Source organism: Lithobates pipiens, unplaced genomic scaffold (genome assembly GCF_037356315.1).
Source record: "Lithobates pipiens isolate NorthernLeopardFrog02 unplaced genomic scaffold, aLitPip1_a1.2 Scaffold_8, whole genome shotgun sequence".
Classification (NCBI taxonomy): Eukaryota; Metazoa; Chordata; class Amphibia; order Anura; family Ranidae; genus Lithobates; species Lithobates pipiens.
In genome coordinates, this window is record NW_027507903.1 from 227,157,338 (window position 1) to 227,229,426 (window position 72,089).

Below are 72,089 nucleotides of genomic sequence, written 5' to 3' on the forward strand. Positions count from 1 at the left end.
GGTTACTTCAGCCCTTCCAAGCTCTTGTTAAGAAAACCAACCCATATGTGGTGTTCTTCTAAAGAGTCCTTCCCTGGAATTCTTGAAGTACAATGGGTCTCTCCCGAACCAGAGACGGCACCCAACCACCTCAGAATCCTCCTTTTGTTTGCTCTGAGCTAGCCAGCCCAGAGGCATCAAAGTCAGGTGGATCCGCACCCCAGGCCATAGCCTTCCTGGGAGCTCGTCAGGAGGACCAGGACCAAGTAGTCAGCACATCATACTGGACCACGTGACGTCCGTATCTTAAATACCCTCTCCCAGAGGGCACAACGAGAGGGCCACTCCCACTGACCTGGCTCCAAAAGAGAGTAACTTAAGCGCCTGACCAGACCATAGTTCCATGCCTGCCACAAGAGACAGTGCCCCCTGTGGCTAGGCTGAAGATCTCACAGCCCAGTCTGACACTCACCCCACTTATTTAGACGATGCCCCCATCGTCTGGGAAAGAGAGAAAAAAAGAAAACCAGAGCTAACATCTAATCCCATCAAAAAAAGCATTAGAGTACCTGAATATTGGGGTGGAAAGGGGAAAAAGGGAAGGAAAACAGCAGTAAAACTTCCACATTGCAACACAATATTATCTTACACCACAGTTACCACTGCCTAGCTATCTAACCTACCCATTCTCCAGCAGTTTGATAGATGCTCTCCGGTGAGTCCTGAAAAAGAAAATAATATATATACAATATTTTACACCTAACTATTAGAAGGCAGGATTCCACCAATCTCCGTGAATTCCTCTCCTCTAAACTCTAAAATTCCTAAAATTTCTAAAACCGTTTTTTTCCCCTCTAACCAGTACTAATTTTGCGGACTCATGCCACCTGGTGGTATGCGTCGCTGAAGTGCAGTCTTTAACCTAAAACTGTTTAATTATTCTTGACACGGTGGATGTTCCATTCTCTGTGTGACTGACTCTGACTACAGTAGGTGACCGCAATATTGTGTCAATCTTGCCGCTTTTATCGGCGAGATTGACATCCTGCGAGCCCCGTCACGGGAGCCAGCGCCGAGCTGGCTCGCATCGGGAAAGGAAACATTTTTATTTTCCTTTCCCGATAGGCGGCAAGCATTGCTGGCCGGGTTCACACTGGTGCGGGGATCCGAATTGGATTCCCGCCAATACCAGGCACTGTATTTGGTATGAATCCTAAGGGAGAACTCCACGCCAAATTTAGAAAAAAAACGGCATGGGTCCCCCCTCCAGAGGCATACCAGGCCCTTGGGTCCGGTAGGGATTTTAAGGGGAATCCCCTATGCCGAAAAAAACGGCATGGGGGTCCCCCCAAAATGCATACCAGACCCCTGTCTGAGCATGCAGCCCGGCCGGTAAGGAAAGGGGGTGGGGACGAGCGAGCGCCCCCCCCCCCCTGAGCCGTACCAGGCCACATGCCCTCAACATGGGGGGTGAGTGCTTTGGGGGAAGGGGGGCGCCCTGCCTCCCCCCAACCCCAAAGCACCTTGTCCCCATGTTAATGAGGACAAGGGCCTCTTCCCGACAACCCTGGCCGTTGGTTGTCGGGGTCTGCGGACGGGGGGCTTATCGGAATCTGGGAGCCCCCTTTAAGAAGGGGGCCCCCAGATACCTGCCCCCCACCCTATGTGAATGAGTATTGGGGTACCATGTACCCCTACCCATTCACCTGGTGAAAAAAAAAGTAAATAAAACACCACACACAAGAGTTAAAAATAGTTTATTAGTCTTCCATCTTGGGGGGTCTTCTCGCCACCGCCTGGTGGTCTTCCCGACTTCGGGGGTCTTGTGCCCCTCTTCGGTTCTTCTTGCCGGGCCTCCACTTTCTTCCTTTAGCTCTTTATTAGTGGAGGCCCAGTCTTCCATCACCGCCGCCCCTTCTACCGACTTCGGGGGTCTTGTCCCCCTCTTCGGTTCTTCTCGCCGGCTACCGCTTCTTCTTCCAGCTCTTTTACTAGCAGTGGCCCGGTCTTCTGCTGCCACCGCCGCCTTCCGTTCTTCTTCTGCTTCCTTCCTTCTTGAGATGTTGACTCAACGCTCTCTCCGGCCGCAATGCCAGGGACGCGGCATGCAGCGACTTATATAGGGACAATGGGCGGGTCACCGGTTGATGTCACATGGTGACCCTGCCTCCTTATGATGTCACAGTCCCAGCATCCTCCGGGACTGTGACATCATAAGGGGGTGGTGTCACCATGTGCAAAAACTCAAACCATTGAACAGTCTTTCAACTTTGGATCAGAGGGTTGGAAAAGGTAGTTCAGGTACTCTCAATGGGGCTGAAGTGGTTAAGGACCCATCAGGAAATACTTGCCCTGAATTAACTAAACATAAGAATTAGTCAAAATTGCCTTAAATTGTTTCTTTTTTCTGGGAAACTAAAATAAGGGCTTTTGAAAGTTGAGTCATGTTTGGGTACTCTTTTGGCAGTGGAAGTTTTCTTTTATTTTTCTCTTATATGCTGGAAGACTGACTTATAACATATCTATGAAACCTCTCACATTTCTTTTTATCCTTTAGATTTTAGTTCTTCTATAAAGGAAGAAAAATCAACTGTAAATCTACATAAAATAAAAAGGAATACGCGTTTGCTTTCTTCTCTTTTATTGGAAACTCCAGTAGTACTCCAGTAGTGTAGTACTTGCTTCACACAACTCAGAGTTGGTTAACTGGAAAGAATTCACATTTTGACAGAATTTCTTTATGAATCCACAGAAGCAATGTAAGGTCTGAGACAGGTTTAATTTTCCACCTGCGTGTGAACTACCACTTAATGAAACATGCAGTTCTAATTTTTTTTTTACTGTCTCCTCTAGTTTTCCAGAAAATGTCAAAAGATTCAGAGGTTTAAACTGCTCAGTTTCTCTCAGACACTCATTTATATCTGTGATAATGTTCTTTAATATTGGTTTTAAAAAATGTGTCTTCTATTCCTTATTTATGGAAATCAGTCAGCTATCATATTATGTAGAATATACTGATATAAGGTTCTGTAAACCATAAAATGTTAGGTTATGACACTCGCTTTGCCATGCCAAGGACTTCTTATATCAACACAAGCTTGTTAGTTAAAGGATTTAGAGTATACATTTTCAGGTTCTCAGCTGAAAAGAAATGTATCACTTTTATGACCATAAAATGAAGGATAGCCCAACTCTAGCAGGTGGTGATATAGAAATCTTAGCAAATCTGCTCTTGTGGGTATTTTATGTAGTGGTGTCTACAATTTACTCTGTTGAGTAGACAGCTGATGTCTGCCAGTAAGTAATAAACTAGTAAAGGGGTCCCTTGACGGGGAGGGGGCACCAATTTTTACCTCTGAACTCCAGATTGCAGTGTACAGGACATGATGGAGATACCAATTTTAGTTACCCATAGAGGATGCAGGAGATAATAGTGTAAAATTCCACAATTCATGTGCTTTCACCGTCTTTGGTACAGAAATCACACAACATAATCCCCTTCTCCCTTTACCAGTAAAAAATAGTGAGATTTCAGTTGCGGCATATACAATGCTGACCAGCATTCCCTATGAATGCTGGCAGGCAGTGAACTGGAAATTAGTCTAAATGATCAGTTCTCCTGGTTCAGGGAAACCAATTCATCCATGTCAACTAGTCTCATAACAATAACATGCTTATATTTTACAGATCAGTGCACCTTATGTCTTAAAGTGAAAAATCAATATATCAAGAGAAAAATATTTTGAAACAATATTTTTACTTACAAAAGCTGCAAGCATAAACAATAATCAATCCCAAATTAAAGATGAGTCCCCCAACAAAAAAATTAAAAGTCAGCAGCTACAAATACTGCAGCTGTTGACTTTTAATATTGGGACACTTACCTGTCTTGGAATCCATGTCGGCACCCCAGCCGATTTTCCGATCAGGCTGTCGGGTGCTGCCGCCGCCATTCATGGTAAGGGAAGCTGGCAGTGAAGCCTTTTGGCTTCACAGCTGACTCCCTACTGTGCATGCGTGAAGCGAGCTGTGCTTTCTAACTGGCCTGGGATTGGAGGAAGGAGTCTCCCAGAATTGGGTGACGGGTACCTGTCACAAAAAGGTACCTGCTCCCCCCCTGAAAGGAGCCAAATGTGGCACTGGAAGGAGGGAGGTAGATAAGCAGAACTTCCACTTTTGGGTGGACCTCCACTTTAATGGCTTTTTGTGTTGCATATTAACTGAAGTTTAGGTTTGCCTCGTTTTTCTTATAGGAAATAATGCATATTTCATTCTTGAATTATAGATTTACCATAAATTGATAATGTTGCAATTGTTATATATTGTTTTATTTGTCATGAATTAGTAGTGTTTTTGATTAGTACATCTGTCACGGGAGGCCACCCTGTTTCAGTTTCTGAAATTGTTTTTTTATGCTTCCACAACAGCAGAGATTGTTTGCCCTTTTTTAAAGTTTAATTCCAGTTAAAACATGGAAAGTTGGAAAAGGCTTACCCTTAATTTTCCTTAAGGCTAGGTTCACACTATTGCGATGCGGGAACGCCGCGAATCCGCGGCGTTTTCCCGCATCGCTCACCTCCCGCCGGCAGTTCACACTGCCCTATGCGGACGGCTGGGGGTGTCAATGTTATGTTAATGACACCCCCAGATCCGTCGGCATATCGCAGTGCGATCTGCCGACTCGCACAGGAATCGGATCGCATGGTGTGAACCCCCATGCGATCCGATTCCGTTGCGGACCCAAAAAAGGGTCCTGTGCGAGTTTGCTGCGGGACAGCTGCGAGTTCAGCCATACTATCTGTATGGCTGAACTCGCAGTGCTACGGAGATCGGATGTGATTTGCTGTGCGAATCACATCCGGATCTCCCCCCGCAGCAGTGTGAACCCAGCCTAATGGAGAGATTTTCCCTCTCTTCCCATCTCCATGGTCACTGGCAGTTGAACAGAAAACATGGAAAGGTCAAAAGCTCAAAATACCTTTGAAGGTGTGCATTAGTCTGTCATGTTTACAGTAACTTATATTGCTTTTTATTTGAAGACCAAAAGAAGATCAGCTTCTACCCAATGATACTGCAGTTAAGCTGAAGACATCATTATATTACATGTGTGCAGGCAGCACAATATGGTGTGTGGCTGAAATCTAAAATGGCAGTGTGCTAATAAGCAGGAGATGCCAGAAATAAGTGGCTGTACAGCCTTAAAATTGGAGAAGGTATTGACTCTTCGGGTTAAAGGTGCATGAATCGTTAGTATTTTTTTTTTTTTTAAATAGATCCCTATAAATTTATCAAAGGTCTTATGCTTACACACCTCCATTTTATGACATTTGTGCAAGCAGGTTCAATTACAGTAAATGTTCAAAGTCACCATGAAGATGGAAGAAAGCATTTGCAGCATCGCTTTAACTCACAGGTGGTTCTACACAAAGTGGTCACAGACATTCTCCTGCTGCTCCCTGCATGAATTATCAGTAGGGGAAACTGCAAAGGATATCAAATGCGAAGCCTTGGACATCACAACTCCGATAGCAAGAACAGCAAGGATAATGTGCCACAAATTTGTGACAGTGTTGAATTGAAGTCTGTTAACTTGCTGTACGTTTCACGGGCAAATTGTACACTTACAGAGAACTTGAAGTTCTCGCTGCAGTTACAGCCAATGCGTAATATATTTGAGGGGGTGGCAAACTAACACCAAACCCCCCCCACTCAGGAGACGGCTGGGAAAGCAGCGTAATGGCATTACCAGCGGAGACAGAAGGGACGGCGGCGATCAGGCTCTAATCATGTGCTTCAAGAAAAAAAAAACATTGAAATCCAATGCGTCCAGCACCCCACATGTAGATTTGGGGGCCGAACGCATAGATAGGAGGGGCTGTGCCCATGCGCCCTGCATGAGTGACTGCCACTGTCTAGTTGACACTTTTCCAATTTGAAGCAAATTTGCATGTCAAGTCTCTAGCAAGTTGCAGTGGTGAGTCTACAGCAATAGCTCTGCAAATCTGCAGCATGAACATTTTGCCACAGTGACCCCTGTGGTAGGATGACTATTGCACAACATAACTGAACCAGAACTTACAGCAGACTTGCAGAATGTTTGCAAAGAAAGTTGATCTGGAGTCATGCAATGTGGACTTGCTGCATTTTGCAACAAACTTGTGAAGCCTGGCAAGTCCAGCAATAGCTTAGCAAGTCATTTTCAAACTTGCAGCACAATTGCCTGCTATCTAGGAAGTAATATAGTAATAAACACATTTGAATCATATCTGGGCATCATAAAAATACATATAATTTTACTGGGTTTGTTAAATTATAACAAATCTAGAACTTGCAAAATTAACTGCTACATAATTGTGTTTCATGTCAGTGATTTGTGTTCCTTTAAAAAAGTTCTTCTCCCAAAAAACAGCCTGCCTGACAGAATTGGAATGTTTTTCTGCTGACTTCTAAACTAACATAATGCAAAGATTATTAGCTCAGTGAAACATTTATATGCAATGTTTTTCAGTATTAAAAAAAATCTCTAAACGCTCCTGAGTTTCCTTGCCCTTTGGGCAGTGCAATTTCACATTTCTTCTATGTATTCATTATTTTATGTTGGGAACATCCAAAACGATAAATGATAATGATAAATCTAAAACATCAGTAAGAACAACAATAATAGAATGTTAGCCATAGCTAAAGTATAGGTTTACACCATGGAAGCTAAAAAAAGTTTTCATTTAATAAAAAAAATATATATTTTAGTTTGCTAACAAAACTGATGCTGTTTGTTTGATGCTGAGTACCTACTGAATATTAAAAATTAACTAAATTGTGAACACTGTGTCCAAAAAAGTATTTGTCTATTGTCAAAAGGACCTGGTATGGACTTAGGGGGTGGGGTGGGGCTCAGTCATCGGTTTGCGGCCCCATTCCTTAACAACCAGCCTACACTGCACCCTGATTGGACAAAGCGTCGGGGCGAACACTCGACCAACACCATGCAAATTCAGGTGTTCGGTAAATGGCCAAACAGGTAAATGTTTGGGCCCAAACTTTTGCTCGGGGCAAACCATTCGCCCATCCCCAGTTGTGGGTAGCTAGTCCCAAGCTTACAAGTCCCACTATGTCTAGGGATGTCTATAATGTGACTGGACCTATAAGGTTATCCAAATGTTTTTCTGCCATATAGATACCTCTTTGGACATTGGAAACATTTGCACCAAGCCTATAGCTAGTGAAGTCAGAGGAAAGAGCTCTGATCTGCATAAGTATTCCAGGTTGGTGACTCAGCTAATTGCAGTATAGTGACAACATGTAATGACAGTATTTGTACTTTCAAAATACAGGTTTCCTTTATAGTAGTAGGTTCCCCTGCCCAATTCTATACTCTAAACATTCCTGTTTACAGAATACCTTTTCTAAAACCCAGTTAATCACAGTTCTCGTCCTAGTGCATTTCAGAAAGATGACTTTCTTTTATTTGCAAGCTTGTACACTACTTCACTAGTGGGCAACATAATTGTTGAGTGGCCTGTGCAGCTAGGCACTGCTAATGGTAAAGGTCCTGGTAATGCCAAGCATATTCCCATTATTCCTTTAATCTGATATCTATGATTTCCTCCAATGTCTTGAGGGCTAGGGCAGCCCATAGATTATGCAATTTTCTTTTCTTTCCACCATGGGTGGAAGGGAAGAAAATTGTTCAATTCCTCCATGTACACCATCAGTGCTGCTAGGGGAATTGCTCCCACAGCACTATTGTGTTCTGCCAGCTGGAAGCCTTCCTGGCTGACAGAACACAATGGAAGTTCCAGAGGAGAGGTGACTTGTTAGAAAATAGCATACAGACATCACTGGATCTTAAGCACTGAGAAGGTTTTCTGGAGGGATCTAGTTTGGATACAAAAGGCCGTGGCTGGGTTATAGCCAAACGCTGTTTGTGCTTACCCTCTGGTAAGCGGCTTTCCAATTGGTGGTGGTTTTCACTCATGTTGTAGCGCACGGTGGTGGTTCATTCAATCCAAATAAGGACATCGATTTATTAAGAGACTTTATTTTGCCTTCTTCACTAATTACTTTTGAACGTTTAAATCATTATTTTTTGGTCTATGGTGGACCTTGGTGGACTTATTAGTGGCACAGTTTTTATTGTCTTTTATTGTTTTTGTGCTTATCCCACTTTTACTGCAGCCCACTTGTATTTAGTTTAATTTTCAGGGTCAGCGCGGTTCTTTTTTACTAGAACACAATGATTACTGCTAGCGGTTATAGCCACCGGCAGTATCCACATGTAAAACATTTGACAGACTGATTGTACCCAAATTAAACTATGGACTGGCTTGGGTGTAACCAGCCTGCCCATAGATACATCAAACCTCAGCCGGTCCCTGCTAAAATGTTTGAGATTTGATCCATCTATGGGCAACTTTACACTGTTTATTTTCTGTCATGCTTCTGGGTTGTTATCTTGTGATTTTCTGAGCTGATGGTGATCCTAACTTGCAACATACTCTTCTGCTCCTTCATATCTCATCCTCTTGATGATTTTCTCTTTCCTCTAGCATCATCAACACAAAAAAAAGAAAAAAAAAACCCTGATTAAAAATAATAAGGAAAAAGACAATATGCATGTATTACTGGGTAGGACAGAATCAGTAACGTTTATTAAGGAAATTGACATTAAAATGCCTTGAAATATGAAGCTTTCATGGATGAGCATATACCAGTGGTCCGTCAGTTTTTGATAACGAGATTATTTAATTAATATAATTCATTAGTTTTGCTTCTAATCAGATGTGGCTACATTTTTTTCATCTAGAAAAAGTAGTTTTTTTCTAAAAATGCTGGCTTTTTTAAGCTAGTTTAGATATAATTATTGTTTTATGGCACTTGTAATCAGTAGAAAACCTAGTTACACCACTTTAACCTACAAGTAAGCCTAAAATAAGGATTACCTGTAGGTGTGGGAAATATCTCCTAAACCATGCCTATTCTTCAGTGTGCATGCGCCAGTTACATCGGTGCAAGCGCACTGAAAAAAGGGCACAACCGTGCTGTTTTTAAAGTGCGAAGTGATTGATGGTCTTAGTCCATAGGGTTCAATATTGAGTTGCACCCTTTTCAGCTAAAACAGCTTCAACTCTTCTGGGAAGGCTGTCCACAAAGTTTAGGAATGTGTTTATGGGAACGTTTGACCATTCTTCCGGAAGCACTTTTGTGAGATCAGGCACTGATGTTGCAGTCTCTGCTCTAATTCATCCCAAATGTGTTCTACCAGGTTGAGGCTAGTCAAGTTCATCCACCCCAAACTCACTCATCCATGTCTTTATGGACCTTGCTTTGTTCACTGCTGCACAGTCATGTTGGAACAGGAAGGGGCCATCCCCAAACTATTCCCACAAAGTTGGGAGCATGAAATTGTCCAAACTGTCTTGGTATGCTCACGCCTTAGGAGTTCTCTTCATTGGAACTAAGGGACCAAGATTAACCCCTGAAAAACCACTCCACGCCATAACCTCCCCTCCACCAAATAATTTTGACCAGTGCACAAAGCAAGGTCCATAAAGACATGGATGAGTGAGTTTGGGGTGGAGGAACTTGATTGGCCTGCACAGAGTCCTGACCTATACCTGATAGAACACCTTTGGGATGAATTATAGCCTAGACTGTGAGCCAGGCCTTCTCGTACACACCAGTGGTGGCCACATTCATCTTCACCCCTCTTCCTTCCGGGGGCGTGGACTCCCTCTCCTGGGCTCTCCTGTCCCATTGCAGAGGCTGAGAGCGTTGCAACCGGGGGGATGGCTTCCCTATACAGAGAGAGGGATTGACATCATTCCCCTCTCTCTGTAACCCTGGCAACTGGGAGCTATGAGTGTCACTTCTGTTTCCGCCCCTTTGTTTACCTGGCCACCATATTTTTTTTTGAAATAAATAAATAATAATAATAAAATTTGTAAAGCACCCCCATCCCACCGTGCTTGCGTGCCTATGGAGAATTTTTTAAGCCCCGTAGTTTACCGCCATTCCACAGGGAGATGCAATTTTAAAGTGTGACATGTTAGGTATCTATTTACTCAGTGTAACATAATTTTAATGTTTTTATTTTTTTCATGAAAGTATTTTATTTTAATTGTGTTTGAAAAATAGCTGCGCAAATACTGTGTGACATAAAAAGTTTCAACACCCAGTATTTTATTCTATAGAGTCTCTGCTGAAAAAAAATAAAAAAATAAATATATATATATATATATATATATATATATATATATATATATATATATATATATATATATATATATATATATATATATATATATATATATATATATAATGCTGGGGGTTCTAAGTAATTTTCTAGCAAAAAAAGTAGATTTTTACATGTAGGAGCAAAATGTTAGAAATGTAATCCAACCTCCAGCACAAAATTAATCAGCTGATTGGACTGTAAGATTTACTTTGTGTTGACCTTTTGTTTCATTAGATCTTTAACGAATTAACGAATCATGTCAAATTCATTCATAATATTCGCTATAGTTTCTTTTGTATTCATTGAAATTCTGTATTTTTTTATTTGGACATTCGGATGCATGGAAATGTCCAAAAGATGCAAAATTCGGCCAAATTTCAATTCGTTTACGAAACTGATTGCACAAGCCTAATGGTAATCTTAGTAGAAAGGTAACAAAATAATCATTAGGCAGCCTTGTAAAATGTGGTTTGCACATTAGTGAAAGGCTCCATCAGACAAGCTTTGGATTGTCCCCAAGTAAATTCTGGTCCCTTTGACATTGGCTTATCTTCTTCTAAATATATAGCAGATTGTTTTAGACAGGGATTTTCATATTTAGTGGATTCATGTCTTTGGATTGTTAAATAATGTTTGCAACAGTCATGAGTAGTTAGTTGACTACTGACCTTAATAACAATACTATACATACAACATTAAAAAATAACTAAAATAATCTCATAATCTTAGGTTAATGGCATTGTATTTTTTCTTTTAAAGTTTACAGCAAGGATTCTATAAAATATTGGACACAATGTTCAACAGATGATACACAAAAATGTGAAATTAACAGTGCCAAATGCATTTGGAGAGTTTACAATTTCTTCAAAAGAAATAGTAGTTCTTGATATTTCCATAAGTGTTTGAGGTTAGTCACAAAGAAATCTATTATTTCTAAATGGGAAATAACCATCTATGATAATAGATTTAGAAATAGAAATGTAGAAATTCAATATTGCTGCAGAATACGATTTATTGTGTATCACACTACTATCTGGTGCATTTAAGGAAAACATTTAGGGACACAAAAATGCTATGAAATACTTGTGGGCATATTTAAAAGCAACGGTATAGCTGTAGCTCTGCAAACTTATAAAGTAAAGGAATGTGATTTACAAATGTGCATTAAGCTCCGCTAACTTCAAAGGTCTGAAACCAGCAGAGAGCAATAAAAATGAATTAAAATGCAAAAGAAAAAAACCTGTAAAAGTCATATGTTCAGTTCTCCTCCAATCTCAGAGTTATTTTCACTGCATTAAGCATTTTTTGATTAGGTCAAAAAATGCATGCTGCAGTATTCAAAAATATTACAGATTATAATGAAAATAAGATGTCAACATCTACTTTCCTTCAAAACTAGGCTCACTAGTGGTAACTGATATAACATATGTACAGTTGTGCTAATCAGTTTACATACCCTGGCAAAATTTATGATTTCCTGGCCATTTTTCAGATAATATGAATTATAACACAAAAACATTTCTTTCACTCATTGTTAGTATTTGGCTGAAGCCATTTATTATCAATCAACTGTGTTTACTCTTTTTAAATCATAACAAAAACCGAAACAACCCAAATGACCCTGATCAAAAGTTAACATACCCTGGTGATTTTGACCTGATAACATTCACACAAGTTGACACAAAGGGGTTTGAATGGCTATCAAAGGTAACCATCCTCACATGTGATCTGTTTGGTTGTAATTAGTGTGTGAGTATAAAAGGTCAATGAGTTTCTGGACTCCTGACAGACCCTTGAATCTTTCATCCAGTACTGCACTGACATTCCTGGATTCTGAGTCATAGGAAAAACAAAACAATTGTCACAGTATCTGTGGGAAAAGGTAGTTGAACTGTATAGAACAGGAAAGGAATATAAAAAGATATCCAAGGAATTGAGAATGCCAATCAGCAGTGTTCAAACTCTATTTGAGAAGTGGAAAATGAGGGGTTGTGTTGAAACCAAACCACGGTTAGGTAGACCAACTAAAATTTCAGCCACGACTGCCATGAAAATGGTTCAGGATGCAAAGAAAAACCCACAAATAACTTTAGGTGAAATACGGGACTCTCTGAAAATGTGGTATGGCTGTTTCAAGATGCACAATAAGGAGGCACTCGAAGAAAGTCATTACTGTGCAAATACCACAAAGTATGCCACTTACAATATGCCAAACAGCACAGGGACAAGCCTCAAACCTTCTGGCACAGTCATTTGGAGTGAGGAAACCAAAATTGAGCTTTTTGGCAACAACCATTAACACTTCATTTGGAGAGGAGTCAACAAGGCCTATGATGAAAGGTACACCATTCCTACTGTGAAACAGGGAGGTGAATTACTGATGTTTTAGGGATATGTGAGCTACAAAGGCACAGGAAATTTGGTCACAATTAATGGCAAGATGAATGCCGTATGTTATCAAAAAATACTGGAGGAACATTTGCATTCATCAGCCAGGAAGCTGCACATGGGACCTACAGTGGTGTGAAAAAGTGTTTGCCCCCTTCCTCATTTCCTGTTCCTTTGCATGTTTGTCACACTTAAGTGTTTCGGAACATCAAACCAATTTAAACAATAGTCAAGGACAACACAAGTAAACACAAAATGCAATTTGTAAATGAAGGTGTTTATTATTAAAGGTGAAAAAAAATCCAAACCATCATGGCCCTGTGTGAAAAAGTGATTGCCCCCTAAACCTAATAACTGGTTGGGCCACCCTTAGCAGCAACAACTGCAACCAAGCGTTTGCGATAACGTGCAATGAGGCTTTTACAGCGTCCTGGAGGAATTTTGGCCCACTCATCTTTGCAGGATTGTCCTAATTCAGTTACATTAGAGGGTTTTTGAGCATGAACGCCCTTTTTAAGGTCATACCACAACATCTCAATAGGATTCAGGTCAGGACTTTGGCTAGGCCACTCCAAAGTCTTCATTTTGTTTTTCTTCAGCCATTCGGTGGTGGACTTGCTGGTGTGTTTAGGATCATTGTCCTGCTGCAGAACCCAAGTTCGTTTCAGCTTGAGTACACGAACAGATGGCCGGACATTCTCCTTCAGGATCTCTTGGTAGACAGCAGAATTCATAGTTCCTTTTATCACGGCAAGTCTTCCAGGTCCTGAAGCAGCAAAACAGCCCCAGACCATCACACTACCACCACCATATTTTACTGTTGGTATAATGTTCTTTTTATGAAATGCAGTGTTCCTTCTACGCCAGATATACTTGGACACACACCTTCCAAAGAGTTCCACTTTTGTCTCATCGGTCCACAGAATGTTGTCCCAAAAGTCTTGGGGATCATCAAGATGTGTTGTGGAGAAATTGAGAAGAGCTTTGATGTTCTTTTTGCTCAGCAGTGGTTTTCTCCTTGGAACTCTGCCATGCAGGCCATTTTTGCCCAGTCTTTTCCTGATGGTGGAGGCATGAACGCTGACCTTAACTGAGGCAAGTGAGGCCTGCAGTTCCTTGGACGTTGTTGTGGGGTCTTTTGTGACCTCTTGGATGAGTCGTCGCTGCGCTCTTGGGGTAATTTTGGGCAGCCGGCCACTCCTGGGAAGGTTCACCACTGTTGGGTCTCGGCATGATGTGTAGCTTTTAAGGATCTTCTGGTGGACCTTACTGTGTCAAGCAGCTCCTATTTAAGTGATGCCTTGATTGTGAACAGGTGTGGCAATAATCAGGCCTGGGTGTGGCTAGAGAAATTGAACTCAGGTGTGGACAACCACAGTTATAGTATGTTTTAACAAGGGAGGCAATCACTTTTTCACACAGGGCCATGATGGTTTGGCTTTTTTTTCACCTTTAATAATAAACACCTTCATTTACAAATTGCATTTTGTGTTTACTTGTGTTGTCCTTGACTATTGTTTAAATTGGTTTGATGTTCCGAAACACTTAAGTGTGACAAACATGCAAAGGAACAGGAAATGAGGAAGGGGGCAAACACTTTTTCACACCACTGTACTTGGACATTCCAACATTACAATGTTCCAAAACACAAGGCCAAGTCGACCTGTCATTGGCTACAGCAGATTAAAGTGAAGATTCTGGAGTGGCCATCTCAGTCTCCTGACCTCAATATCATTGAGCCACTCTGGGGAGATCTCAAACGTGCCGTTCATGCAAGACAGCCCAAGAATTTACAGGAATTTACAGGAACTGGAGGCTTTTTTCCAAGAGGAATGGGCAGCTTTACCATCTGAGAAGATAAAGAGCCTCATCCACAAATACCACAAAAGACTTCAAGCTTTCATTGATGTTAAAGGGGGCAATACACGGTATTAAGAACTGGGGTATGCAACCACCTAAGCTCCGGAAGATTTGGCCCTTAATGACCAGGCCAGGTTTTGCGATACGGCGCTGTGTCACTTTAACTGACAATTGCACTGTTGTGGGACGTTATGCAAAAACAAAATGTACGTCCTTTTTTCCCACAAATAGAGCTTTCTTTTGGTGGTATTTGATCACCTGTGAGATTTTTATTTTTTGCACAATAAACAAAAAAAGAGCGTCAATTTTGAAAAAGAAAATATAATTTTTACTTTTTGCTATAATAAATATCCCCCAAATTAAAAAAAACAAAACAAATTTCTTCCTCAGTTTAGGCTGATATGTATTCTTCTACAAATTTTTGATAAAAAAACACAATAAGCGTATATTGTTTGCACAAAAGTTATAGTGGCTACAAAATAGGGGATAGATTTATAGCATTTTTATTATAATTTTTTTTTTACAGTAATGGCGATGATCTGTGATTTTTATTGGGACTGCGACATTGATAGATTGGGCACTTTTGACACTTTTTTGGAACCATTGACATTTATACAGCGATCAGAGCTAAATATAGCCACTGATTACTGTATAAATGTCATTGGCAGGGAAGGGGTTAACACTAGGGGGCGATCAAGGGGTTAAATGTGAGTCCTAGGGAATTTTTGTAACTGTGGAGGGATGGGACTGCCTGGGGGTGGAGACATATTGTTGTTCCTAAGCATTAGGAACAACTGATCAGTCTCCTTACCCCTGACATAACGGAGATCTGTCTATTTACATTGACAGACCTCCATTCTGTCTCTGTGTGGAGCGATTGTGGGTGCCCAGCGGACATCGCGACCAGCAGGCATGCGCCATGGGAGCATGCCCCCTAGTAGTCTGAAAGCGGCCGACATATAGCTAAGGCGGTTCGCCCAGGGGAGCCAACCTGCCACAATATAACTGCGAGGGCTGGTCAGGAAGCAGTCATTTGGGTAGTTTCTGTTTTCATTATGATTTAAAAAGAGTAAACACAGTTGATTGATAATAAATGGCTTCAGCCAAACACTAACCATGAGTGAAAGAAAAGTTTTTGTGTTATCATTCATATTCTCTGAAAAATTACCAAGAAATCATAAATTCTATCAGGTAATGTAAACTTATGAGCTCAACTGTAATTGCTACAAAAACAATTGCAATTTGGTCCTATAAACCAATGAGCTTTCCAGCATTTTTCTAAACCAACCAAAACATTTTTGCTTTCTTGCAACAAAGACATCCTGGGGGCATCACTGTTTGTGTAGAATACTACCAACAATATCATTACAAAAAGCTCTTGTTATAGTTCTTTTTTAGCACTCAGATTTGTGTGTCTAGAAACTTAGGAGAATCGGTTGCCTTATGGGAGATTGCAAATTTAAAAAAATGAATAAACCCATCCTTGTTGCCCATCAAATATTCACAATTGTCCTTGATATACAGCCTGTATCAGAGGAATATATACAGTATGTATTTACAATAAGTGTGCTTATCTGGGAACAAACTCTATGGCAGGGGTAAGCAAGCATTGAGAGGTGGAGATCTACCTAAATAACATGAAAGAGATCAAAGATGACCAGGGTTTGGCTGCCTTTAAAAAAAAAAAAAAGAAATTAACTAGCATGGCCTAACTAAATATAATAAAACAAATATCACAGTAAAAATATCAACTTAGCCTACATTAAAACGGTCAGTTATTAGAGCAGTGGACAGTATCAGTAGGGCAACATACAGTGTGTGGGCAGTGTCAATAGGGCAGTGGATGGTGTGTCGAGGGTGTCAGTAAGGGCAGTGGAGAGTGCCATTAGGGGAGTAAACTGTGTCAGTAAAGCAGTGGATGTGTCAATATGGCAGAGGTTGGTGTCAGTAGAGCAGTAGATGGTGTCAGTAGGGCAGAGAACAGGGTCAGTAGAGAATTGGATGCTGTCAATAGGGCAGTGGACGTTGTATTTTTTTTTACAGTTGAAAAAAAAATTAAGTAGCCCTGTTGGGGGCTTTGGTCAAACATGAGGGGTCTAAACAGATCCCTGAAGTCTTTTGAGATAAATAAAAGAGATTGAGGATGCAGTAATCAATCTCAATCTCTGTAGCCTAAACTGCACAGAAAGCAGGGTGCCAGATTAACCACTTCCCGACCAGCGCATGCCAATGTACGTCGGCAGAATGGCACAGGCAGGCATATTGGCGTACAGGTACGTCCATTCTTTAATGCCGCCCTGCCATCGTGAGCGCGCCGCGTGCTGGTCGGGACCCCTGTGAGTCTGGCCACGGGACCCGCGGACTCGATCGCCGCAGGCATGCCCGCGATCGTCTCACGGGGCGGCTGAACTGGGAGATGCTGTTGTAAACAGCATCTCCCCATTCTGCCTAGCAACAAGTGACGCTGATCTCTGCTCCATGTGATTGGAGCAGAGATCAGTGTTCACTAACACAAAGCCCAGCCCCCTACACTTAGTAACACACCCCTAGGAACACTTAACCCCTACACTGCCACCCACTGGTTAACCCCTTCACTGCCAGTGTCATTTACACAGGAATCACTGCATTTGTATAGAAGTGATTGCTGTATAAATGACAATGGTCCCAAAAATGTATCAAAAATGTCCGATGTGTCCGCTATAATGTTGCAGTCACAATAAAAATTGCTGATCCCCGCCATTACTAGTAAAAAAAAAATATTAATAAAAATGCCATGAAACTATCCCCTATTTTGTAAACGCTATAACTTTTGCGCAAACCAATCAATAATCGCTTATTGCAATTTTTTTTACCAAAAATATGTAGAAGAATACGTATTGGCCTAAACTGAGGGAAACATTTTTTTTATATATATTTTTGGGGGATATTTATTATAACAAAAAGTAAAAAATAATGCGTTTTTTCAAAATTGTCGGTCTATTTTTGTTTATAGAGCAAAAAATAAAAACCGCAGGGGTGATAAAATACCACCAAAATAAATCTTTATTTGTAGGAAAAAAGGACATCAATTTTGTTTGGGAGCCATGTCGCATGACCGCGCAATTGTCAGCAACGCAGTGCCGAATTGCAAAAAGTTGTATGGTCTTTGGCTAGCAAAATTGCCCGGGGCTAACGTGGTTAAAAGAGCATGAAAACAACACGTTATTGTGTAGCACACTTATAATAAAAATTCTTGCAACCAACTAAGGTGGTTGATGGAGATCGAGAGTGCACAGATGATCTGGATGGACAAATGATCGGTTGCAGGTCACAGGCAGAGACCTGCCATGGGATTAAGAAGACTGAAGATGCTTAAAGCCTCGCTTGCACCACAAATAACAAGACCAAAGAGCCATGACAGGCAAGGAGGGCCACAGCGCTTTTCCAATGCCCCGCCTGCTTTTTCAAACTGGCTCACCCAGAGGAAGAGAAAAATTTAGGCTGTCAGGCCGGTTTTCAAGACCCAATAGGATGGAAGAGGGCGAAGCAGTCAGAGGAGTAAACAAACAACACTGACGGCAAGATCATCGGGGGAACAGCAAGGTGCAGCATGACCAGACAAAGCAAAAAATAAATAGGTAAAAGAAGTGCAGAATGAATGAACAGGAAGAGTTCTGCACTGTCTCCCTGTTCATTTAAAAACCAAAACATAGTAAGCACCATTTACTATGCTTCAGTAATGCATGAACACAGTGAGTGATCTGTATTGGAGAGGGAAGGAGGGGAAGCTTGTTCTGCTGCTAGGGGAGGGGAGATCAGGGGAGTTTACAGGGGGCTTGCTCAGCAGAGAAGAAAGAGTAACCTAGACAGGAGGGTCTGGAACTGATCTCCTGTATTTTCCTCCCGTAGAAACTGAATGCGAGCAAGAGTGAGAGGAGAAGAAGCAGGCTTTCAGTGGCAAGACAAAAATAGGATCAGTTCCATCACTCCTGTCCAGATTCCAGGGCTCTCCAAGGTAGGGATGCAATCTACCCATCAACAGTCTGTGGTTGGTGGTTAAATTGCGGCTGATGGGTTGCTGGCCCCGGCTCCATGGGATAAAACAACAGCAAATGTGAATTCAACTGATTTACTTAGCTATGCAAACCCTATGGTTTAAAATTATATAGTGGCAAGCTATTTTTAGATCATGGCTATAGCATGGATATTCCAAAGAAAGAGTACTAAGATCTCAGAACTTTTACTTTGGCTACACTTTATGGTATGCACAATTTTGGTATAACATTTATAGATATATGTCAGGGGCTCTTATATGCAGATATATAATTTACATTTACATATACAGTATATATACAGTACTACCCACACAAGTAGAAAGAGGAGTGTTCATAAATAGCTTTTAACAATATTTGCTTTGTGATTAATATATATTTTTTTATATGATTGTAAATTACAGCCTTTCCTTCTCTGAATTTTTTTTTTAAAGTTTATGTACGATTTCGAGCTTTTTTTTTGTCTTGTAGTCACATAAGGAGGGCTGTGATACAATTTTCTATTGCCTTTCCTTTTGGATTTTATTAAATAATTATAATGATAATAAATCACATATACAATATAAATAAAGTACATTCACTAGTAAAGGACATAATAAAAAGACTGAAACTGCCTTGAAATAATGTGTGTTGACTGACCATTAATAATTATTTTTTTCAAATGCTTCGATAGCCTTGATCTTCTAGTTGGTTTATTCTGCTATGTGCTCTGACACCAGATTGCATTCCATTTAAGTAGTGTAATCTGGGGATTTTTTTGCCTCAGTTATATGGATAATGTGGAAAAACGACTTGGCTGATATCACATTCGCACAAATCCACTAAAAACAGGACTGTTTGATTACTGGTTTCTGAATAAATAATGTAGATTTGATGACATGGTCTACATTTAATTTATGTACTAGTGTTTCTAACGTTTCAAGCAAAAAAAAATAATTACTGCTGGATTCTTTCCATACTACAGTCATCATTTTCTCTTATCTGGCATTTTAACTATTTAATTGCATTGGACTAAATATATAAAGATGGACATAGCTACAGTTTCTGTAGGATATTAATGATAATTCTGCTCCAAAGTATAGCTGTTATTGCACTTACCATGATTATTTGGTAAGCATTTTACAGTGGCAGTAATTTAGTTCTGTTTTATAAAATAATGTAACATATGGTGGAAGAGACTTGTGTCCATTTTAAAATACAAACACATTAATCATAATATTCATGCCAGTAAGATAATTACTATTTATTCACTGACTTTAATGGCTGGAAATAAAATGTGGCTTGTGCAAAGATCTGGGAATCCTGTCAGTTGGTATTCTTGCCTTAGGTAATTTATCATCTTCATTGTTCAATACTTCTATATCAGTAATATTCTTAGGTTAACTATAGTGTGCTGCATGTTTGAGATTTTCCCATCCACTCATCTGATATTGAGTAGGAGTGAGCTGATTTAAGGCGTTTGGCATGGACAAACATGACAGTTTGCTGCTATCAATGGTTGCGAAAGGAAGCAGCAGATGTGAAAGGAAGCAGCGTCATTTGGCCCATCCAGCTACATGGTTGCAAATCCCTGGCTAAGAAAGCAATCAGCGAAGGAGCAGGAATAGGGGGTGACATCATTGTCTATATACAGTAGATGGCCACATGGGCATATTTGAACAATATCATTGCCCATTAGGTCACCACTATCACCGCTCCTTGTTAAGATCATCTGGGTTTTTTTTCGGCTGGTATCTCTTTTTTTTTTTTTTTAATAAGATTTTATTGAAAGATATCACATACAGGGCAAATTTGCAATGGTAACATAATTTTTCATATAAGTAAAAGCGATTTCAAGGAGAGTATCCAATTACATACCAGTTACAATGTAGTTCATGGGAGTTGGTAAATAGAAAGATTCACCTTCAAAAAAAGGGGGGGTTAACTGGATGGATCTGGGGTAGAGGGTTCCTATATTTACCAATGGGATACCAGTAAATGAGCTGAACCAAAGCATGGGGAGGGGAGGGGAGAGAAAGAAGAAGGAGGGGGGAGGGATGCGCACCAAGTGCTGGTTTGAAGGCTGTCATAAGGGTAGCTGGGTACAGCCATTGAGTTAGAGGGGAAGAATTTGGTTTGAGAAAGATGAGCTCGTGCGGGAGCTGTGGCTCGTCGCGTAGCATAGTTCCCAAGTTATCACTTGCCCTTCAAATGGGGAAGGGAGGAGAGGAGGGCTGTTGCACTCGTGATGTTGGTGAGGGCCCGTGATATAGGAATGAGAGCTCTTCAAGTTGTGTTTGTTCCATAGGAGGGAGTGTTGAGGACATACAGTGGTGAGAAAAAGTGTTTGCCCCCTTCCTCATTTCCTGTTCCTTTGCATGTTTGTCACACTTAAGTGTTTCGGAACATCAAACCAATTTAAACAATAGTCAAGGACAACACAAGTAAACACAAAATGCAATTTGTAAATGAAGGTGTTTATTATTAAAGGTGAAAAAAAATCCAAACCATCATGGCCCTGTGTGAAAAAGTGATTGCCCCCTAAACCTAATAACTGGTTGGGCCACCCTTAGCAGCAACAACTGCAACCAAGCGTTTGCGATAACGTGCAATGAGGCTTTTACAGCGTCCTGGAGGAATTTTGGCCCACTCATCTTTGCAGAATTGTCCTAATTCAGTTACATTAGAGGGTTTTCGAGCATGAACGGCCTTTTTAAGGTCATACCACAACATCTCAATAGGATTCAGGTCAGGACTTTGGCTAGGCCACTCCAAAGTCTTCATTTTGTTTTTCTTCAGCCATTCGGTGGTGGACTTGCTGGTGTGTTTAGGATCATTGTCCTGCTGCAGAACCCAAGTTCGTTTCAGCTTGAGTACAGGAACAGATGGTCGGACATTCTCCTTCAGGATCTCTTGGTAGACAGCAGAATTCATAGTTCCTTTTATCACGGCAAGTCTTCCAGGTCCTGAAGCAGCAAAACAGCCCCAGACCATCACACAAACACCACCATATTTTACTGTTGGTATAATGTTCTTTTTATGAAATGCAGTGTTCCTTCTACGCCAGATATACTTGGACACACACCTTCCAAAGAGTTCCACTTTTGTCTCATCGGTCCACAGAATGTTGTCCCAAAAGTCTTGGGGATCATCAAGATGTGTTGTGGAGAAATTGAGACGAGCTTTGATGTTCTTTTTGCTCAGCAGTGGTTTTCTCTTTGGAACTCTGCCATGCAGGCCATTTTTGCCCAGTCTTTTCCTGATGGTGGAGGCATGAACGCTGACCTTAACTGAGGCAAGTGAGGCCTGCAGTTCCTTGGACGTTGTTGTGGGGTCTTTTGTGACCTCTTGGATGAGTCGTCGCTGCGCTCTTGGGGTAAATTTGGGCGGCCGGCCACTCCTGGGAAGGTTCACCACTGTTCCATGTCTTCGCCATTTGTGGATAATGGCTCTCACTGTGGTTCGCTGGATTCCCAAAGCTTTGGAAATGGCTTTATAACCCTTTCCAGACTGATAGATCTCAATTACTTTCTTTCTCAATTGTTCCTGAATTTCTTTGGGTCTCGGCATGATGTGTAGCTTTTAAGGATCTTCTGGTGGACCTTACTGTGTCAAGCAGCTCCTATTTAAGTGATGCCTTGATTGTGAACAGGTGTGGCAATAATCAGGCCTGGGTGTGGCTAGAGAAATTGAACTCAGGTGTGGACAACCACAGTTATAGTATGTTTTAACAAGGATTTTTTTAACCTTTAATAATAAACACCTTCATTTACAAATTGCATTTTGTGTTTACTTGTGTTGTCCTTGACTATTGTTTAAATTGGTTTGATGTTCCGAAACACTTAAGTGTGACAAACATGCAAAGGAACAGAAAATGAGGAAGGGGGCAAACACTTTTTCACACCACTGTAAAAAGGTTGCCATCTGTGGTAGAAGTGCTGTTTGGCTTTGCCATGCAACAGATTTTGTGTTGAGTTTGTCTCTAAATAGAAGTTGTAGAAGTTATAGCCGAGTTAAGGAATTTTGTATATTTGTGGTGCAGAAGTAAAGTATTGTCTGGAGAGGATACAGTAAGCGGGCGAAACTGACCATTTTCACCAGGTGGCATCTTCCCAGAAGCGAAAGAGATTGATCCATCCAGTTATCCAGTTCATGTGAGATTTTTGTCAGTAGGGGGGATAGTTGAGGTGGTATAGGGAGGAAGGGAGTTTACCAATTTTCACCCCTAGGTAGGTGATGTGAGATTTTGCTACAGTGAAGATGGAGTTGTGGGCCCATGAGGGTGTGGAGTGGGAACCTATGGGAAGGATTTCACTTTTAGTGTAATTTATGCGGAGACCCGAGCATTTCCTAAATTGGTCAAAGGTAGTTTTGATCGTGGGCATATCAGAGGCCGGGTTTGTTGTGAAAATAAGGACGTCGTCAGCAAAGAGTGAAGTTTGTAGTTCATGTTCTCCTATTTTGATGCCATGCAGAGGGGCTACATTGGTATAGATAGGGGTTCTAGGGCAATATTAAAGAGGAGTGGGGATAAAGGGCATCCCTGCCTCATGCCTTTGTGGAGACGGAATTCAACCGAGAGGAGTCCCACCGCCACAAGTCTGGCTACCGGGGCGGTGTACATAGAGTTAATAAGGTGAATGAAGGGGCCGATTTTAGTCAGGACCATGGAAAGCCATTCGAAACTTACGTTATCGAATGCCTTTTCAGCGTCGAGAGTAATGATTGCATGGTTGCCTCTTGGATTGCATCTTGCATGTTCTAGCGCCAGCATCACCTTTCTAATGTTGGCAGTTGCCGTTCTGCCCTTTACAAAACCAGATTGGGCAGGGTGTATCAAAAGGGGGATTATGGGGGCTAGTCTCGTAGCTACAATTTTGGAGAGGAACTTGACGTCAAGATTTAAAAGCGAGATGGGTCTATAGGAGCCGGGGTCTTGTGGGTCTTTCCCTTTTTTTTCCCAATAATTTAATGATGGCTTGGTTGCCCGTGGGTAGGTAGGGGCCACCTGTCCACATGTAGTGGTAGACGTCTCTGAGTGTAGGTTCCAGGAATGAACCTAGCGATTTGTAAAATTCTCCAGTGAAACCATCAGGGCCTGGGGCTTTAGAGGGAGCCAGATTACGAATGGCAGTTGCTATTTCAGAGAGGGAGATGGGTTTGTTAAAAGCATCTAATTGGGGGGGGGGGGGGGGGGATTTGTGTAAGGGTCACTTTCTCAAGAAAATAAAGTGCCGTTGTTTTATCTATAGGGTCTGCCGTGTATAAGGAGGAGTAGAAGTGTAACATAGCTTAGTTCATTCCTTTTTGTGATGTCGTGACATTACCCAATGAGTCCCGTATGGAGGAAATATTGGTCGGACGGAAGGGTCCCTTACAGAGTCTGGAGAGTAATTTACCGGCTTTGTTGCCGAATTTGTGGAGGGTGGCGTCCATGTATGCTTTCTTAGTCATTTCTAGAGTTTCAGCCCAAGTGTCAAAGGACTGCTTTGCTACCTGCCAAGTCTTCCTGTTGTCAGGGGAGTCATTAATGTACAGGGCACGTTGAGCATGGTGAAGCCTGGAGCTGGCCGTTTTGTAATTTTGAAGTGCATTCTTTTTAAAAGAGGCCGCATAGGTGATGATGCGCCCTCTGAGAAACGCCTTGCCCGCTTCCCAGAATAAATTTGGGTTGTCTACATGTGGCGCGTTTGTTAATGTGTACTCCGACCATGCGTTTTCCATGTAGGAACGGAAGTCAGGGTTGTTTTGGAGGTAGGAGGGGAAGCGCCATATTTTAGGATTTGGGTGTAAGTCAGGTGTCTCCAACGTCGCTGAGATGGGTGCATGGTCCGATATAGCAATGTCGTGTATGTCAGTGTCAGGAATCAGTAAGATCAGGTTGTCTGAGCAGAAAATATAGTAAATTCTAGTGAAAACCTTATGCTTGGAGTAGAAAGAGTATTCACGATTGGTCGGGTGGTGAAGGCCCCATACGTCATGTAGATGGAGGGAATCCATCGTGGAGGCCAAAATCGTCGGAATAGTGGGGTCTTGATGGGGTCTGTGGCGTTTGGAGGATGACCTGTCATCAATGGGTGAAGGGTGGTGTTGAAGTCCCCGCCAATTATGTGCGGGAGGTGAGGGTCACGGAGGAGCCAAGTTGTCAGCGTGCTAAAGAACTGTTTTGTGGGGCTGTTGGGTGCATATAAGTTTGAAAGTATGAGGTCTTTGGTCCCTATTTGTACGTGTGTATAAGTATGAGAACTCCTGCCTTGCGGCCATTGGAGTCAGAGCCTAACACCGTGCCCACCCAGAGTTTTTTCATCCGTTGGAGGTCAGATGTGGGGAGGTGGGTTTCCTGGAGAAGGGCAATGTCGGCTTTAAGCCTTTTAAGGTGGTGGAGAACTTTCATTCTTTTAAATGGGGAACGGAGCCCCTTCACATTCCAGGAGATAATTTTCAAATTGGTGGGGCCTTGATAGGGGTATGAGCTGTTTTTACATGTGATGGTTGAGAGAGCGTGTGTAGAGGTGTTGAATTTAGGGTTACAGAAGTGTAGGTGGCTGCATTGAATGTATGTGTTAAGCCAGCGGTGGTTGGTGCAGTTAAAGTAGAAGATGGGGGTGTGTGGGGAGGGTGAGGGTTAGGAAAGTATGGGGTAAAGGATAGAAACCATACATTAACAGTGAGGAACTTTTTTCCGCATTGGAAATCACTGCATAGTCCAGCTCCCAGTACAAGACCCTGTGACCGCAGCTTTTAGGCCCGCGTCTGGGGGAGTGGATCATGCTGGTGGCTCGGGTATTGCATGGGGAGCGAAACAGGATCTACGCAGGGAGGCCAGAGGAGTACCTTACGTTGTAAAAGGAAACAAAGCACATATTGAAACATGAACAGTAAAATATCAAACATGGTCTAAAGCACAACATAGATACATCCTACCCGTACTTGGTAGGCCATGAAGGGAGTAGATGCAGGAGGGGGGGTGTGGTAGTGATCAGCTTCACCCGGGTTAGATCGATGCAACGATCGGGCATTGAAGTCGACAGAGGCAGCAGAGATCTTGTCAACGGGGTGTGGAGGTGTATTGAACCGGTCCAGAGGGTCTGAATCATTTCGGGGAATCCTTTGGTCCAGAGCCCGGTTAATGGGGGCTGTTTTTGACGTGGGGCTGAGGTGAGGGCCCGTGCGCAGGGATTTCAAAAAGGTCACTGCCTCGGACCGTTCGTGGAAGGAGAGCTGGTCGCCATTTGGGGCCTTGAGCCGGAAGATAGCAGGAAAAGCTAGGGTGAATTTAAGTTGTCGCTGGTGCAGTTCCATCCAAATTTGTTGAAAAGCCTTCCTTTTCTTGGACACTTCCACTGAATAGTCAGCGAATATCAGGACTTTCATGCCATCAATCTGCAGGGATCTGGACTGCCTGTATTGCTGTAGGATGGAAGCTTTGTCTGAGTAATTCAGGTATTTAGCGATGATCGGACGTGGTGATTTGCGTTCCGAGATGAATGCTCCCATGCGGTGGGCACATTCCAAGGTACAGGGGCCTGAGAGGCCTAGTGCTTCAGGAATGCGCCTGGCGCAAAGATCTGTGAGGGCTGAGGGTTGCAGCGATTCTGGGATGCCCACGAATCGCAGATTGCTCCTCCTGGACCTATTTTCAAGATTGTCTAATTTCTCCAGCACATATCGGTTTGTCCTGTCTTGGGCTTGTTCTATGGATTGTACCTGGTAGAGTTCCTCCTCAATGTTAGATATGCGGTGCTCAGCCTCAATTAATCTGGAGGTATGCTCCCCTAGTTGGGCCTGGAGTTTTTGCATGCCTGTGCTGACAGCCTTCTCCACTGATGCTGCTATCATAGGGGAGAGGAGAGCAGCTACTGCCTGGGCCAAGAGCTCCATGTGGTGGTCCTGTGCTATCTGTGGCATGGTGCTCTGCTGTGCAGACAAGGTTTGTGTAGGACCAGTGCTCTGTAGTGGGGCAGGGATCTGCTGCTGAGTGGTGTCATGCTGTGATGTGTGGGGCGATGTGCTGTCCCCTACCTCCATCTCTGACGCTGCTTCCGTGGGAGGAGCCGTGTAGGCCGCAGTCAGGGCCTCGATTTCCGGCTGTGCCATCTGCGTCCTTGCGGCCGCATACGAACGCGGCCTGGTTTTTTCTATGAACTGGTCCATGATGCGGCCGGTATTGTGGGGAGAGGCTGGCGGTTCTTGTCGGGCGGATTTGCCGGTTTTATAGGCCGATTTCGGGGTTTGTCAGCAGGAGCTGTGAGGAGAGACAGCTACTCCATGCGGCAACGGAACCGGAAGTCCGGCTGGTATCTCTCATCTCGATTGACTTGGATCTACGTTGTGGTACTTTAGTGATTTTTCAAAAACGGTGTTTGTGTGTTTATCCACCATTTTTTTTAAAACTGTCCCTTCTTGGTCACATAGAAGGGCAGTATCAATTGCCCCCTTATTATTAAAGGTGGGTTATAGATACAGGGTTGTGTGGGAAAAGGTCCTTGTTTTCATTAACATGAAGACATGGTGCTGAGCTGGGGGGGGGGGGGGCTCTAGCAAGACACCCAAATATGTGGCCTGGTAGGGTTTAGGTTAAGGGGGGGCACACACTGATCCTTCTCTCTTTCTTGGCCTGCCACACTGCATGCTCAGATAAGGGTCTAGATGTAATTTTGGGGGACATCATGCTTTTTATTGATTTATTTATTTTTTGTGTGGGGTTTCTGTGGATCACAGGAGTGCAGTGTGGATCACAGGAGTGCAATTCGTTCTGCACTCCTGTGACCCAATTTAGCCCTCTGTCAGCTGAAGTCACAGAGCAGATTCAGGCCGGGGCAAGGTTGCAACAATAACATTGGAGTGGCGCCTGGCTCAGCCTTTCAGCGAGTCTCTGAGAGCCTGAGCCAGCTGCTCTCACCCCCTCCACAGTCCTGCGCTCCAGTGAACTCTCTGCTTACAGGGCTCTTAAAACTGAACGATCAGTGGTCTTTGATCACTCGGTTCTCAGTCTTAGTGCTGGTGGTTAAGTATGATTCTTGAAAAAAAAAATGCTCAACTTCTCTTTTAAACACTTTTTTTGTGAATGTCAACATTACTAAATTAGGATGTATACATCAAACAGAAGCACCACTTCACAGACATGGTCGGGGCATTTCCCAAGCATGGCATTTTATCGAGTTTTGTATTTTTAAAGTTTCACTTTAAGAATTGCTAAAATTGCTACTCCCATCAAACTGAATTTTTTTTTTATTTGGTACTTGTGCCCTTTTGTAGTGCCTAGCCCCCTATGAAATGTATTTGACCATCTCTTGCTATTAGCCTAGAAAATGATCAGACCTGTTTTTTTTTTTTTTACATTTGGCTCCAGTCAACTTCAATGAGGTTTGGATTCATTCAGTACCTACATTTTGGTTATGTTTGCTGAGCCCTGCTCAAACCAAATGCAGAAATGTACAGTTCATCACTCATTTTGATATGTACCTTGGTTCATAGACTTGCTGGAACATTTAACCTAGTTTTGAATCCAGCTTCCCTTCAGTTTCTTCACTGGCTGTGGCACATGCTATGTTTGATAAACAGAGGTGAGCTAACAGGTAACTGCTTTGCAACCAACTAATGTTGAGATAAGGTTAGGTTATGAAAATTACAGCATATGGGATACAGTGCAGCTGTCAGGACTTAATAATGCAAACTATAGTGCATAGATCAATGTTTTTCAACCTTTTTCAAATCAGGGTACCCTTGAAAACTATTTCAAGCTTTAGACACCCCACTCCAAAACTTTGTTAACATTTCTGTGTGCCAGGAATACATACAAAATCGTGCACATTCCTGACATGCAAACAAACATGGCATTTTTTTTTTTATTGTACCTCCACACATTGGCAAACGTGGTGCATTTTCAGTGTGAAGCAATTTTAAAAAAAGGATCGATTACTTCTTTCCCTGCATTTCTGTGGGTAGGTCACCAATTGAAATGAGTGAGCAGTCCTATATGCAGCACGCAGCCTCACAGATGTGAGGGCTGGTTCACATGTGAGGTTGTGTGACAATAAAGCCACATAGTTGAAGCGCATTTTTTACCACCCTCAACTGCTCCCCTTTTAGCTGCAGGGGCTTTGAACTTGCTGTGGCTGCAACAGCGCTATGCACCCATGGTACATTTGATGTTTGGTGCTCCAGGTACAGAGGCTGCAAACCACCTGCCATTAATTTAACTAACTACTACATCCAGCTGACTGGATGGGGCTCAGGCCTGGTACCCTCCTTTCAGCAGCCCTGGCTGTGGACCTTCTAGCACCCATTAACCACATGCCGACTGGGCCATAGCCGAAAGACGGCTACAGCGAGGTCAGCTTATTCTGGGTGGACGTCCGTGGGACATCCTCCCAGAATCCTGCTCCCGCGCGCCCCCTGTGGCGCGCACCCGGGAACATCCGTGATCACCGATCACAGTAAATGCCCGCTGATAGCGGCCGTTTACCACCATTTGACGGAGCGATCACTTGTAAACAAACCGGTGTCACGTCATGACTCCGGTTACTCCCTCCCCTCTCTGTAGCAATCGGTATTTGCTATTTGTGTGAAAAAAGGACAAAAATTTCATTTGCGTACAGTGTTGCATGACTGAGTAATTGTCATTCAAAGTGTGAGAGCACCGAAAGCTGAAAATTGGTCTGGTTAGGAAGGGGGTTTAAGTGCCCAGTGGTCAAGTGGTTAAAGGGGATCCCATAGTTGATTTTCTTAAGTACACACGTACTGTATATTTTGTGATCTCCATTATTAGTGTTCATTGAACATCAAAATAATGCTGTTTTTGTGCCTTATATGTGGCTAAGGTGAACCAAGTAAGATATGTATGCACTGTAATACCTCTTTTAAAACATACATTACAGTCTTTTTATTCCAGTATTTTATTTACAGCCCACATCAGTGATACTTCATGTAGGACTGTTTTTGCTTGATATGTGAAGGCAAAATGGCTAAAAGAAGAAAATGCCCCAAAAACTTGGAAAATACACCTATTTTAATTTCAGGTATTTCAGTAGTTAGCTGGTATATGTTTGCTGAACCACATGTGTCTATCAATTACCTGTAGTTGACTGAATCTCTGCCAGCTTCACATGGGGGTAGTAAATACTATGATATTCCTCCATTTTTTTGAGAGTACGTGATTCAACAGCATGAAGAAATTACCTTTCTCTGGACTGATTCTTTTTTGGATAAAAAGATTTTTTCTTTAAACTAATAATATTATTTAAAGAATAAAAATGTGACATTTAACTTTTCTAATGCAACTGGCTAAAATCCCTATTTCAGCACTATGGAGGGCTCAAGCCAGAACACCAGCCTGCTTTCTGACTTAAAAGCGATTTTGAGAGCTCACTGAACATTGGATGGTTGGCCATATTTACCTGCCACACTTTTATTCCTATTATAAACATGGTGAATATTGGCATAAAATGCCAGAAAATGTGTTCAAATTTAAAATTGGTGGATTTTATGAAATAATTACTTCACCAGCAAAGCCAATGTAAATAGGCTCCTGAAGTAAATAACGATGGCAGTAAACAAATTATGTTAAATGTAAGGCACATTGATTAGGAATAAGCATTGCTACAAAATCTTGCCTTTGACTTAAAGAATAAAAGCAGCAGTGAAAAGCATGTTACATCTGTGATGTCCCCATAGTCTGATATGATATTGAAAGTCTGAAATCATCAGGGCCGTTTTTAAGGCAGGGCAGCTGCCCTGGGCACTGTCATTGTTGTGGGACCCAAAGCAGCTGCTTCATTCTTGCAACTATCTTGGTTTAAATTTCCTCGCCCCTTGAGGTTTTAGTCCTGTGCTGTGTCCCAATATCTCAGTGTGAAGTGCTGCTACTAATGCTGCCCAGCTCTGCCCTATTGTTGTGTACAGATGATTCACCTGTAGACCTTGTGTTTACATGTAAATTACCACATTCATATGTAAATAGAGGCGGCCAGCAGCATTGATATGTATATCATGTCCCCCTGAGGTCATATCTATAGGAATCTCTAGCAACCAATCAACAAGCAGAAATCATGTGCTGTAACCTCTAGCAACTAACCAGTGAGCTGTAATGTGTTCTGTAACCTCTAGCAACCAGTCAGTGAGCAGTAATGATACACTGTAACCTCTGGCAACCAATTGCAATAGCTGCCTGATCTGATTCAGTAAACTGATTTTGAGTCTAGCTGCTATTTATTGTATGTCTGAGAGCAGGTGGAGAGTGAAACTGCATGGAGGGGGGGGGGGGGGGCAAGAAAAGTTTTTCCCAGGGTCCAATCAATATTAAAGACGGCCCTGCTAATAATTAGACATGTGCATTCGTTTTCGTCCGAATGCATTTTCATCCGAATTTCAGCTATTTTCGTTTTCGTTTTGACAAATGATAACGAAAGCACAGAATCCGAAAAACTAAAGATCCGACATAAATAAATGTTTAATTTTCGTTTTCATTGTTACAACAGTTCGATATAGAATAGGAGATTCGACGTGACTCTGACAATAACAATCTGTGTCTATAGAACCTGTGGTCGAATGTGCCTAACCTTACCTCTATTAGTCCAAGATTATATAGAGAAAATATTCAACAGAGAAAAAAGATTTGACAGAGAGAAAAGATTCTGCAAGTTACTGTCCTAAAAAGTGTTTGGGGACCCGGGTCCTGCCCCAGGGGACATGTATCAATGCAAAAAAAAAGTTTTAAAAATGGCTGTTTTTTCGGGAGCAGTGATTTTAATAATGATTAAAGTGAAACAATAAAAGTGTAATATTCCTTTAAATTTGGTATGGGGGGTGTCTATAGTATGCCTTTGAAGGGGCGCATGTTTCTGGTGCTTAGAACTGTCCCTGCACAAAGTGTAATTTATGCAGGAAAAAAAGTCCTTTAAAATCACTCACAGCTATTATGAATTGTCGGCTCCGTAATACAGAGAACACTCATTGAAAGTCATTGATAAAAAAATAAATAAAAAAAAGTGCGGGGGTCCCCCAAATTCAATTACCGGGCCCTTCAGGTCTGGTATGGATATTAAGGGGAACCCTGCATCAAATTTTAAAAAAAAATTGACGTAGGGTTCCCCCTAAATATCCATACCAGACCCTTCAGGTCTGGTATGGATATTAAGGGGAACCCTGCGTCAAATTAAAAAAAAAATTGACGTGGGGGTCCCCCTAAAAATCCATACCAGACCCTTTATCCGAGCACGCAACCTGGCAGGCCGCAGGAAAAGAGGGGGGGATGAGAGAGCGGCCCCCCCTCCCTCCTGAACCGTACCAGGCCCTCTGATGGTCCTCTGATGTAACACAGGCAGGTTTCCGTTACATCAGGGAGGGGCGGGGTCACCCATACGTCACGGGGAAGCCCGGGTTTCCCCTTGCGTCACAGCGGGGCGGGGTCAGGTGACGGGTGGTCCCGCCCTCCGCAGTGTCTCCTCAGTGGAGACAGAAGATGTATGGATTCACTGCGCTAATTCAGATGAGCCATCGCTGGACCCCGGAGAGATGATCGTCCGTCACTGGATTGCAAGAGTGGATAACCACCGCTGGAATATTTTTTTATTTATTTTTTATTTTTAATAAAGGAATTTTTCAAAAGTGTGTTTGTCTTATTTAACTATTTTTTACACTTTCTTTGTGAAATGGCAGGGGTACTTTTGTACCCCCTTACCATTTCAAACAGGGGGGGCCGGGATATGGGGGTCCCCTTGTTAAAGGGGGCTTCCAGATTCTGATAAGCCCCCCGCCCGCAGACCCCCACAACCCTGGCCGGTGGATGAGGCCCTTCTCCACATCAACATGGGGACAAGGTGCTTTGAGGGGTCACAGACCCCCAAAGCATCCTCCCAATGTTGAGGGCATGTGGCCTGGTACGGTTCAGGAGGGAGGGGGGCGCTCTCTCGTCCCCCCCATGTTTTCCTGCGGCCTGCCAGGTTGCGTGCTCGGATAAAGGGTCTGGTATGGATTTTTAGAGGGACCCCCACGTCAATTTTTTTTTATTTGACGCGGGGTTCCCCTTAATATCAACACCAGACCTGAAGGGTCTGGTATGGATATTTAGGGGGAACCCCACGTCAATTTTTTTTTTAATTTGACGCAGGGTTCCCCTTAATATCCATACCAGACCTGAAGGGCCTGGTAATTGAATTTGGGGGACCCCCACACTTTTTTATTTATTTATTTATTTATTTTTTTATCAATGACTTTCAATGAGTGTTCCCTGTATTACGGAGCCGACAATTCATAATAGCTGCGAGTGATTTTAAAGGACTTTTTTCCTGCATAAATGACACTTTGTGCAGGGACAGTTCTAAGCACCAGAAACATGCGCCCCTTCACAAGCATACCATAGACACCCCCCCCCCCCCGTACGAAATTTAAAGGAATATTACACTTTTATTGTTTCACTTTAATCATTATTAAAATCACTGCTCCCGAAAAAACGTCAGTTTTTAAAACTTTTTTTTGCATTGATACATGTCCCCTGGGGCAGGACCCGGGTCCCCAAACACTTTTTATGACAGTAACTTGCAAATTAGCCTTTAAAATTAGCACTTTAGAATTTGAACGTTGGAGTCCCATAGACTTTAATAGGGTTCTAAAGTTCACACAAAGTATGCTATATACTAGCTCCGTCGAATCTTCTTTATACATTCGACAGACACCATAAGCCTTCTAAGACAGATTCGACCGTAATTCATGTGGATTTTCGGACGAATGCAATTTTTGAACGAAAAACTAAATAGATAAAAACAAATTTCAGGAGTAACTAAATAAATAAATTTTTCGGACAAAACAAAATTCCGAAACGAAATATTTTACTCTGCACATGTCTACTAATCATACAAATGTGTTCTGTTTTGTGTGTTTGTGTGTTTTGTGTGTTTACTGTATATGGAAAATGTAAGATAAATGATATTCCTACATCTTTATAAAATCAAATTGAAATACCCCTATATTATTTTTTTAGATACAAAATTCGATATGCAACCCCCAAGCAATTGTATTTTGTGACTTTCAGTAATGCGGAGCTTAGCTCCTAGCAGTTATATTTAAACAAGAATGTGATGTACTTTGTCAGTTTAAAGTAAAGTGCCCTCATTCTTTCAAATGTTCACATGCTCTGACTGGACATTAAAGTAAGCAGTCCTTGTTAAAAGAGATTTCATACAATATTTTTAATGCCTACATAGTGTATACTTATTAATGTTTCTCTCCGTTGCAAAAAGATATGGATAGTAACTGCCAAAAGTGTTGTTTATGGGCTTTTAAATGTTTAGGGTTAGCTATGCATATTTAAAACATAGCATTTTTTTTTTTTAGATATTCAAGATATTTGTATATACTGTACTGTATATGTAGCATTTTTTTTTTTCAAAGTGTGAATTAGAACAACACAAGTTAAAGTGGAACTAAAGTTTTAACTAAAATAACCATGAGTAGGCAGGAATGTCCACTTAGTTATGCATGAGCAACTCAATTTACGTTCTTGCACAACGCATGTGTGCTGGGATGACTATACTTCTGCAGATGTACAGGGGTGGCATTATCCTGCACGGGCAAATCAAGATGGCTGAAGACCGGCACCCAGAAGAAGTTGATGAGAAAATGACATTGTCGGTGTGGGACTTTGGTCTTTTGAAGCAAAGGAAAGTATTGAGACTTCAGTTCCGCTTTAATATCTAAACTTACCCAGGCTTCCAGGATAACTAGGATTAATACTGCAAGTTGTGGTGCTTCATGAAATGAGAATTTGGTAGCTTCCACCCATCAACAACAGTGATATGCATTGGATAGCACCATATTTGTTTGATAACATTATCATGCTACTTTCCACAATAATAGCATGCTTGTTCAAGCCTACACCGATGGTAAGGTGTGTTTTAGATGTAGTTAGCAATAGTTGAACTGCAATCTCCTATGACTGTGACAAGGACCCTAAATTAGCTACTTTTGGGAAATAGAAACTGATATGAACGATCTGTGTGCTCTGTAAATAATGACAGCTGTTTTGGTGCTGTATTAATTAAGAAAATAAACTAGCATACCTATTACATTCAAATATGGTAATTTGGTATGTACTAGGTAGTGTCTGAACTGTACTTCCATGAGAAAACTGATAGAGATCAAGATTAATAATATGTAGCACAGATGTTTACGACTACCCTTGAAACCAAATAAATTTTTTGCCTATTTATATGTGCAATAATATTTGAATTTCATTGCAGTCATGAATTGTTAGTTTATAGTAATAAATTAGAGATAGGACAAGGACCACCTGTACATGTTTCATATATGTTTTCCTTTATCAAGAAAGACTAGATCTAAAGTGCAATTGTGCCTAAAATATGGACAATACAAGTTTTATACTGTATAGTGTTAACAAGCAGTTAGAGCATAATATCACTGACCTCTCTTGGGGTATTTGCCATGAAATATTTTTTCCTCAAAGCTTACAACAGAAACTCTGTAGTTATGTTACAGTCATTTTCTAACAGCTTACAATGGCTGGCAGGCTTTGAGTTTCTGCTCTCCATAGGAAATAAAGAGAAGATAGCTTTGATTTTAGTGCTTTTATTATGAATTTTGAAGATTCATTTCTCCGCAATACCTATAGCCACAGAAGTGAGAGTTTGTTGTAAAATGCCTTTGCTGGCTCAGAATATGGAAATCAGATTATGTTATGCAATTATATTACTTACCTTACTCCTGTGATCTGCCTGTGTCACCTAGGTGAGGGTGATGTCATGATTCTTTTGACAAGATCCTAGGGAATAAAAAGCAGGCCGGATCTTGAAAGCTGGTGCCTTGCACTGGACTGGAGTGTCTTCTCTAATTTTTTAATTCTGTACCCTCATACCTCCAGAAAACTAACAGAATGATGCAGAGGGAACATCAATTACAGACAACAGAAAAGATAGAAAGATAGACAATTTTTTATCTAATATTTATATTGTGCTCAGGCTATTAAGCCAGGTACACACTAAAGCTCCGTACATGAGATCAGACTTTCCGACGGGAAATGTTGGATGTCAGGCTGTTGGCGGAAAATCCGACTGTGTGGACATTGTTATCAGACTTTCTGCCAACAAATGTTTGCTAGCATGTTTTCAAATTTTCCGCCAATGTGTGTTGTCAGATTTTCAGTTTGTGTGTACGCAAGTCCGTCGGTAACATTTGTGACGTGGCAAATTATGAAATCTCCAAATGCAGCCCACAATTCTCTTCTTCTCTAATGGGATAATAATGAAGCTGTTTTGCTGGTGATACTGATGGAGTTATTGCACACAAATTTTCAAAGGCTTTTGTTTTCTAGTGATATCAAGAATATGGCGGCACAGTGGTGTAGTGGTTAGCACTCTCACCTAGCAGTAAGAAGGGTCGCTGGTTCAAATCCCAACCACGACACTACCTGCCTGGAGTTTGCATGTTCTCCCTGTGCCTGCGTGGGTTTCCTCCGGGTACTCCGGTTTCCTCCCACAATCCAAAGACATGCAGGTAGGTTAATTGGCTTCTGTCCAAAATTGGCCCTAGTATATGAATGGGGACCTTGGATTGTGGGCGCCTTGAGGGTAGGGACCAATGTGAGTGCGCAATGTACAGGGATGGGGTCTATTGTAGACACTCACTCAGGTTGAACTGGATGGACTGGTGTCTTTATTCAACCTTACTAACTATGAAACTATGAAACTATAAGAATAATATTATTATGCTTTTTTTGTTTATTTTTTTATTTGCGCAAGTTACCACAACACCATTATCCCCTAGTTTATAAGATCAAAGATACAACTATGCTGGTGTCCCTTGTCAATTTTACATTGTATTTTTTAAATGTAACTGCCTACTATTAAGCTGTCATTTGAAGTAAAACACATAGCCATGTATTATTCTACACCATTTTATTTATTGTGCATTAAAAATAAAAAATAATAATAATTAGACATGCTATCTGCAAATAGAACATAACCAAAAAGTGCATTCTATGCATCCAAAAATATAGAAAATATACCAAATCAAATCATTATTCAACCAAAAAATAATGTTAAAGCAATAACTCCAAGATAAATAATAAAAAACATGTTATCTCCTCCGATTTCTCAACATCAAACGGCCAGAAACAAATTGAAAAGCGCTAAATGAAAAACACGAAAAGAAAAGCAAGAATCAACACCCACCAAACTTCTACTAACACAAAATTAGCATAAGGAGCCCAAAGGTTGGTGCTAAAGAGCTGAAAAACCACGTAGTATGTCTAGTAAGTCACTATGTTCAGAATTGTTGGCCAACATTTGTGTGACCATGTGTATGCAAGACAAGTTTGGGCAAACACCATTCGGACGATTTTGTTGGCAGAAAGTGTGATCATGTGTACAAGGCATAACAGGTTTTTTTCATGCAACCCTCTGGTCCAAGACACTGTACTAACAACATGGAGACACGGTGCTAAGCCAGGGAGGGGGGGGGGGGGGGCACACACTCATCCTTCTCTCTTTCTTGGTCTGTCACAATGCATGCTAGGATAAAGGTCTAGTATGGAATTTCGGAGGTACCACATGCTTCTCGTTTCTTTATTTTTTTGTGTGGGGTTCCCTCTTAAAAAACATACCATACCTAAAAGCCCTGATATGAATTAAGGGTTCCCCCCCCTGATGTTATTTTTTATAAGGGTAACCCATTAATATCTATACCAGTCCTTATTCAAGGATAAGTGTCTGGTATGAAGAAAAATTCTGGCCACTTTGTTTTGTCACTTTACTGTTAACTTAAAGGAGAAGCTCAGCTAAAGCTTGTTCTGCACTCCTTTGACCTGCTTTAGCCCTCTGTCGGCTGGCGTCACAGAGCTTGTCCAGGCTGGGGCAAGATTGCAACAATATGGCCAAGATCTACACAAAACATTGGAGCGTTGCCTGATAACCTGGGCCAGCTGCTCCCATCCCCTCCACAGTCTAGCGCTCCACTGAGTGGGGGGGCAGAAAGCTGGTGACTGACAGTCACCAGCTCTCTGCTCACGGAGCTCTAAAAACCGAGCAATCAGTGGTCTTTGATCGCTCCTTTCTCAGTCTTAGAGCCAGTGGGGGACAGATGCAGTATCAGACTGATTCTGCAGCCACCAACGTAAGTATGATTCTTGAAAAAAAAATCCTCAACTTCTCTTTTAACCACTTGCTGATCAGCTCACTCAAATATACTGTGGCAGGCTGGCTCTCCTGCGCAAACTGACGTACCTGTATGTTGGTCCGTGCAAGGAGGATAGGGGGCTTGCGCTTTGTGAGAAGACTGCCCGAGGGTCCTGCGGACTTAAGGTCCACCAACAATCCGCAGTCACTGTGTACAGAGGCGGAACGGGGAACTGTAAACAAGACGATTCCCCATTCTGCCTAATGACATGTCAGAGATCTTCTGTTCGCAATGATCGGGGACAGTGATCTCTGTCATGTCCCAGTAAACCCATCCCCCTACAGTTAGAACACACTCAGGGAACACATTTAACCCCTTGATCGCCCCCTAGTGTAAACCCGTTCCCTGCCAGTGTCATTTTTACAAAGATCAGTGCATTTTTATAGCACTGATCAATGTAATAATGTCACTGGTCCCCAAAAAAGTGTAATTTGGGGTGGGATTTGTCCTCCACAATGTCGCAGTGCTGCTAAAAATCACAGATCGCCGACATTACCAGTAAAAACTATTTAAAAAAATCCCTAAATCTATCCCGTAGTTTGTAGATGTGGTAACTTTTGCGCAAACCAATCAATATACGCCTATTGTGATTTTTTTTTACCAAAAATATGCAGAAGAATATATATTGGCCTAAACTGATGAATACATTTGTTTTTTGATATTTTTTTGGGATATGTATTATAGCAGAAAGTAAAAGCAACGCAGTGCCGTATCACAAAAAATGGCCTGGTCATGAAGTTGTTAAACACTTTTTTTGTAAATGTGAACATTACTAAATTAGGTTTTATACACAAAACAGAAACATCACTTAACAGTCATGGTCAGGGCATCTCCCAAGCATGGCATTTAAATGAGTTTTGCATTTTTAAAGTTTCACTTTAAGAATTACTAAAATCGTTGCTCCAACCAAACAGAATATCTTTTTTTTATTTGGTTCATGTGCCCTTTTGCAGTGCCTAGCTCCCCATGAGATTTATTTGACTATATCTTGCTTTTATCCAAGAAAATGGTCAGAACTGTTTTTTTTTCTGTTTTTTTTTACATTTGGCCCCTATCAACTTCAATGAGGTTGGGATTTGGCACCTTAACTTTGGATACAGCATGTTTGTTGAACCCTGCTCAAACCAAATCCAGGTAAACGCAGCTCATAACTCATTTTGAGATGTACATTTGGTTTCATAGACTTGCTGGAATATTTAACCTAGTTTTGAATCCAGCTTCTCTTCAGTTTTTTCACTGGCTGTGGCACATGCTATGTTTGATATACATAGGTGAACTAACAGGTAACTGCTTTGCAACTAACTAATATTGAGATACTAATTACCTAGGTTAGGTTATTAAAATCACAGCATATGGGATACAGTGCAGCTTTCAGAACTGCAAAATATAGTGTATAGAGCAATGTTTCTCTACTTTCTACCTTCCTCTACCTTCCAGCCAGGGTAACCTTAAAAAGTATTTTCAAACTCAAGGCACCCCACTCCAAAAACTTGGTTCACATTTCTGTGTGTCAGGAATACCCGCAAAACCATGCACATTCCTGACATGCAGACAACACAATGGGGGTTATTTATGAAAGGCAAATCTGTTTTGCACTGCAAGTTCGCTTGGAAGTGCAGTCGCTCTAAATCTAAGGGGTAGATCTGAAATGAGTGGAAGCTCTGCTGATTTCGTCATCCAATCATGTCCAAGCTAAAATGCTGTTTTTTATTTTCCTTGCATGTCACCCTTGGATTTACAGCAACTTCACTTCCAAGTGCACTTGCAATGCAAAGTGGATTTTCCTTTAGTAAATAACCCCCATTGTTCTTTAGCAGGTGTTCTGGGGTACCATTCATTTTTTTAATAGCACCTCAACACATTGGCAAATGTGGTGCATTTTCATTGTGAAGTGATTTTTAAAAAGGGTCGCTGACTTCTTTCGATGCATTTCTGTTGTTAGGGCAGCCCACTGAAATAACGCTGTACTAACCATGCAAGGTTAGTCCAGCGATCTCCCTCGCTGAGCTGTTGTGTTCTGAAAGGGGGATGGCCCTCCACCAGAACATGCTGATCAGCTCTCTCTGCCATTGCCTGAGAGCGCTAATCGGGAGTTAGTTGGCTGCTGGTTTTCCAGCATGCATCTCTGACAGAAGCCGGCCGGCTTCTGTTGGACATACCAACATACACAGGGGCGGAATGTCAGCCGATTGTTTTGAACCGGCAAATGTCTCTTGACATTCTGCCCATGTATACGGGGCTTTAGAGTGAAAGCTCAAAAGCTAACATTGAAAGTATTAAAATGATAGTAAGTTCTTTGATATATTATAAGCAGGTTCTCTTCTAGTTGCATAAACTGTTTATTTGAAAATAATAATAAAGTAAAATAGTGTAAACGAGGAAAGTGCAAGTGGTATTTTTCCATAACAAGCAGTTGTTTTTTCTTTATTTACAGAATATGAATTTAATACACCAGAATTGTGCCTAACAACAACACAAAGAAGATGGTAGTTTAATAACAGGATGATGCAATAAACCTATTCATTAATTCAACAAATACAATCCCTTTTAAAATACAATTCAACAAAAGTAATGAAAAAACAGATTATTTATTAATCTCGATGAAGCAAATACAAAGGAAAGAAAAATAATATATCACAAGATGCATATATAATGCAAGCAATCATCTAGAAATCTGGAGGCAAACTTGCCTGAAATGGGCACAACGCAGATAATTTAACTGTAATTATTTGATAAATTGCTATAATTACTTGCACAAGTTTTGCAGGAGTACAGCTGTCAAGAGTCTTACAGTATTCAATGAAAAGCTCTAGAAGGCAAAAACCTTATTTCTTAAAAGACCTAAGACTGAAAAAATGCTCCAATTACTAAGGGATAAAGATATTCATTCATTTTACATTATGCACAGCACGCATGATCCAGATAGTCTTTCATGACTCTGTGGGATATATTTATTAACAGGCAAAGCGGCTATTTCATACACTAATGTTTACGGTGAAACAGAAAGAAGATGACTGATTTGGCTGAATTTTACATAATCTTAGCCTTTATAAAAATGTATATGCTTGTCATGCTTGAACTTGAACTCTCAGACAGATATACAAAAAGACAATCAAATGTAGTTCTGCATATATTAAAAACTGCCAAATGTGTCTCTTGATGCAACCAGTGCTGTGTTTGTATTTGATATGTTTGGATGCAAGCTTTCAGTAATTCCTATATACACTGAGCAAAATTATAAACACAACACTTTTGTGTTTGCCCCTATTTATCATGAGATGAACTCAAGGATCTATTACTTTTTATATGTACACAAAAGGCCTATTTCTCTCAAATATTGTTCACAAATCTGTCTAAATCTGTGTTAGCGAGCACTTCTCCTTTGCTGAGATAATCCATCCACCTCACAGGTGTAGCATATCAAGATGCTGATTAGACAGCATAATTATTGCACAGGAAAACCAGTCGGTATCTGGTGCCACCATTTGCCTTACACAGTGCAGCACATCTCCTTCACATAGAGTTGATCAAGTTTTTGATTGTGGCTAGGGATGAGCTTCGTGTTCGAGTCGAACGTACGTTCGACTCGAACATTGGCTGTTCGGCCGTTCGGCAAATTCCGAACGTTTGGGCCGTTCGCGTCAAAATTCGAGTGACGCGCGCACGGACCACAATGCACTGCGGTGGCGCAGTGCATTGCTGCCCCATGATTGGCCAAGCATGCACTATGACCCCGCATGCTTGGCCAATTGCAGCGCCGGCAGCGAGGAGAGCCATGATTGGCCACAGGCATCCTGCCTGTGGCCAATCATAGCTCAGGCTGTGTAGTGCACGCCCCACACTATATAAGGCCGCCTTTGAGGCGGCCTCGTGTAGTGTGTTAGTTAGCATCTGAAGCAGTGGGTGTTCTGTGTACCTTCAACACAGTTACACACCAATCGTTTTTGCCTGATTTCCTATCTTGCTGCTGTGTAGTGGTTGTTGTCTGTGCCCTGATTGCAGTATACACCACTATATTCACCTCACCTATATAGCTAGTGATCTAGCTTTAACCACTTAACAACTGCCCATTGCCGATTAACGGCTTCAGGGCGGTTGTTTAACTCTGAGAGGCCGTTAATTAACGGCCTCCCAGAATTCTGCTCTCGCGCGCCCCCTGGGGCGCGCACTCGAGAGCATCCGTGACCGCCGGGTCCACAGGACCCGGCGCATCACGGATCACGGTAAACGGCCGCTCATAGCGGCCGTTTACCACGTGATCGCTCCTTCAAATGACGGAGTGATCACTTGTAAACAAACCGGCGTCATGTTATGACGCCGGTTCCTCCCTCCCCTCTCTGTACCGATCGGTACAGCGGAGGGGAAAGAGATCGGTGTCAGCAGCGATGTGGGCTGCATCTGCAGTGCCCACATCGCTGCTCACCGAATTTAACCCCTCAATTCCCTGCCAATACTCTGCAATACCAGTGCATACTCTGCAGTACCCTGCCATTACTCTGCAGTACCCCGCCATTACTCTGCAGTACCCCGCCATTACTCTGCAGTGCAGTACCCTGCCATTACTCTGCAGTACCCTGCCATTACTCTGCAGTACCCCCCATTACTCTGCAGTACCCTGCCATTACTCTGCAGTACCCCCATTACTCTGCAGTAACCCCCATTACTCTGCAGTACCCCCCAATACTCTGAAGTACCCGCCATTACTCTGCAGTACCCGCCATTACTCTGCAGTACCCCCAATACTCTGCAGTACCCTGCCATTACTCTGTAGTACCCCCCAATACTCTGCAGTACCCTGCTATTACTCTGTAGTACCCCGCCAATACCCCGCCAATACTCTGTAATACCCTGCCATAAATTGCCATACCCAGCCATACTCGGAGATACCCAGCCATACTCGGTGATACCCTGAAATACCCAGCCATAGACGCCCCCCACCCCTCACCGCCCTCCGGTGCTTCTACCAACTCGCCAGTACGATCAAAGCCAGAATCTTTTTTTTATTTTTTATTTCAGGCTTCCCAGCCTAGAGGTGAGATGTGGGGTCATATTGACCCCCCAGATTTCACTGTAAAGAGGACCTGTCACCCCATATTCCTATTACAAGGGATGTTTACATTTCTTGTAATAGGAATAAAAGTGATCAAAAATATATTTTTGGGGAAAAAAATGTCAAACTAAAATAAATAAAGTAAAATGAACAATAAAAAAATAAAATAAAAATTAAAGTGCCCATGTCCCCATGTGCTCGCATGTGCCACACATGTGAGGTATCGCCGAGAATGTTAGAGCGAGAGCAATAATTCTAGTCCTAGACCTCCTCTGCAACTCAAAACATGTAACCAGTAAAAAAAAATTTAAAGCGTCACCTATGGGGATTTTTTAAGTAGCGACGTTTGGCGCCATTCCACGGGCATGTGCAATTTTGAAGAGTGACATGTTTGATATCTATTTACTCAGCATAACTTCATCTTTCACTTTATGCAAACATTGGGCTAACTTTACTGTTTTTTTTGTTTGTTTTTTAAGCACAAAACTGTTTTTTCCCCCAAAAAAACGCGTTTGAAAAATTGCTGTGCAAATACCGTGTGAGATAAAAATTTGCAACGACCACCATTGTATTCTCCAGGGTCTTTGCTAAAAAAAATATATATATATATAATGTTTTGGGGTTCTCTGTAATTTTCTAGCAAATAAATGATGATTTTTACATGTAGGAGAGAAATGTCAGAATTGGCCTGGGTGCTCCAGAACGCCTGATGGCGCTCCCTGCATGTTGGGCCTCTGTATGTGGCCACGCTGTGTAAAAGTCTCACACATGTGGTATCGCCGTACTCGGGAGTAATAGCAGAATGTGTTTTGGGGTGTAATTTGTGGTATGCATATGCTGTGTGTGTGAAATAACCTGATAATATGACAATTTTGTGGAAAAAAAAAAAAAGGAAATAGGCCGTCAGTACTTCAGGTGTGATCAATTTTCAGATATTGGCACCATAGCTTGTGGACTCTATAACTTTCACAAAGACCAAATAATATCCACCAATTTGTACTTATTTTTACCAAAGATATGTAGTAGTATGAATTTTGGCCAAAATTTATGAAGAAAAAATGACTAATCTGCTAAATTTTATAACAGAAACGAAGAAAAATTCATTTTTTTCGCAGAATTTTCGGTCTTTTTTCTTTTATAGCACAAAAAATAAAAAACTGAGAGGTGATTAAATACCACCAAAAGAAAGCTCTATTTGTGTGAAAAAGGACAAACATTTCCTATAGGTCCAGTGTTGCATGACTGAGTAATTGTCATTCAAAATGTGAGGGCACCGAAAGCTGAAAATTGGTCTGGTTATTAAGGGTGTTTAAGTGCCCAGTGGTCAAGTGGTTAATAATAGAGCTTGAAGTCAGTAGTGTTAGGAGATAGTGCGTGCTGTCTGCGTGCTCTGTACCCAGTACATACCGCTATAATATAGGGCAGGCCCCTACTTTCAAACATCCAACTTACAAACATCTCCTACTTGCAAACGCAAGGAGACAGCAGCAAGTGAGATGAAAAAAGATGGACGACAAAACAAATTATACAGGGGTGATAACCCTTCCCTATGTTTTCCAAAAAGCTTAAAAATCGTTTTTTTGACTGGAGCTACACTTTAAAAATGTACCGGTTGAAAATGACAAACGGATTCAACTTAACACAACAAACCTACACAGTCCCTGTCTTGTTTGCACCGCCTGTATACTGCTGTTCTGAGTATATAGGGCCTGGGGGCCACACGCATTTCCTTTTTTTAATATGGGTACGGGGTTCCCCTTAATATGCGTACAAGACCCAAATAGGCTGGTAATGGGCAGGGAGGGCTACCCATGCCATGTTTCTCAATGATTTTCAACCATATTGCAGGAACCAGATATAACATTAAAACCGCAAGCAGTTTTAAATGGTGTTATTTCCGTTTAACCACTTCCCGACCGCCGCACGACGATGTACGTCGACAGCATGGCACGGGCAGGCATATTGGCGTACATGTACGTCCCTGCCTTCCCGCGGGTCGGGGGCCCGATCGGGTTGGTATTCGTTCGGGAGCGATCCCGGACGAGGGGACGGCCATTCATTCATGGCCACCCCCTCGCGATCGCTCCCGACGAATGAAAATGCTCCGTGACATCACTTCCTCTCCTGTAATGTAAACACAGGAGAGGAAGTGATGTAATCTCTCCTCCGTGTCGGTATTTTTCGTTCCGACACCGAGGAGAGAGGATCGGTGAGTTGCACCAACACGACACTACACAGTAGAACATGCCAGGCACACTCACACCCCCCCGATCACCCCCCCAATTACCCCTGCCCCCCAGTCACAGTGACACCAATGTCATTTTTTTTTTTTTTGCATTGGTGTCATTTGTGACTGTAATAACTGTTAGGGCAGTTAGGGTTAGCCCCCTTTAGTTCTAATGTACCCCCCTAACCCCCCCAATAAAGGTTTAACCCCGTGATCACCCCCCGTCGCCAGTGTCACTAAGGCTGGGTTCACATTGCAGCGGTTTATGAGAACGAATGTAATTCGCACCGCACTGCAGTGCAAATCACATCCGATCTCTGTGCGATTCGAGTTCAGCCATTCGCCGCACCCGCCACACCCGCCGCACCCGCCGCAAATTCGCACGGAACCCTTTTTTTGGTCCGCAGCAGAATCGGATCGCATGGGTGTTCACACCATGCGATCCGAGTTTGCAGATCGCACTGCGATATGCGAACTGATCTGGGGGTGTCATTAACATTTCACTGACACTCCCAGCAGTTCGCATAGGGCAGTGTGAACTGCCGCTGGGAGGCATGCGATGCGGGAACCCGCCGCGGATTCGTGGCGTTCCCGCATCACTCCAGTGTGAACCCAGCCTAATAAGCGATCGTTTTTCTGATCGCTGTATTAGTGTCACAGGTGACGCTAGTTAGGCAGGTAGGTATTTAGGTTCGCCGCAGCTTTTTATAGTGCCAGGGACCCCCATATACTACCGCATAAAGCCCCCTGATTGCCCCCTAGTTAACCCTTTCACCAGTGATCACCATATAACTGTTACAGGTGACGCTGGTTGGTTAGTTATTTTTTTATAGTTTCAGGGCACCCGCCATTTATTACCTAATAAAGGTTTAACCCCCTGATCACCCAGCGGGTGTCATTTGTTACTGTAATAACTGTTAGGGCAGTTAGGGTTAGCCCCCTTTAGTTCTAAGGTACCCCCTAACCCCCCCAATAAAGGTTTAACCCCATGATCACCCCCCGTCGCCAGTGTCACTAAGGCTGGGTTCACATTGCAGCGGTTTATGAGAACGGATGTGATTCGCACCGCACTGCAGTGCAAATCACATCCGATCTCTGTGCGATTCGAGTTCAGCCATACAGATAGTATGACTGAATTAGTGTCGCACCCGCCGCAAACTCGCACGGGACCCTTTTTTTGGTCCGCAGCAGAATCGGATCGCATGGGTGTTCACACCATGCGATCCGAGTTTGCAGATCGCACTGCGATATGCGAACTGATCTGGGGGTGTCATTAACATTTCACTGACCCTCCCAGCAGTTCGCATAGGGCAGTGTGAACTGCCGCCGGGAGGCATGTGATGCGGGAACCCGCCGCGCATTCGTGGCGTTCCCACATCGCTCCAGTGTGAACCCAGCCTAATAAGCGATCATTTTTCTGATCGCTGTATTAGTGTCACAGGTGACGCTAGTTAGGCAGGTAGGTATTTAGGTTCGCCGCAGCTTTTTATAGCGCCAGGGACCCCCATATACTACCGCATAAAGCCCCCTGATTGCCCCCTAGTTAACCCTTTCACCAGTGATCACCATATAACTGTTACAGGTGACGCTGGTTGGTTAGTTATTTTTTTATAGTTTCAGGGCACCCGCCATTTATTACCTAGTCTCACTAGTGTACCCCTAAATTTAGGGGTGTCTACTTTCCAAAATGGGGTCATTTGGGGGGGGTTTGTGCCATCTTGGCATTTTATGGCCTTCAAAACTGTAACGCCCTTAGAAAGCCTGAAGGCGGTGCTTGGCTTTCGGGGCCCCGTACGCGGCTAGGCTCCCAAAAAGTCCCACATATGTGGTATCCCCGTACTCAGGAGAAGCAGCAGAATTTATTTTGGGGTGTCATTTCACATATGCCCATGGCATGCGTGGGCAATATATCATTTAGTGACAACTTTGTGAAAAAAAAAAAAAAAAAAAGTTTGTAATTTTCCCGCAACTTGTGGCAAAATATAAAATATTCCATGGACTCAACATGCCTCTCAGCAAATAGCTTGGGGTGTCTACTTTCTAAAATGGGGTCATTTGTGGGGGTTTTGTGCCATCTTGGCATTTTATGGCCTTCAAAACTGTAATAGGTAGTGAGGAGTGAAGTCAAATATTTACGCCCTTAGAAAACCTGAAGGCGGTTCTTGGTTTTCAGGGCCCCGTACGTGGCTAGGCTCCCAAAAAATCCCACACATGTGGTATCCCCGTACTCAGGAGAAGCAGCAGAATTTATTTTGGGGTGTCATTTCACATATGCCCATAGCATGTGTGAGCAATATATCATTTAGTGACAACTTTGTGAAAAAAAAATAAAAAAAAATTAAAGTTTGTAATTTTTCCGCAACTTGTGGCAAAATATAAAATATTCCATGGACTCAACATACCTCTCAGCAAATAGCTTGGGGTGTCTACTTTCTAAAATGGGGTCATTTGTGGGGGTTTTGTGCCATCTTGGCATTTTATGGCCTTCAAAACTGTAATAGGTAGTGAGAAGTGAAATCAAAAATTTACGCCCTTAGAAAGCCTGAAGGCGGTGCTTGGTTTTCGGGGCCCCGTACGCGGCTAGGCTCCCAAAAAGTCCCACATATGTGGTATGCCCGTACTCAGGAGAAGCAGCAGAATTTATTTTGGGGTGTCATTTCACATATGCCCATAGCATGCGTGAGCAATATATCATTTAGTGACAACTTTGTGTAAAAAAAAAAAAAATTTTTTTTTGGTCATTATTCAATCGCTTGAGGCAAAAAAATAAAATATTCAATGGGCTCAACATGCCACTTATCAATTTCCTTAGGGGGTCTACTTTCCAAAATGGGGTCATTTGGGGGGGTTTTGTACTGCCCTGCCATTTTAGCACCTCAAGAAATGAGATAGGCAGTCGTAAACTAAAAGCTGCGTAAATTCCAGAAAACGTACCTTAGTTTGTAGATGTGACAACTTTTGCGCAAACCAATAAATATACAATTATTGACTTTTTTTTTTTACCAAAGACATGTGGCTGAATACATTTTGGCCTAAATGTATGACTAAAATTGAGTTTATTGGATTTTTCTAATAACAAAAAGTAGAAAATATCATTTTTTTTCAAAATTTGCGGTCTTTTTACGTTTATATCGCAAAAAATAAAAATCGCAGAGGCAATCAAATACCATCAAAAGAAAGCTCTATTTGTGGGAAGAAAAGGACGCAAATTTTGTTTGGGTACAACATTGCATGACAGCGCAATTACCAGTTAAAGCAGCGCAGTGCCAAATTGTAAAAAGACCTCTGGTCATTTACCAGCAAAATGGTCCGGTCTGAAAGTGGTTAATGTCATTTTGTGCAGGGACTGTTCTAAACACGGGAAACACGTGGCACTTCACAGGCATACTACAGACACCCCCCAGGCACCATATTTAAAGGAATATTTCACCTTTTTTTTCACTTTAATCATCATTAAAATCAGTGCTCCCGCCAAAACGGCAGTTTTTAAAACTTTTTTTTGCAGTGACCCATGTCCCCTGAGGCAGGAGGCAGGTCCCCAAACCCTTTTTAGGACACTATCTTGCATATTAGCCGTTAAAATTAGCACTTTCCATTTCGAACGTTCGAGTCCCATAGACTTCAATGGGGTTCTAACGTTCGTACCGAACGCGGGGGTCGTTCGCAAGTTCTGGTGCGAACCGAACCGGGGGGTGTTCGGCTCATCCCTAATTGTGGCCTGTGGAATGTTGGTCCATTCCTCTTCAATGGCTGTGTGAAGTTGCTGGATATTGGCAGGAAATGGAACACGCTGTCATAAATGTCGATCCAGAGCATCCCAAACATGCTCAATGGGTGACATGTCCGGTGAGTATGCTGGCCATGCAAGAACTGGGATGTTTTCAGCTTCCAGGAATTGCGTACAGATCCTTGAGACATGGGGCCATGCATTATCATGCTGCAACATGAGGTGATGGTTGTGGGTGAATGGCACAACAATGGGCCTCAGGATCTTATCACAATATCTCTTTGCATTCAAAATGGCATCAATAAAATGCACTTGTGTTCGTTGTCCATAGCATCAGCAAACCGCTCACCTATACGACGCCATACATGCTGTCTGCCATCTACCCTGTCCAGTGAAAACCGGATTCATCCATGAAGAGAACGCCTCTCCAAAGTGCCAAATGCCATCAAATGTGAGAATTTGCCCAATCAAGACGGTTACACCGATGAACTGAAGTCAGGTCCAGACCCCAATGAAGATGATAAGCATGCAGATGAGCTTCCCTGAGATGGTTTCTGACAGTTTGTGCAGAAATTCTTTGGTTATGCAAACAGAATTTTGCAGCAGCTGGTTTCAGACGATCTTGGAAATGAAGATGCTGGATATGGAAGTCCTGGGCTGGTGTGGTTACACGTGGTCTGCGGTTGTGAAGCCAGTTGGATGTTCTGCCAAATTCTCTGAAATGCCTTTGGAGACAGCTGACGGTAGAGAAATGAACATTTAATTCAAGGGCGGCATCTCTCCTGGACATTCCTGCAGTCAGCATGCCAATTGCACACTCCCTCAAAATTTGCGACATCTGTGGCATTGTGCTGTGTGATAAAACTGCACATTTTAGAGTGGCTTTTTATTGTGGCCAGCCTAAGGCAAACCTGTGCAATATTCATGCTGTCTAATCAACATCTTGATATGCCACACCTGTGAGGAAAATGGATTATCTCGCCAAATGAGAAGTGCTCACTAACACAGATTTAGACAAATTTGTGAACAATGTTTAAGTTCAGCTCTTGGTACATAGGGGCAAACACAAATGTGTTGCGTTTTTAATTTTTCTCAGTGTATATCATCACCCAAATTAAGAGGGCAGACACAGCTGCTGTGGACATTTTACAATGCAAAATATGAAAACTAAACTGTAGAGTGGAAAAGAGGGAGCCTCATACAGTTTTAAAGGCAACGTCTAAATGTGAGTTTGGTCAGACTCATGGGGTTGCAACTTCTCCTGGTACCACTTATCCTTCTTTGCTTTCCCTTAGCAAAAAAAAGGGCTGCCTGTGAGGAGGTCACCAGAGAGCATGGCCTATAGCCACTGCCAAGCGGAACAACTAAAGACTCTGTCTGTAACCTGATCGCTGGAAGGACTTTGTGGCCGGATCGGGAAGAATCCAGAGACACCTGTCGGAGCCATCAGAGGGACCCGGTTCGTCTTGCAGAGGGGAGCGGTGTGACAGAGCCGGCCAGCTAGAAGCAAGACTGAGTGCACCAGAGCAGAACTGTTCCATTCTTCAGATCCAGTTTGGTGAGAGGGCTGCTGGCCACAGTTTTTCTGACACACCTTTATACACCTAGACATTTAACACAATGTTGCTGGGACCTGTAGGCCCACGGAGAAGAACCTGATAAAAGACTGAGTTTAAGCAGGCCTCAAGCCTACCCTTCACTTTACTACCAACACTGTGTTATACAAGGCTAATTACACCGGAGGCAGTTGCAGGTGTATCACACTACAGGAAAAGTTCTAATATTCTCCTTACATTAACCCTTGTTGTTCCACTGTTGGATTACAATTATTACAACACAAATAGCCAGCAGAAGAAAGAAGATCAAATACTGCACTTCTCATTGCAAGGCCTTGCATCCATTTAAAGTAGGGGGAGCTCCCTAGTAGTTGAGTTGTATTTCATTATTAACCCTGTCCTGTAGTTACCAGAGTGTGCTGGAAGTGGGAAGGTGCCCAGAGCAAGGCGTATTCACCCTGAGCATTAGTCCCAATTGGAGACACGTTCTCAGAGACCATCATAGACAGCTGTAAATGTACAAACTGTTGTAAATGTTTATTGTGCTGTTACCCTATGTTGGTGTGATAGTACAAACACTGTAATTATTACTACTTTATACACTGGTTTCAGTAAACATACATTCTTGTTTAAGTACCATTGGTGTTAGGTGTTGTTCCTTTTCCAGCAGGTGGAACATCGGATACCCAGGTAATAACAAAGGTATATTGTTGGTATACTGCACATTATGGGGTTATCCTTTACTATTAGCTTCACACCAACATCAAACCACAGCTGTGTCAAGGGGATTGAGACAATTCAGTGGGGGTTTAATAGCAGAGTACAGGCCCAAACAAACTCAGCAGCTCCTTCAGGGGTCAGTGCTGTACATGTGTAAAAAATGCGCGTTCAAACATGCAAAATGCACCACAAAATGTGCCAGAAAAATGCATCAACCTTAACCTGCATAGATGTGGATCTAGTCTTAGCCAAACGGAACCTCATTGCTGAGTTGCAAAGTAAAAAGTAATTTTGTAATAATATTTTTTTCTTATATAATAAAAACAGTTCCCTTTTTAACAAGACATGAAAAAGACAAAGATTTTTTAATATGTACATTTTTTATTCCAGATAAATTGATTGATTTCTGCATTTTAATCCTGAAATATCTGAATTTTACAAATGAAGTAACAAGCATCATACATTTAACCACTTAAGGACCGCCGTATTGCTATTGTACGTCATTACAATGGCACAGGCAGGCACAAGCACGTACATGTACGTGCCTGCCTTCCAGCGGGTGGGGGGTCCGATCGGACCCCCTTCCGCTGGATACGGCGGTCCGGTTCGCTGCAGGAGTGATCCGTGATGAGGGGATGGCCGTTGGTTTCTGGCCATCCCCTCTCGGTCGCTCCTGGCCAATGAGAAGCTTCCTCCCACTGTGTATTGTATACACAGGAAGGAGGAAGTGATGTCCTTCTCCTCGGGGCGGTCTTTTTGACCGGACTACGAGGAGAAGACAGAAAGTAAGTGTGCACCAACACTACACTGACATGTAGGTACACACAGGCACACAAACCCCCCCCTCCCCCCCAGTCACAGTGTCACTGATTGCAGTGATCATTTATTTACTGATCACTGCATTCAGTGTCAGTTGTAAAAGTAAAAACTGTCAGGGCAGTTAGTGTTAGGTCCAGGGTAGCCCCCTATCACCCCCAATAAAGGTTTAACCCCCTGATTGCCCCTAGAGTTTACCCTTTCACCCCCTTTTGCCAGTGTCACTAAGCGATCATTTTTCTGATCGCTGCATTAGTGTTGCTAGTGTCGCTAGGTAGCTAGTTATTTTTTTAGGTTCACCGCCAGGTTTTTATAGCGCTAGGTACCCCGATATACTACCCAATAATGGTTTTGACCCCCTGATTGCCCCTAGTTAACCCTTTCACCCCCTTTTGCCAGTGTCACTAAGCGATCATTTTTTCTGATCGCTGCATTAGTGTCGCTAGTGTCGCTAGGTAGCTAGTTATTTTTTTAGGTTCACCGCCAGGTTTTTATAGCGCTAGGTACCCCGATATACTACCCAATAATGGTTTTAACCCCCTGATTGCCCCTAGTTAACCCTTTCACCCCCTTTTGCCAGTGTCACTAAGCGATCATTTTTCTGATCGCTGCATTAGTGTCGCTAGTGTCGCTAGGTAGCTATTTTTTTTTTTAGGTTCACAGCCAGGTTTTTATAGCGCTAGGTACCCTGATATACTACCCAATAATGGTTTTAACCCCCTGATTGCCCCTAGTCAACCCTTTCACCCCCTTTTGCCAGTGTCACTAAGCAATTGTTTTTCTGATCGCTGCATTAGTGTCACTAGTGCCGCTAGGTAGCTAGTTATTTTTTTAGGTTCACCGCCAGGTTTTTATAGCGCTAGGTACCCCGATATACTACCCAATAATGGTTTTAACCCCCTGATTGCCCCTAGTTAACCATTTCACCCCCTTTTGCCAGTGTCACTAAGCGATCATTTTTCTGATCGCTGCATTAGTGTCACTAGTGTCGCTAGGTAGCTAGTTATTTTTTTAGGTTCACCGCCAGGTTTTTATAGCGCTAGGTACCCCGATATACTACCCAATAATGGTTTTAACCCCCTGATTGCCCCTAGTTAACCATTTCACCCCCTTTTGCCAGTGTCACTAAGCGATCATTTTTCTGATCGCTGCATTAGTGTCACTAGTGTCGCTAGGTAGCTAGTTATTTTTTTAGGTTCACCGCCAGGTTTTTATAGCGCTAGGTACCCCCATATGCTACCCAATAATGGTTTTAACCCCCTGATTGCCCCTAGTTAACCCTTTCACCAGCGATCACAGTATAAGTGTCACTGGTGACGCTGGTTAGCCAGTTAGTTATTTAGGTTCCCCGTCAGGTTTTTATATAGCGCCAGGGACCCCCATATACTACCTAATAAAAATTTGAACCCCCTGATTGCCCCTAGTTAACCCTTTCACCAGTGATCACCGTATAAGTGTTACGGGTGACTCTGGTTACTTTGCTTTTTATAGCATCAGGGCACCCACCATTTATTACCCAATAAAGGTTTAACCCCCTGATCACCCGGCGGGTGATATCAATTAGGTTTTAGGGTCGGGGTCTGCGTCACCCCAGGCAGCGCTAGGTTAGTGCCAGTACCGCTAACACCCACACGGAAAGCATAAACCTCCCGTAGTGGTATAGAATCTGAACAGATCAATATCTGATCTGATCAGATCTATACTAGCATCCCCAGCAGTTTAGGGTTCCAAAAAAACGCATTGTTAGCGGGATCAGCCCAGATACCTGCTGGCACCTGCGTTTTGCCCCTCTGCCCAGCCCACCCAAGTGCAGTATCGATCGATCACTGTCACTTACAAAACACTAAACACATAACTGCAGCGATCGCAGAGTCAGGCCTGATCCCTGCGATCGCTAACAGTTTTTTTTGGTAGCATTTTATATTTAAATCCGGAAGGCAGTGCTTGGTTTTCGGGGTCCCGTACGTGGCTAGGCTCCCAAAAAGTCCCCCACATGTGGTATCCCCGTACTCGGGAGAAGCAGCAGAATTTATTTTGGGGTGTAATTTGACTTATGCCCATAGCATGTGTGAGCAATATATAATTTAGTGACAACTTTGTGCAAAAAAAAAAATTTGTAAAATTCCTGCAACTTGTGGCAAAATATAAAATATTTCATGGACTCAACATGCCTCTCAGTAAATAGCTTGGCGTGTCTACTTTTCAAAATGGGGTCATTTGGGGGGGGTTTTGTACTATTTTGGCATTTTATGGCCTTCGAAACTGTGATAGGTAGTGAGGAGTGAAATCAAAAATTTGCACCCTTAGAAAGCCTGAAGGCCGTGCTTGGGTTTCGGGGTCCTGTATGTGGCTAGACTGCCAAAAAGTCCCACACATGTGGTATCCCTGTACTCAGAAGAAGCAGCAGAATGTATTTCGGAATGTAATTTCACATATGCCCGTCCCATGTTTGAGCAATATATCATTTCAATGACAACTTTGTGTAAACATTTTTTGTCATTTTTCAATCACTTCAATCACTTGACAAAAAAATGTAATATTCAATGTGCTCAACAAGCCCCTCAGGGGTGTCTACTTTCCATAATGGGGTCATTGGGGGGGTTGTACTGCCCTGACATTTTAGCACCTAAGAAATTAGCTCAACACCAAGTTCACTATATGGACCACTTATGTACAGTATTTGTACATGTTGATCATATCCCCCCTTAAAACAGAGTTCCGCCTACATCTTTTTTTTTTGGCATCCCCTCTACTTGTACAAATAATATACATTAAATCATGTTTATAAATAAATCGCAGTTCAAGTACATCGTTTTTATAATTTACTTACCTTAGACCCCTTTCACACCAGGGTGTTTTTGCAGGCGCTATAGCGTTAGAAGCAGCAGAATATATTTTGGGGTGCAATTCCACATATACAGTTAGGGTCATAAATATTTGGACAGTGACACAATTTTCGCAAGTTGGGCTCTGCATGCCACCGCATTGGATTTGAAATGAAACCTCTACAACAGAATTCAAGTGCAGATTGTAACGTTTAATTTGAAGGGTTGAACAAAAATACCTGATAGAAAATGTAGGAATTGTACACATTTCTTAACAAACACTCCACATTTTAGGAGCTCAAAAGTAATTGGACAAATAAACATAACCCAAACAAAATATTTATTTATTCAATATTTTGTTGCAAATCCTTTGGAGGCAATCACTGCCTTAAGTCTGGAACCCATGGACATCACCAAACGCTGGGTTTCCTCCTTCTTAATGCTTTGCCAGGCCTTTCCAGCCGCAGCCTTCAGGTCTTGCTTGTTTGTGGGTCTTTCCGTCTTAAGTCTGGATTTGAGCAAGTGAAATGCATGCTCAATTGGGTTAAGATCTGGTGATTGACTTGGCCATTGCAGAATGTTCCACTTTTTTGCACTCATGAACTCCTGGGTAGCTTTGGCTGTATGCTTGGGGTCATTGTCCATCTGTACTATGAAGCGCCGTCCGATCAACTTTGCACCATTTGGCTGAATCTGGGCTGAAAGTATATCCCGGTACACTTCAGAATTCATCCGGCTACTCTTGTCTGCTGTTATGTCATCAATAAACACAAGTGACCCAGTGCCATTGAAAGCCATGCATGCTCATGCCATCACGTTGCCTCCACCATGTTTTACAGAGGATGTGGTGTGCCTTGGATCATGTGCCGTTCCCTTTCCTCTCCAAACTTTTTTCTTCCCATCATTCTGGTACAGGTTGATCTTTGTCTCATCTGTCCATAGAATACTTTTCCAGAACTGAGCTGGCTTCTTGAGGTGTTTTTGGGCAAATTTAACTCTGGCCTGTCTATTTTTGGAATTGATGAATGGTTTGCATCTACATGTGAACCCTTTGTATTTACTTTCATGGAGTCTTCTCTTTACTGTTGACTTAGAGACAGATACACCTACTTCCCTGAGAGTGTTCTGGACTTCAGTTGAGGTTGTGAACGGGTTCTTCTTCACCAAATAAAGTATGCGGCGATCATCCACCACTGTTGTCTTCCGTGGACGCCCAGCCCTTTTTGAGTTCCCAAGCTCACCAGTCAATTCCTTTTTTCTCAGAATGTACCCGACTGTTGATTTTGCTACTCCAAGCATGTCTGCTATCTCTCTGATGGATTTTTTCTTTTTTTTCAGCCTCAGGATGTTCTGCTTCACCTCAATTGAGAGTTCCTTTGACCGCATGTTGTCTGGTCACAGCAACAGCTTCCAAATGCAAAACCACACACCTGGAATCAACCCCAGACCTTTTAACTACTTCATTGATTACAGGTTAACGAGGGAGACGCCTTCAGAGTTAATTGCAGCCCTTAGAGTCCATTGTCCAATTACTTTTGGTCCCTTGAAAAAGAGGAGGCTATGCATTACAGAGCTATGATTCCTAAACCCTTTCTCCGATTTGGATGTGGAAACTCTCATATTGCAGCTGGGAGTGTGCACTTTCAGCCCATATTATATATATAATTGTATTTCTGAACATGTTTTTGTAAACAGCTAAAATAACAAAACTTGTGTCACTGTCCAAATATTTATGGCCCTAACTGTAACTATGGCATGTGTGAGCAATATATCATTTAGTGACAACTTTTTGTAAACTTTTTTTTTTTTTGTGTCATTATTCAATCACTTGGGACAAAAAAAAAATATTCAATGGGCTCAACATGCCTCTCCACAACTTCCTTGGGGTGTCTACTTTCCAAAATGGGGTCATTTGGGGGGGTTTTGTGTTATTTTGGCATTTTATGGCCTTCGAAACTGTGATAGGTAGTGAGGAGTGAAATCAAAAATTTGCACCCTTAGAAATCCTGAAGGCAGTGATTGGTTTTCGGGGTGCCGTACGCGGCTAGACTCCCAAAAAGTCCCACATATGTGGTATCCCCGTACTCAGGAGAAGCAGCAGAATATATTTTGGGGTGCAATTCCACATATAACTATGGCATGTGTGAGCAATATATCATTTAGTGACAACTTTTTGTAAACTTTTTTTTTATTTTTTTGTGTCATTATTCAATCACTTGGGACAAAAAAAAAATATTCAATGGGCTCAACATGCCTCTCCACAACTTCCTTGGGGTGTCTACTTTCCAAAATGGGGTCATTTGGGGGGGGGGGGTTTGTACTGCCCTGCCATTTTAGCACCTCAAGAAATGAGATAGGCAGTCGTAAATTAAAAGCTGTGTAAATTCCAGAAAATGTACTCTAGTTTGTAGACGCTATAACTTTTGCGCAAACCAATAAATATACGCTTATTGACATTTTTTTTACTAAAGACATGTGGCTGAATAAATTTTGCCCTAAATGTATGACTAAAATTGAGTTTATTCGATTTTTCTTATAACAAAATTAGAAAATATAATTTTTTCTCAAAATTTTCGGTCTTTTTCCATTTATATCGCAAAAAATAAAAATCGCAGAGGCAATCAAATACCATCAAAAGAAAGCTCTATTTGTGGGAAGAAAAGGACGCAAATTTTGTTTGGGTACAACATTGCATGACTGCACAATTACCAGTTAAAGCAGTGCAGTGCGAAATTGTAAAAAGACCTCTGGTCCTTAGGCTGTTAATTGGTCCGGGGCTGAAGTGGTTAAAATATGCTTTCTAAAGAAGCAAAAATATAAATACCTTTTGAATAGATGAAGTATTCTCTGCAGAGTGGTATAGAATAGTACAAGTTGAAATATCAATATTTACTCCATAGCTAAAAATGTGATGGCATAAACTAGACAGAACCCTTCGATGGTACAGCAAAATTATAATTACAGTGCTGATTCAATCCCTTAAACAAAAAACTGAAAGTACATATCAATACATCTTACATTAAAACTTAATTAAATGTAATACATCAATCAGTGCAAAGAAAATTTCCAAACTTATTTTTAAACAAACTCAATCCCAACAAAAACAGTCCAATGACGTAATGACTAAAAACTTCCCACTACTATTTGTATTGAGACTATGAAGACATGGTGATAAGGTGTAACCATCATCCCTAAACTATCACACAAAAAAAATACCCTCTAAACCAACAAGAGGACTATTATAGGTTACCTAGAGTACAGAATGACAATTTTAGATAAAAAATATAATTTCATTTATACAAAAAATTTCAAAATAAACGCAGCTAAAATGTAATAGGTAGCACATATAGTTAAAATGAATGTAAATCCCCACATATACCCAGTGAAGTGAACAGCCTCAGATGATACACAGATAAAACAAATCTCCTTACATATGTTTTACATGTATATCTGCCGTCTTCATCTGTATATACTGTTTAGAAGGTGCACATCATGTTAGATTTTCTCTTCCTGGTTAGCAGCACAGCAGTGAAGCCTGGGGATACAGCCAATACAGCAGATTGGAGGAAAGGCACACAACCCCTCTCCCTCTAGTTCAGGGCTCTGCTCATGTATTTATAGCATCCTCCCCAACAAAAACTCAGTTTGCTTTTATCATATGTGACAGTGAACTTGTCAGGAGTTATCAGGCTGATAACAGAAGAATGGAGCAGGAGAAAGCCACAGGACACAGTGCTTCGAAGAGATAAAATAAAACATTACAGATATATCTGCCCAGCTCAACGTTCATGAATCGGTTTTACAGCCACTTTCTATGCATTAAGGTGAAAAACCTTCTATAGAAGCCCCCCAGAGGTCCCCTTTTACTTACCTGAAACCGATCGTTCCAGCGACGGAGACGAGCACAGCAGCTCCAGCCGTTGTCTCAGTTCCTCATTGGATAGATTGATAGCAGGAGGAGCCACTGGCTCCTGCTGCTGTCAATCAAATCCAATGATACAGGAGTCGGGAGTCGGGGCAGTGCCAAGTCTGTGTCCATGGACACAGCAGCAGAACTAGAGAATGTGCCTGCATGAGTGTCCCCATGGAATGTAGCTCTCTGCAGGGACACTCAAGAATAGGAGGAGCCAGGACTGCCACTGAGGTACCCCAGAAGAGGAGAATCGGGGCCACTCTGTGCAAAATCCTTGCACAGAGAAGGTAAGTATGACATGTTTGTTATTTTAAAAAAAACTTTACAACCCCTTTTATAATGACATAACATGCCGTTAATTATCTTGGAGCAGTAAAAAGGCACCCAACGCCTTTCAAAGTCCTCTTCTTCCACAGATACAGTGGTGTGAAAAAGTGTTTGCCCCCTTCCTCATTTCCTGTTCCTTTGCATGTTTGTCACACTTAAGTGTTTCGGAACATCAAACCAATTTAAACAATAGTCAAGGACAACACAAGTAAACACAAAATGCAATTTGTAAATGAAGGTGTTTATTATTAAAGGTGAAAAAAAATCCAAACCATCATGGCCCTGTGTGAAAAAGTGATTGCCCCCCTTGTTAAAACATACTATAACTGTGGTTGTCCACACCTGAGTTCAATTTCTCTAGCCACACCCAGGCCTGGTTATTGCCACACCTGTTCACAATCAAGGCATCACTTAAATAGGAGCTGCTTGACACAGTAAGGTCCACCAGAAGATCCTTAAAAGCTACACATCATGCCGAGACCCAAAGAAATTCAGGAACAATTGAGAAAGAAAATAATTGAGATCTATCAGTCTGGAAAGGGTTATAAAGCCATTTCCAAAGCTTTGGGAATCCAGCGAACCACAGTGAGAGCCATTATCCACAAATGGCGAAGACATGGAACAGTGGTGAACCTTCCCAGGAGTGGCCGGCCGCCCAAAATTACCCCAAGAGCGCAGCGACGACTCATCCAAGAGGTCACAAAAGACCCCACAACAACGTCCAAGGAACTGCAGGCCTCACTTGCCTCAGTTAAGGTCAGCGTTCATGCCTCCACCATCAGGAAAAGACTGGGCAAAAATGGCCTGCATGGCAGAGTTCCAAGGAGAAAACCACTGCTGAGCAAAAAGAACATCAAAGCTTGTCTCAATTTCTCCACAACACATCTTGATGATCCCCAAGACTTTTGGGACAACATTCTGTGGACCGATGAGACAAAGTGGAACTCTTTGGAAGGTGTGTGTCCAAGTATATCTGGCGTAGAAGGAACACTGCATTTCATAAAAAGAACATTATACCAACAGTAAAATATGGTGGTGGTAGTGTGATGGTCTGGGGCTGTTTTGCTGCTTCAGGACCTGGAAGACTTGCCGTGATAAAAGGAACTATGAATTCTGCTGTCTACCAAGAGATCCTGAAGGAGAATGTCCGACCATCTGTTCGTGTACTCAAGCTGAAACGAACTTGAGTTCTGCAGCAGGACAATGATCCTAAACACACCAGCAAGTCCACCACCGAATGGCTGAAGAAAAACAAAATGAAGACTTTGGAGTGGCCTAGCCAAAGTCCTGACCTGAATCCTATTGAGATGTTGTGGTATGACCTTAAAAAGGCCGTTCATGCTCGAAAACCCTCTAATGTAACTGAATTAGGACAATTCTGCAAAGATGAGTGGGCCAAAATTCCTCCAGGACGCTGTAAAAGCCTCATTGCACGTTATCGCAAACGCTTGGTTGCAGTTGTTGCTGCTAAGGGTGGCCCAACCAGTTATTAGGTTTAGGGGGCAATCACTTTTTCACACAGGGCCATGATGGTTTGGATTTTTTTTTACCTTTAATAATAAACACCTTCATTTACAAATTGCATTTTGTGTTTATTTGTGTTGTCCTTGACTATTGTTTAAATTGGTTTGATGTTCCGAAACACTTAAGTGTGACAAACATGCAAAGGAACAGGAAATGAGGAAGGGGGCAAACACTTTTTCACACTACTGTATGTCAAATATTACTAAACAGAATTAACTATAATTAAGAAATACGTAGAGTTAATCTCAATATAATACAGGAAAACATTACATACCCTTTCAGCACATATAGGTAAGTATTTCTCTTGTTATATGAACTTATATACCATTCTCATGAAGGCCTATTTACTTATATTGTGAATTCATCTATTTTCTCTATGTAATGTTTTCATGTACTATGGAGATTAACTCTTTTGAGGAAGAAGTGGACTTCAAAATGCGTCAGCTGTCCTTTTACTGCTCCAAGATCAGTATTGGCATGTTATGTCATCACTAACCATATGTGCTCCCTTACATTTTAGCCGCATTTGTTTTTATAATTTTTTCATTGATCATAAACATGCACAAAATCTTTTTTATTGCTGTAAGTGCATTCATTTTTAAAAAAAAATTCAATAAACCAAACAGTATTACTCTATGGATTTCTCTCTCTTCATTGGATTACTATATACCATATACTATATACCACTGTGTAACTGAAGGAGAAGAAAGGAGCTAGATTCATCCACTGGTGCAGGACAAATACTATGTGGATTTGAATCCTATTGTTGGTGAGTGGGGACTCAGGAGGGGAGCACGAAGTGGCACCTGAATCTTTACAAGCAAGGATTACCAATATTTGTCACTTTGTTTGCCCAGATGTTTGTCTGTGGCGAAGATCATCCCATCCAGGTGTGGCCCCAAACCTGCACCGCTGCCACAATGGGGTAGGGTTCAAACAGGGAGGATGACCGACTAAACCCAGGAATCAGGAGGATTTCTGGTAGCCACGGTTATGCGAACCAGTGATGGCCAAAAATTTCAGCAAAGCCTGTAGAGGCTGCTGTGTTTGTGACTACCCAAGGTGACAAAGCTGATGCTAATGGAATGAACATTGATATACCATTTCAATCCATAAGGAACTCGTCCCACATTTACAGATCCACTATTGCTGCTGGGTCCAGCCTGAGAACTTGGTCATGGTCTTGCACCTGCAAGAGGAAAATCACAAGGTGTGAAATGAAGGACCACCCCTGAGGGATGATCCTCATGGCAAAATTCAACATCCCTAGCAGGGACTGTAGCTGTCTCTTGGTACACTCCTGTGAAAGGGTGAAGTTGTGAATAACCAACCTGACTTGGATCAACTAATCGGGAGGTAGGCTAGCCTTCATGGAGCCTGCATTGATGCCTAGGAAGGTGATGGACTGTGCCGGGCCTTCTAATTTATGCTCTGCTATGGGTACATTGAAATTGCCAATTGCATTAGTCTATTTAAGTCTCATAGGGGCGCACTGGGTTTCATGATGAGCAGGAAGTTATCAAGGTAGTGAATGACTTTCTGGCACTGTGCATGATGCGACAAGATCCAGGAAAGGTACTGGGCGAACGTATCAGACAGCCACGGGCTGCTTTTAGAGCTGACAGTCAACTTGGTGGTGAAGTAATACAAACCTTTCCATCTGATGCCATGCCACAACCAGAGGGATGGCTCAATGGGCAGTAATTTGAATGTGTCTGATAGATCTGCTTTGGACAGCCAGGCGCCCGTGCCTGTGCTAATGATGGCTTGAGTAGCTTGCTCGCCTGATGCATATTTAAGGGAAAACTCCTTGGAGGGAATTAAAGCGGAGATCCACCCAAAAATTGAACTTCCACCTTTAGTGAAGGTGACCCCCTGAATGCCACATTTGACATGTCATTTTTTGGTGGGGGGAGCAGATACCCTCTTTTTAGGGGCATTCAGCTCCCACTTCCTCCTTTGGCACTGCAGAGACGGAAGGAAATTCACCACTCCCTCCTCCCTCCGTGCAATCTTCTGGGACATGTCAATGGTCCCAGAAGATTGCCTGGCCAATCACAGCACGCAGCGTGGCTCACGCGTACACAGTGTAATATAATGTATAAAGTGAAAATGTGCAATATATAGAAATATAAAAAATAAAAGTCCAACAATGAATAGTAGGTAATCCTCCACAGTGATGATTATTCTAAGCCCTTGTACACACGGTCGGACATTCCGATGGACAATGTCCGATAGGACCGTGTTGTCGGATAATCTGACAGTGTGTGGGCTCCATCAGACTGTTTCCGTCGGAGTATCCAAGTTTCCAGCTGGGCTATGAAATTTTCCGACAACATGATCCAATCGGACTTTGTCTGATCATGTGTAGAGAATTCCGATCGGACAAAGTGCCACGCATGCTCAGATCAAATTCCTAGACCAAAGCTATTGGCTACTAGCCTGAACGTAGTCCCATCCTAACGAAATAACGTCATCACGTTAAGTACGATCGGATTTTCTGCCAACTTTGTCCGACTGTGTGTATGCAACAGTTTCGGACAAAATCCGTCGGACAAAATCCAATGGATTTGGTTGTCGGAGTGTCCGACCGTGTGTACAAGGGCTATTAATGACTTTATTCTGAGTGTTCCCACCACCACCAATGGCCGCTTACGTCCTTTATGTGAGACTAAAAGGGTCAAATTGGCCTTTGCACTTAGTGCCAATAAACCTTTCAAGGAATCCTCTGTAATCTTTTAAAACAATCAATGGCTGACATAAATCTCATCTACGATGCTGTTTTCTCGTTTAAGACCAATAATATGGATTGACATATGAAAAAACAAGAGAAAGTGCCTCCTATAGTGCAATATCCGAGGGATTAAATGATAAAGCCTCTCCACCCCAGCTAGCAATAACCTCACATTTATTAAAAAAGATTAAAAGCATAAGTAAATACAAATATGAACAGTCTCACTCAGGCCGCGTACACACGGGCGGACTGTTCGCCCAACTTTGTCCGCTGAACAGTGTTTCAGCGGACAGTCCGCTCGTGTGTGGGCTTCAGCGGACAGTTTCAGCGGACAGTCTGACGAACAAAGTTTTTCGGAATTCCCGTAAGACAGTCCGCTGAAACTTGGTTTGAGCGGACAGTCCGTTCGTGTGTAGGCTTGTTCGTCAAACTAAGTTCCGCGCATGCTCAGAAAGGATTTACACGCCGAAGGTTGCATTGCAGTGTATAGGACGTCGTTTTTCTAGTCCCGTCGTACGTGCCGTTCACGTCATCGCGCACGCTTTCAGCGGACTGTTCGTTCATCGTGTGTGGTCAAGTCCGCTCATGCAAATTTTGAGCGGACTGTTTGTCGGATTGTTTGACAAACTAAGTTGGGCGAACAGTCCGCCCGTGTGTACGCGGCCTCAGAGTCGATTAGTCCACCGCCAGGCTCCACCTCTAGAAAACTTGTCCTTGACAATTCCAATAGGGCTGACTCTCCAGATAGTGAAAGGTGGTCTGGTGAAAGGGTCGATGATGTACCCTCGGCCCAGTTCAGATTGTATCAATGTATCAATTGCCGACTTGTCGGTGTCAGCTGAAAGGAGGTTCCTGCATTTGTGGGTCGAGAGAGGCAGCATTAATAGGCCAGTGTGAAACCCTGACATGAGGAAGGCAGCTAGTGAGGGAGTCGGGTGTGAGGAAAGGTAAAAGCCGAGCCACTGGACATCCACTCAGCCTAGTAAGGATGTACCTTGCTGCTTGATGTTGCACGTGAATTTGGGGTGCACATTGTGTCACGAGACGCAGACATGAAGCAGCCAGCACCGACCATAGTTGCAAGTCCTGTAGTTGTAATTATTGCAGATTGATGGGATTATTATTATTATTGCACTGACAGGATAGGCCGCCCCAACTTGTCCACCTTGGGTGGTTATGTGAGGGCCAGTAAGCTGTATCCGGAACCAGAGGTGGAGGGGAAGTTGGGGAGGCATATAGCACCTGCGTCGGAGCACAAGTTGGATGTATGGGCGGAGGACTGACAGATGGCACAAAGTGGGAAGCATAGACCCACAAAGTGGCGATAGAAAAGTTCTGTATCAATGATACTCCTTGGTTCTGGCTCGAAAGTCTGTGAAAGTCTGGCTGCCACTTTGGCTGAAAATGACCGGTGGAAGTCATAAAATGAAAACCCTCCATACTTGTAAGCTAGATCCACCACTGCGTGCAGGTACAAGTCCAGCTCTTCCCTCCTGCTGGGGTTGGCTGCACAAAGTATATCCCTAACCATCCCGAAGGTCAGCACGAATTCAGTGATGGCAATCTTGCGGTTAAGTCTGGGGTCTTTAGCTTTAGGGACCACTGAGAAGTCCCCTCAGGTATATGATTTATTTTCAGCCACGTCGTGGACCGATATGAGGAGGGAAGCCAGGTTAACATCCTTGCAGTCCAAGATGTCCTTCTTGATGCTGGCTGGGACGAGGTGCGCAGGGAAGATCGTAGTGCAGATCTCTGGTGTACCTGTCGGTGGAGACGTTGTGATGACAATGGTGACCGAGGCCGGCAGGGCCGTAGCTGGGCACACTTCAGTGACTCACACTTTGGCCTGGATCAGTGACTGCTGTGGACAGAGCGGTCACCATGGAGTGGAGCTGGGCAATAGCCGAAGAGATTGACTGCAGGGACGCCTGGGTGCTAGGCTGAGCTGCCACTGGCTGTGGGAAAAGCACCCTAAAAAGCTTGACTTTTCTAGCTGTCGTGTCGTAGAAAATACCCCTATGCCGCAGCTCTGCTGTGAGCTTGGGGATGGTCTAAGCCCTGGGGGACCGCGTGCTGCCGCTCTCTGACCCATGGAGGGTGACAGAGGGACAGAGGCAAGGTCTTCGCTGCTGGCCTGCGACATGGCTGCAGATAAAAGACAAGGAGAGGGGAAATGCATGTTATTAAGCTAAATTGAAAAGGTAAGGGGACAGAGGAGTTACATCTAGAAAAGGGGAAGAAATAAATGAGAATGACACAAAAAGGAATGACAGGTATAGTGAAGAAGCTGGTTTGTGTACGAATGCTGTTGAGTGGAAATTTAGAAAACTCAAAAGAGTGCCGAACCAGGAGGTAATTGGCCAGGTAACTGCTAGCTCGAGTGCCCGTCTGTGCTGAGCATAACCTGTGAACCAGAACCGCATGGCATACTGGGGTGAGAAGCTGAAGTCTGGTACTGCCTAAGTAGGAATGTTGCGATCTGTAGTTCGCAACGTGTGCTCAGTCTACTAACACTTGCACTGTCAGCAAGCTTGATGTAAAGCGACCTTGTCACCTTTTTGAAAAGGTTTCACCTGCTGGTGGCACTGTCTGATCTCTGTGTCACCTGAGACTGATTGCAGGAGGTGTGTATATATACCCGGCAGATATTCACACATTTGCCTTGGTATTTTCCTTGAGCCCTGACCTGTATGCCTGAATCCTGTACTTGTACCTTGTGACCTGTATTCTTAAATCCTGTACTTGTACCTTGTGTCCTGTGTTGCTGAACCCTGCATTCATTCCTGGACCCCTGTCTTGCAGACTTATCCCTTCCTCCTGTTCTCCTCTCCCTGTTCCATCCTGCTCCCTGTTTTATCTGATTGATCTCTCATGTATGACCCTGGCTTGATTGTGTTTATGATTATATCTTACTCCTGTATTCAAGTTTGGTTTAGAGAATTACTATTGTGTGTCAATGTGGTTGTTTGCTGGTTGCTTTATTGTTTATGAATTATGATTTCATCGATACATATGATGAGGTGAAAGATGAACAAGACTGGGTCAGAGCCAAGCTGGCCAACCTAGAAGACCGCTCTAGACGTAATAACATCAAACTGAGGGGGGTACCTGGCACCATACTACTGGCAGACCTCCATAGATATGTCAAGGACCTCATTCATACCATTATTCCTGACGCATCGCCTAGAGACATCATAATAGACAGGATCCACAGGATAGCGAAGCCCTCTCACCTGGCAGCGTCAGTACCTAGAGATGTACTCTTGCGAGTACATTTCTTCCATATTAAAGAGAAGCTGATCTCTGCAGCGAGATCCAAGTCTCCACTACCCTGACCATATGAAGGGGTCCAACTTTTTCCAGACCTCTCTAAATATACGCTACAACTCAGACGGAACCTGAACCCCATCACTAAGGGACTCCACAACCACAAAATATTATACAAGTGTTGCTATCCGGCAACTCTACTCATCACCAAAAACGGCATTATCCATGTCATTGGCGACCTACAGAAGGGGCTACATCTTTTACATGAATGGGGCATTATTCTGGAACCCCCTACAGCATCAGCCCCTCCTCTACCACAGCGTGCGCCATCGCAGTCTCGCTGATACCACGGATCTAAAGGACCTCAACCACGGTATACTACTTGACATTTCAGGGCAACATCGCTAAGGTTTAATCTCCCTCATCACTCACTGTTTGCTGTTTGATACCCAATCTCTCCACGTTTCTAACTGTTTGCCCCCGAAGCGGCTTTGCTGTTTTCAGCCTTCGCCAGTTTGTTTAAGCCACACTTACACTCACTCTTGTGTTGATCATCTTGCACCTAGCAGGAATTTCCTCAGCGCTATATTTGTTGCATCAGTTGTTTTGACTTGTTACCCTTTTTCACAGCTCCAGACCCACTCCTAGAGTATGGCGGATCCACCTATCCAACGGAATCTTATCCTCAAGATAAAGTACTATCTCCACCACAGACCGTAAGTGAGTACAATCTTTCCCTTTTACCTTTCCATCACTTATACCGACAGGAACCAGCCATGCCAATTAATATTCTCTCTCTGAATGCCAAGGGACTGAACCATCCGACCAAAAGACACTTCCTATGGCAAACAGCGAACAGACTTAACAGTGATATTGTCTGTGTCCAAGAGGCACTTTTATTGCCCAAGTCACTTAACCTCTGTTCCAAAAACAAAATTTCCCAGGTATACCATGACACATACACATAAAAAAAAGAGGAGTTCTCATAGCTATTAATAACAACATAGACTTCCACCTAACTCACGCAATTTCTGATCCTCAAGGCAGGTATCTAATCCTACTTTGTACCCTCAATAAAATCAAATACACACTGCTAAATATTTACGCCCCCAACATCCAACAGATGAAATTAATTTGGAAAACTGTCCGCAAAGCCCAAGGAATTAAGCAAGGCCACCTCCTAATCTGTGGCGACTTTAACTTAGCAGTGGATATCCACATGGACACCACTTCATGACTTCACCACTTCAAAGAGGAGAGAATCTCCCCTGAAACAATTCCTCATATCACAAGATCTATTCGATGTCTGGCGGTGTCATCATGGATCAGAAAGAGACTACACATACTACTCTTCACACCACAGATCTTATTCGATAATAGATATGTTCCTCACTGATAATTGGTTGCTACAAAAAATTAGCGCATCTGTAATCCACACCATGACGTAGTCAGACCATGCACCAATCTCAATTTCTATCAATGACACGGAACACCAGAGGAATACCTTTCTCTGGTGTGCTAATAATTACATACTGCAACATCCATCCCACTCCCAAGAAATTATAGCTTGTCTGACTGAATACTTTGAACTTAATAGTGGATCGGTGGGGGACCCCGCCATGGTGTGGAACGTGCACAAGGCTGTGATTAGAGGTGTAATAATGAAACGTAGTTCCCTCTGCAAAAGGAAGAGGACGCAGCGTATTGACCACCTGACCTTACAAATAGCCGAAATTGAAAGTCTACACAAAGCTAACCCGAACCCAACTAATTTGGCCCAATTATTATCGCTACAACAGGAAATGAGAACACTTCTTCTCAACTCCTTCAAGCAAGTACAACGGAAACTCAAAGCCACCTCATTCTCTACCTCTAACAAAGCAGGGAAAAAACTGGCACAACGTCTGAAGGGACAAAGAGCCAAAACTAAAATAACTCACCTATTGCACTCCCATTCTAAGCAGAAATTTTCCAACCCTCAAGACATAGCCAATGCTTTAGCGATTATTATTATAGTGACCTCTATAACATAAACCAAGACCCGACCACGTTCCATCCATCACAGGAAGATATTGACGCATTCCTACAACAAATTTCACTTGATAATTGACTGAACAACAACTAACCTCAGTGAATGAACCCTTTACTAAACAAGAAATCCTTGCAACCATATGTCCACCATATGTTCACTACCTAGAGGGAATGGCTTGACGGGAGAATACTATCAGCAATATTCCACCCAACTGATCCCTTACCTGACGCAATTCTGCAATGACGCTGCCTCCTCTTCCATGTTCCCTAAGGAAACATTGAATGTGCTCATAGTTACAATCCCTAAACCAGGGAATGAACCAACCTCCCCTCAAAACTTCCGCCCCATATTTCTTTTAAATCTAGATGTGAAGATCTACGCAAGACCATTGCTAGGCACCTATTAGAGATAATGCCAGATCTCATTCATCAATACCAGACCGGAATTCACTAAAGGGCGGCAGACGCCAGATGCCACAAGACACATGATACACCATGCTGAATCCACCAGAACGCCTTCTCTGCTACTCTCGTTAGATGCAGAGAAGGAGTTTGTTAGGGTACATTGGCTGTATCTACAAAAGGTGCTCCTCAAATGTGGGCTTAGAGACCACATCTACAGAGCTATTATGGCACTTTACTTCACTCTGTCAGCTCAAGTCTATTCTGCAGATATGCTATCCCATTCCTTCCCTATAAGGAACAGCACTCGTCAAGGGTGCCCCCTATCACTGTTAATATTCAATTTATTGATGGAACCCCTAGCGGAACATGTGCGTTCAAATCCCTTGATCACAGGTCTGACCATAGGCGACACCTCGCACAAAATTAGTCTCAATTCTGTCGTACATAACAAATCAACATGTAACTCCAACACCTGATTTGGCACTCTTAAACCTCAATACAGACTCGATACCCCAACATACTAGACATGTAGCCACACACATTCTGTTAGCAGCCAGATTGAATATCACTAGATTATGGAAAACAAATAGAACCCAGACCATTGAACACATGTTGGACATGGTAAACTCACACTATGGATACGAAATGACAATGGCTCCTAGAGGAGGTAACATAACTAAAAGCAAACGCTCATGGTTGCACTGGGAGCTGTGGTCTGGAGCTGAGAAATTCCTTTGAAATTCCTTTGATCTAGTTGACATATGGTTATTAAAGTCATGATGCGGTAGCAAGTTCAACTCCTTTGTCCTTGCAATGCTTGAATATAGGTTGCACATTACCGAATTGCAAACCTGCCCCAGATAACAAAAGAGCTCCCATTTGGGGTTCCTGGGGGAGGGAAGCAACATAACCGTCAGACAACCTATACTTTCAAACTTTATTTTATACGCTCATTTCCTGTTAGTTAGCACATGCATACTTAACTGTACCTTTTTGACTTACAACTCTATGTGATTGTTGTACAATGTATGCATTGTCTATCTCAGTTATTAAAAATTACCAATAAAAATATATTGATGAAAAAAAAAAAAAAAAATATATATATATATATATAAATTGTTAACCCACTAGTGCTGATATTAGGAAGAAATAAGCCTTCTTCCTCTTATCACACCAGCTTCTCTCCCAGATTCTCCACCTCTGAGCTGGTGAATCTGGAAGGGAGATATTTCAGTGTAACAGCTTTGAGATCTTCAGATATCACTTTTATAAACTGGCTGTTTGTGACAGAACGGTCATGTACTGTGATGAGAAGCCGAGAACATGTTCTCATTATCTCAGCCATATAAACCGGTACATCCCAGAGATCAGGCGTGATCCTGAGGATCACGCCTGATCTCTGTTTGATAAATGGACCCCAGACCATTAAACCCTATCATAGCTGGGGAGAATTGCTGCAGAGAAGATGACATACAGTATCTCCTCAAGCTGTTTTACCTGTCTTAAAGCATTTGTTACCCAAATATTGCATATTCCTGATATGATGTTCCTGCTAGTTCCCTTGCTATCCTGTTAACAACTGACCACACTAAGCAGGAGCGCACACCATGGTCAGTTCTCTAGCTATGCTAGGAACTCAATGTACTCTCCACCAATGATCAGATGTGTCCTGACATGCCCCTGCTGCACAGCATTCACTGGGAAGCTCAGTGTGCTGCTGCTGCTACTGCTGCTGCTTCTCCTCCCCCAGCTCTTATGCAGCTGAAAACAGAGGGAATGTGATCACTTCTTCATAAAGGAAAAAATATATATTTATATATCTATACAAATGTTTTACCATTCAATTGCATTTTAAACTGTTGTTTTACAAGGTGATCATGTACAATCACGAGTCCTATACCATCCCATGTCGTGTGCCCTATTCAAAGCCAGAAAATGTGCTTTGTCTATCTGAACCACAAACCAAGACTCTTTAAACGTATTGGGATAGATTTACTGAAACTGGTGCACTCAGAATCTGAAGCAGTACATGGTGGCCAATCAGCTTCTAACCTCAGCTTGCTCAATTAAGCTTTGGCAATAAGGTCTGGAATTGATTAGTTTTGATGCACAAGTGAGCCTGATTTTGCTCTCGCAAGCCTTAGTAAATAAACCCCATTAGTTCAAACTAGAACAAATATAGTCCTAGGTGTCCCAAACCATTAACAATATTAACAGGCTGCCCAAGTAGCTCAACACATGACATACTATACCATCACCAAGGTCTGACTCTAGTTTACATTGCACTCTCTTAAAGAGGGTTTCCCACTTAAAAAAAATAAAAAATAAAAGTCAGCAGCTACAAATACTGCAGCTGCTGACTTTTAATAATAGGACACTTACCTGTCCCAGGGTCCAGCGATGCAGGATCGAAGCCCTGCTCGTCCCCCCTCCGCCTGGCGGTGCCGGCATTTTAACTGTGGGCGCCTGGCTGTAGCTTCACAGTCGGGCACCCACTGCGCATGCACGCACCGTGTCACGCGCTGTCCCTGGCTGCACAATCATCTGGGACCGGTCACGTGTACCAGATGATTGACAAGAGGGAGGGGGGAGAGGTGATTTTCCTTCCTGCACCAAGGGAAGTGGCGTCAGGAGCACAGGCACCGAAGGAGACAGACTACGAGGGACCCCCTAGCAACAGGCATTTGGAGGTGAGTAAAAAAATATTTTTCTCCAAATGTTTTATTTTTATTTATTTATTTATTTATTTTTAAGCACATTAATATGTTTTTGTTTTTTTGGATGGAACTTCACTTTAATTAGTTCATGTAGCCACAGGCAACCCTTCTATTTGCTTTTGTGTCACCAATTTACACTAGTGACCCATATTTTGACAGCCTCGAAACAGACACTAGGAATAGCATGGCTCTCAGAGAATCTACATGTGTCAGAGGTCAAATCGCCCTTTTACATTACATAAGCTAGCCATAGATAGGTCAATTTTCCCTCTGAACCTGCCGAACATTGATCAATCTATGGGTGTTACTCCATAACTGTTGCAGCGTTGATCAATGTATTCTGACAGGCAAAGAAGTCCCCGTTTTCAGAATACAATAACAGTGAGGAGGATTCTTCCATCCACCTTGTTCGTGTGGGTCAGGGAATCTGTCTTTTTTTTTTTTTGGATCAGCGCGCTGGCTGATCAAGAAAAAGATGACCCATCTATGGCCAGCCTTAAAGGGTTATTAAACCCAACACCAAAAATGTATTAAATTGCAGCTTACTAATTCTTAGGTGTGATGGCTGCATTCGTTTTCTATTTTTTTGGA